Genomic DNA, 66,652 nt, shown 5'->3' with positions numbered 1-66,652 from the left:
CACGCATCTACGGGCAGACACAGGGACCTGCAAAGCCATGCATCTGGGCTGGAGCTGAGCCCAGTCGGGCATTTGCCTCCTGTGAACAAAGCTCTGGATTCTAATCCTGCTGTTGGGGAGGAAGACTGGGACAGCCTGGAGACCAAGTGGGAAGTGAAGATGGAGACAGCATTAATGAGGATCAATTAACGCAGATTCTAGCTGGGAGCAGTAGAACACACCTGCAACCCGAGGCAGGAAGACAGGAGTTCCAGCTCCTCCTCAGCTACATAGTGAGTTCTAGGCCAGCCTGGGCTACAAGGACTCGGGGCTGGGGGAGAGGCAGCTTCTGAGGCTGTCCTCTGAGGTGTGTAGGCTGGAATTCATGCAGACCCTGAGCCTCAGTGTTACCTCTGGTTTCTATGCCCACACTGCAGGGATGGAGATAAAACAGTGACGTGAAATCCAACCACCTGGTACCGGCACACGGGGAGGCCCAGGCAGCGCACCTCAAGGCCACTCACCGTGGATTGCAGGATGAGAACCTGTCTCTAAATAAATGGGTTGGAGCGTGCAGTTCTCAGCACCCACTTTAGGGGGCTCACAACCACCGCAACTCCAGACCAGGGCATCTAACATTCTTTGGGCTTCCAAGGGCAGCTGCACTCATTTGTACAAACTCCCCTCCCATACACACACATAATTAAAAGCAAAATCGTTTTTTAAAGAAGTCTTTAGAGGCCTTGCATTGGTTATGCATACCCTTAAGAGGGGAGACAGGCTGATCCCTGTGAGTTCAAGACCAGCCAAGTCTACATATTAAGTTCTAGACCAAGGCTATGTAGTGAGACCCCCATCTCAAAATAAATATCTAGGGAGTTGAAGAAATGGCTCAGTGGTTAAGAGCACTTGCTGCTTTGGCAGAGGACTTGGGTTTGGTTCCCAGCACCCACAGAGCAACTAACAACTATCTGTAACTCCAGTTCCAGGGGACCTGGTGCCATCTTCTGGCCTCTTTAGGTACTGCACTCACATGCATAGATACACATGTAAGCACTGGCTGGAGAGGCAGCTCAGCCATAAGGCTAAGCTCATAACCAAAAACACATACAGGCAAAACAACCCATGCAAATAAAAATAAGTCAGGTTTGGTGGTATGTACATATAATCCCAGAGCAATGGAGGCTGGGGAGGAGAATCATGAATTTTAGGTCACTTTGGAGTACATAGCAAGACCAAGGGAGAAATGGGAAATTTAGAGAAATAACAAACTGTCTTTCAGTAACTCATTTCCTAGGCAGATGGCAAACCTCCTTAATACAAATTCCAGGAAACAAAGAAAGAAAAACAACCAACCAAGGGGAGTTGGCTAGGGAGGAGAGACGCTGGGCTGAGCCGTGGAGGGACTGCTGCCTGGCTGTGGACGGGTGTCCATACTCTCTCCTCTGGGCCTGTGAAGACCTGTCATGCTGGCCAACAGCCAGCATTTGATAGGCGCTCTGCTGATAAGACTAAAAGCAAACAGAATCTTAATCCAGTGTGTGTGTGAGTGTGTTGATTTAGTCCCGAAAGGGGGAGATCTGACAGCGTCCGAATTACCACTGTCAGGAACCTTCGGGAAACTCGTGGGCACACACGCTGGCGTTTGTGTGACATGGTGTTACATGTGGTTGTGTGGGACGATGGTTCGAGTGGAACGTTCTGAGTGGAAAATGGGTGAACACATCTCTCTCTGGGACCGACCGTAATCGAAGTTCCACGTGGCAGCACCCTGCAGTCATGAACAATGACAGCGATAAAGGACACAAGTCTGGGGACACATCCTGCTGTGTGGGGTGCTCCCTCCAGCCCTGGGCTCTGACGCTACAGCTGCCTCACCCCAGGCTGTCACTCTGCCGTCCCAGGATGTCCCTGGCCCTTTTTAAAGATTTACTCTTTAATTTTGTATATGGGTGTGCATGTGTGTGTGTGTCTGTGAATGTGTGTCTGTAAGTGTCTATGTGTTGTTTTGTGTCTCTCTGTATGTTGTGCATGTCTGTGTCAGGGTGTCTATGGCTGTTTCTGTGTGTGTGTCTGTGTATGTAGATCTGTGTCTCTGTGTCCATGTGTCTCTGTGTGTCTGTGTATGTAGATCTGTGTCTCCGTGTCCATGTGTCTCAGTGTGCACTCTCGGCTGTTGAAAGTCAGTCTTGGGTGTGGTTCTCCCTCCCCCTGGCACTTGAGGCAGGTTTCTTACTTCCTGTGTGCAGGCGAGCTGGTCCTCAAGATCCCAGAGGTCTTCCTGTCTCTACTTTCCATCTTGTTGTGAGAACTCGAGGGTCACAGGCACACCAGCTTTTACAAGGTCCTGAAGACCCAATTCAGGTCCTCACGCTTATGTGACAAGCACTTCACCACTGACCCCCAGCTCTCCATTTTTTTTTTTTTTAAAGACAGGCACTCTGACTAAACTTGTAGCTCCTGACTTGGTCAGACTGGCTGTTCTGTGAGCCCCCAGGGTTCTCCCATCCCTGCTTCCCAGTGCTGGGATCGCAGGTGAGCACTGTGAGGGATGAGACTGTTGCTTTGGGCTTGCAAGGCAAGGAGTTTACCGGCAGAGCCGTCTCCAAAGCCCTAGCTTTTTTGTGTTTTGTTTGGGGGTTTTGAGACATGGTCTCATGCAGCCCAGGCTGGCCTCAAACCCACTGTGTAGCTGAGGAGGACCTTGAATCCCTGATCCTCTTATCCCCCCATCCCAAGAGCTGAGGTTACAGGCATTGTAGCCTGGCTACCCTCTCTGTCTGTTAGGCTCTGTCATTAGACTGAGAACCCATCCAGACAATGTAGCATGACCTCATTTCAAGACCCTTAACACATCTGTAAAGCTCCTATTCCCAAACAAGATCCCACCCTGGTCCCAGGCACCAGACTGAGTGTGTCTCTTCTTGGATGCTAGACTTGGAGCTGAACACTTCAAATCACACACACACACACACACACACACACACACACACACACACACACACGTCCTCAGCGGCCAATAAAGCAAACACACGCATTGCCTGCATCTTCTCAGTGAGCTCAGAGAGGTGTAAAGCCTTCCTCCAGGTACACAGCAAGCTGGATGGGCTCAGATTTCAGATTCTGTGTAAGGCACTGAAGAGACTCCTGGCTGGACCAGGCAGGCAGGCAGGCAGGCAGGCCCCAAGGGACCTGCTCCTGTCTGTCAACAGGCTCCTGACCAGACATCAATGCAGGAGAGAAAGGGCAGAAGGGTGTACCCTGTGAGCTGCACTGGCAGAGGGCAGCTAGGATTAGAGAGCAAATTATTCATCAGCCCTTTCCAGGTGGCCCAGTGAGGCATGACCCCCAGGGCACCCACCAGGGCAACACAGGCCACGAGACTGTGACTGAGAAAGGACAAAGGTGCACGGTGCTGACCACAGAGTGTGACATCGGAAGAACTTGATGCACTCATCCAAGCCTCCCCCTCCTGTAGATGAGAAACGGCCACAGTGAGGTTGAGCGATCCCTGACATTCACACAGCGAGAGTCGGCCAAAGTGACAGGCAAGCCTAGCCTGCCGTCACTAGAGTCTTGATTACCATTGTTTTCACATTTTGATATAGTCTTGCTCTGTAGCTCAGGCTGGTTGGGCACTTACTATGGAGCCTCGATTGACTGGAACTTGTGGCAATCCTCCTGCCTCAGTTTCCTGAGTGCTGGAATTAGGAGGTGACCACTGCTTGCATTTTTCACTTAGTTTTAATTTTAGTGTCATTTCGTTTTGCTCATGTGTTCATGTGGTGCATGTACGTGTGGTGTGTGTACATGTGGAAGCCAGAGGCGGTATCGCGTGTCAGGGGATCTCTCAATGAACCTGGATCTCATCCATTCAGCTGGCTTGTGAGCTCCAGGATTCTGCCTGTTCACCCTTCACCCCTCCCTGCCTCACAGCACCATTGGGGGGGGACGGGAGGGGGGGCAGACGTTACTACTAAACCTGGCTTTGAAAGGGCTTCCAGGATGGAGCTTGGGCCTTCACATCAAGCGTTTTACCAGCTGAATCACCCCCAGCCCTTTGTTCTTAGTGTTTAGAATGAGGTGAAATGACAAAAAACTTTCTCTATAGCTCTAGAATCCACCCAGCCAGTCACGATAAGCACCGAGCCATACCCTTGGTCCAAACTGATTACTGTAAAGAATTCTATTCCGGGGCTAGGGCATGGCTCAGCAATCCAGCACTATCTGCCTGGCATGTATGGAGCCTGAGCTGGAGTCTCACTACCACTGAAGCCAGATCCGGCAAAGCCAGGGAGCCAGCTCAGCAGGTAAGGGTGTCTGCTGCCGAGCCTGAAACTGGGTTTGACCCACTTGGTTCCTGGAAGCTGTTCTCTGACCCCTGAATGTGCACAAACACTCACCAAAGAATGCGATGATGACTATGAAAGGGTGTGGTGGTGCATGCCTAGGTGGAGGCATAATGATCAGTAGTTCAAGGTCAGCCTCAGCCACATAGTGAATTTGAGGGGCATATGAGACCCTGGATATTAATATATGTGCAAATATTCATGCATATATGCCGGCAGGTAAAGGCTCGCACTATCAAGCCTGAAGACTTGATTTTCATCCCAAGACCCACATGGAGGAAGGGGAGAACCGAGTGCCAAGCCTTGAAAGGTGTCCTCTGACCTCGCATTCATATCACAGGACTAGCACAAGAACAGAAACATAAAAAAGACACTAAAAATTTGATGATTTAAAAATACTATTAAACTATAATCCAATAAAAAAAAAAGCCAGCCATTCACAAACCCATGTCTGTGGACTGTGGTCAGGCTCAGTATCTCTTTCCAAATGTGTCTGAGGCCCTGGGTTCCTCTCCAGGACTTCAAACACACTAAAAATCTATTAATGGACAACAAAGCAATGACGCAAAGGTGAAAGGTGCCAGCCTTCTGTGATGAAGGGAAGAATGGGAACCAGCAGGATCCAGTAGGAAGAGGACATCTGCGTGTGTGCTCATCCAGTCTCCGGTCTGAGGAAGAGGAGAATGGGCAGCCTATCTATATCCATCTTTAAATAGTGCTTGACAGGACTGAGGACACTGCTCAGGGGGTTTGCTGCAAAAGCATAAGGACCTGAGTTCAAATCCCCAGAACCCACATTAAAAACCTGGATGTGGCCCCATGGGTCTGCATCTCCACTGCTGTCGAGGTTGGAGACAGACCACTGGGGTGTGCTGGCTGCCAGCCAAGCTCGGCTTTGGGGAGAGACCCTGCCTCAAGAGAACATGCTGGAGAGTTATAGCTTAGGATGCCTCATGTCCTCTGATCTCTGTGCACACCTGTGCTCCCCCTGCCCCACACCACACATGCACACATTGTACCTATGTCATACCCACCCACAGCACACACACACACACACACACACACACACACACACACACACACACATTTTTTTGTTTTTGTTTTTTTTTGTTTGTTTGTTTGTTTTTTTTTGAGACAGGGTTTCTCTGTGTAGCTTTGGAGCCTGACCTGGAACTCACTGTGTAACCCTGGCTGTCCTAGAACTCACTCTGTAGCCCAGGCTGGCCTCGAACTCACAGAGATCCGCCTGGCTCTGCCTCCCAAGTGCTGGGTAAAGGCGTGCGCCACCACCCGGCAACACACACACACGTTTTTAAATGACTGTATTTGTACTCATGGGTTTTTCTTTCCAGATAGCCTTGGAGTGCTGGCTAGTAGATGTACTAGTTAATGTTTCAAGAATTTGACAGGTCAGGAGTTAAGAAGCATAGTGACTGTTCTAGAGACTTGGGTTTGATTCCCAGCACCCACATGATGGTTAAAAACTGTCTGCAGCAAGCCGGGCGGTGGTGGCGCACGCCTTTAATCCCAGCACTCGGGAGGCAGAGCCAGGTGGATCTCTGTGAGTTCGAGGCCAGCCTGGGCTACCAAGTGAGTCCCAGGAAAGGCGCAAAGCTACACAGAGAAACCCTGTCTCGAAAAACCAAAAAATAAAAAAAAAAAAATAAAAAAATAAAAATAAAAAAACTGTCTGCAGCTACCTTTTCAGAGGATCTGACACCCTTTCTGGCTCCAAGGGCTGTGCATGCATGTGATACTCAGGCACACACGCATGCATGTGATACTCGGGCACACACGCATGCATGTGATACTCGGGCACACATACACAGACACCCACATAAAATGAAGTGAAATGCTGGGGCTGGAGAATGACTCGGTGGTTAAGAGTAGTCGTTGCTCTTCCAGAAGACCTGGGTTAGGTTCCCAGCACCCATATGGGGCTCACAGCCTTTTGTAACTCCAGTTCTGACCTCTTCAGAAGGGTGGGACACAGACAGACATACAGCCACAACACTCATACACATAAAATAAAATAAATCCAAAAGAATTTTTTAAGGTTTTTTTTTTGTTTGTTTGTTTGTTTTGGTATTTTGAGACAGGGTTTCTCTGTGTAGCCCCGGCTGTCCTGGAACTCACTCTGTAGACCAGGCTGTCCTTGAACTCAGAGATCAGCCTGCCTCTATTTCCTGAGTGCTGGGATTACAGGCATGTACCACTACTACCAGGCAGTAAATAAAAATTTAAAAAAAAAAATTTAAAGAAAGATTTGAGGACATTGAGCTGCCATCTCACTGACAGCTTGAAATCAGCCAGAAACTGACGAACACTGCAAAGCAGAGCCGACGGGCTGACCGCAAACATTTCCCCAGCCGGCCCCAGAGCAAGCACTGTGGCCGAGTTCTGTGGAGGCTGAGGCAGGGGGAGGGCAAAGTCAAGGCAGTTTAGACTGCGGAATAAGTGCAAGGGCGACCTGGCAGCTGAGTGAGACCCTGCCACACAGCAAAGCAGTGCTGCCAGGGAGGGCTGGCTGTCTGGGTGGGTAAGGGTCCTTGCCACCAAGCCTGAAAACTGTGTGCGTGCGTGCGTGCGTGCGTGCGTGCGTGCGTGCGTGCGTGCGTGCGTGCGTGTGTGTGTGTGTGTGTGCCTTCCTCCCTTCTTTCTATCCCTTTCTTTCTCTTCCTCCTCTTCCTCTCACTCTCTCTCCCTCCTCTTCTCCCTGGATTCTCTCTCACCCTCTCCCATCTCTCCCTTTTGCCGCCAAAGGAAAAAAAAATAAGAGAAAAACCATATCACTAATCACTTCTCTGCAGGGGCAGAAGTGGGAGGGTTCACCACAGGTTCAAGACTTTTTTTTTTTTTTAAATTATTTTATTTTAAAATGATTTTTATATGTGCACAGGTGTTTTGTCTGCACGGATGTCTGTGCACCACATGCATGCCTGGTACCTGCACAGACCAGAAGAGGGCATCAGATTCTCTGGAACTGGAGTTACTGATGGTTGTGAGCTGCCATGTGGGTGCTGGGAATTGAACCCGATCCTCTGGAAGGGCAGCCAGTGCTTCTCTGAGCCACCTCTCCAGCCCTAAGGCCAATTCTGTGTATGCAGTAAATTCCAGGCAATCCAGAACTACAGAACAAAACCCCATAATAGTAAATTGGGGCTGAGAGGCAGCCCCGTGGCTAAAAGCATTTTCTTCCTGTGCAGAGGACCCAAGTTCTATTCTCAGCAGTCACGTCAGCAGCAAACCCTATGGCTCAGCTCCAGGGGTTTTGACGCCCTCTTCTGGCCTGTAAATGTAGCACACACACAGTGACATAAGTAAAAATATACACATAATTCTAAAATAATTTTTTTAAAATTGAGCTTTTTAAGACAGGGTCATACAATAGAGCTCTGGCTGTCCTGGATCTCACTCTGAAAACTAGGCTGGCCTCAAACTCACAGACATCTGCCTGCCGCTGCCTCCTGAGTGATGGGGATTAAGGCTGTGAGCCATCATGCCTGGCAATAATAATAATAATTTTAAAGCAAAGTCACACCTGTCACCTCAGCACTCAGGAGTCGGAGGCCAATCTGGGATGTGCAGTCTCTGACTAATCCAGTACTGGGTAGGAATTCTGTCTTTATTGTTATTTTTTTTTCAGCAATGAGGATTGATTGCTCTACCACTATATTAAAAAAATCTATTTATTTGTTATTTGATGTGTGTGTGCCCGAACAAGTTTATGTGTAGCATATGAATGCAGATGCCTCTGGAGGCCAGAAGAGGGCATCAGATGCCCTGGAACTGGAGTTTGGGGTGATCGTGAGCCCCCCAGGGTGGGTGCTGAGAACCAAATGCCTGTTCGCTCCCTGAAGAGCAGCCAGCATCGTGGCATCCCTCAGCCTCCCAGCCTGTCTGTTTTTTCAGACAGCGTCTCGTTATGTTGCACAGGTTGGTCTCACACTTCTACATTCCCACAATCCTCCTGCCTCAGCCTCATGAGTACAGGGAGCAGAGTTGGCCCCCAGGATCCAGGGGAAAGGTCAAGGGTCACAGCTGTCCTGCAGGACAGTGACCTTGCTTTAAGGTGTGCTTTTTATTGTTGTTTATGTCTGTATATGTGCACGTATGTAGAGCATGTACATGCAGATCCCACAGGAGGCCAGACAGGGGCGTCAAACCCCTGTAACTGGAGTTATAGGCAACTGTGAGCTTCCTGCTTTGGGTGCGGGAAACCAAACTCAGGCCATCTGGAAGGGCAAGACGTCTCTTATCTACTGTGCCATCCATCCAGCCCCAGTGAGATCTTGATGCCAGAGTTTGAGGATAGCCAGGCTAGGAGATTCTGTCTATAGATAAGTAGGTAGGTACGTAGGTAGGTAGGTAGGGAATAAGGAAGGAAGGAAGGGAGGGAGGGAAGGAGGGAGGAGGTGGCTTACTCCTATGATCCCAGCATTTAATAGACAGAGCACGAGAGTTTCTCCGTGCGGAAGATGACAGAGAGCTGAGCCATGTCACCCTGTCTGCACGAAAGGTTATCTCTTTGCAAGGAGATGGTAAAGGTCAGGTTGCCAACTACCTCCCCTCTGCTAGAAGATAACTCAGGTCAGCGGGCGAGGCTGAGAGCCAGCCTGTATAAATGGGGGGACAGAGGTGGTGCATAAGGAGCACCTCGGTCGCAGGCATCTCAGTTGAGCATGGCAACGCTCGGGCTGCTGCTGCTGGCTTCCTGGGCTCTCACTGGGACTCTGCAGCTGCAGGCTGATGCGAGGCCAGCGCCCTATGGAGTGAAGTTGTGTGGCCGCGAGTTCATCCGAGCGGTCATCTTCACCTGCGGGGGCTCACGATGGCGCAGGGCAGACATCTTGGCCCACGACTCTCTGGGTGAGTGTGTGTGGGGTGGGGAGGGGGTAATCAACCTGGAACAGGTGGCCAGGTGGGCACATAGCCACGTATGAGCCAGGTCTGATGCACACTGAACTTCCAAACACTTGAGAGGTGGTGGCAGAAGTTTCCTGCATTTCAGAACAGCCTGGGCTCCAATGTAAGACCCAGTTTTAAAAATTCAAAGGAAAAAAAGGGAGGTGTGGAAGAATAGAATTCCTGTCTAGCTATATGCAGTGGGAACACCTCTGCCTGGCCTTTTAGCTTCCCCCAGACCAGGGTGGTACAATTATAAGGTTGAGACAGCTGGAAGCCAGCCATTCTGGGTTTACCAGCAGGAGTGGGAAAGTGAGAATCACCAAGCCACCCTTTCCTGAGTCCTGGCTGTGTGCAGCGTGGCTCCAAGCACGGAGCAGAGGTGCCACTGATCCGGAGGTGCCTGAAGGTGAGGGCACAGCAGGGTTTTTAGCCTAGTGGGCAGAGGGGCTGGAGGCCTTGATCCTGCCACCTTCTGGACTCTCTGTCCCTGCTCCCCCTGCAGAGACTGTTCACAGTGGGTGAGACCTGGCAGAGTTCTTTACAGGGTAGACAGTTTAGTGTGGTTGGAGTAGCAGAGGCCAGGAGAGTGCAGCTCCTTAGAGGCAAGGGAGATGATGAAGGCTTGCACTGGGCTAGAACCCCACATTCGGGGAAGCTAAGGCAGGATGGTCACAAGTTCTAGGGCAGCCTGAGACCCTGTTCTCAAAAAAACAAAAATGGAGGAAGATGATGGTGGTGATGGAGTGATGTATGGGTGAATGACGAACGTATAGATGGGTGATGGATGTGTGTGCAGACAGGAGCGTGCCTGGGTTAAAACGGTATCTCTGGGGCCGAATGGTGAGTCCTTACGCAAGCTCACTGAGGAGCCACCGTTTCATTTGGATAGTAGGTGGCAGCCAGGTCAGCGGCTGTCACCGAGTAGACCGAACAAGTTAATGTGGTGGACGATCAAGGCAGTCAAGAATGATCGACGTTCATTTGAGGTCCAGCGTGTATCCAAGATTACTGTGCTTTTAGTGGCGTTAAGTCCCCCACTCGTGATAAAACCAAAGAGAGTAGGAGCTATTATTCCCCACACACACACTTCGTGGAAAAGAAAACCGAACCTCAGAAAAGTAATCTCATTTATGATTCTAATTTAGGGATCCTAGCTTCCAAATGCATACCTTCATCTACGTAAAATCCGTGACAGGAAAGTCAGGCTTAGTATTGAAACTGGTAACAGAGCCCAGGACTGCAAGAAATACAATTTTAAACAGCCACCTCGATCCTCAAGACCAGAGATATAGCCTGGTCAGACAGGAGCCGACATTCTGAGCCCTGACGCTTCCTCCGCTTTGCAGGGGACTTCTTCCCGGATGCAGAAGCCAACACGGACCACTTGGCCAGCGAACTGGACGAAGCTGTGGGCTCCAGCGAGTGGCTAGCCCTGACCAAATCCCCCCAGGCCTTCTATGGTAGCCGACCCAGCTGGCAAGGGGCGCCCGGAGCGGTGAGGGGCAGCAGAGATGTCCTGGCTGGCCTTTCCAGCAGCTGCTGCGAGTGGGGCTGTAGCAAGAGCCAAATTAGCAGCTTGTGCTAGGACCCGGATGGGGAAGCGTGCGGTGCCTCCAACCTGCGATGCTCACGACCATTCCTATAGGCAAAGCATTCACTGAAGCCTCCGCCAAGACGCTGTGTGCCAACCCATTCCCACCTTGCTCCGGGCCACACTCCTACCTAGCCAAACAGAAACTTGATCTTCGCGGCTGAGTTCTTCCCCTCCCCAACCCCAGCCCCAGAGAGCCTGGCTGCAGCCAGGTGCCCACCTATCCAAACTGGCCACCCTGAGCCCCCGCGCCCTGTGCGGACCTAATTGCCGCTCTGCTTCCCGGCCAGGCCAGTGTAACCTGCCCCCTGCTCCTCTCCCTTCGGTCTCCAACCCAAAGTGCTCTGCTGCAGACCCCAGGGCTGGGGACGCGGGGGCCCCCAGTACTCAGACTTTCCCACCACAAAATAAAGGTTCAGTTCCGAGCATTTGCACGCGTGCGTGTCATTGTTGGGGGTGGGCGGATTTGGGGACTTCCCGCCAGGGGCGGGGTGTCTTCCTTCTCGAAAGCTGCAAGCCCCAGGCCTGGAGGTGTCTGTTGTCCCTGGGAGCCATGAGCGGGCCCCGGGTTCCCAGCCTCACGCCTTTGGAGCTGCTGCTGCTGCCGCTGCTGCCGCTGCTGCCGCTGCTGCTCGGGACGCGGCCCCAGGGTGAGAGGCTTCGTGAGTGCCAGTTTGGGATCACAGTTTTAGGGCGGCGGGGACCAGGCGACAGCAGGAGGTAGCAGGATGGGGAGGGGCCCGGGAATCGCTCTGCGCTATCCCAGCACGTGCCAGGTCCTGGGCTCCGGTCCCACACCCTCGCAGGACCGGAGAATGGACGCATCCACAGTCTGGCACGTTTAGGCCCCGAGAACTTGATCGCGGCCCTCCCGGCCCTCTGCGCCCCCACAGGCAGCCCTGGTCCACTGCAGTGCTACAGCGTCGGACCCTTTGGAATCCTGAACTGCTCCTGGGAACCTCTGGGCGACCTGGAGACTCCACCTGTGCTGTATCACCAGAGTCAGAAGTAGTGAGTAACCTGGAGTGGTCTGGGGAAACTGAGGCACGGGGAATGGCCACTCGGATTTCAACTGGCTTTGGTTAAGAGGACCCCCGAATCCAGCTACTGAGAATTCCTTCCACACTTTCAAGACCCTCAACCAGGTCCCACTCATTTCCTTACCGCATAAACTCTGGATCAGTCACTTTCCCTCTTTAAGTGTGCTCCCCCCACCAAACCACAGTAACGACGACACGTGCCTCCCACGACTGATTCTGCCCATCAGCGAGGGAGGCACATGGCAAAGGGAAAATGCTTAGGCCTAGGAAGCAGGTTTATATCGCAGACATCAGGCAGATCGCTTGACTTTTTGGAGCAGTTTAGTTCACTCTTTGAACACACCACCAGTCTAAGCTGGCATGGTGGCACACACCTTCAATTCCAGCACTTGGGAGATGGAGGCAGGAAGGTCAGGAGTTCAAAGCCAACCTCAGCTTCATAATCAGTGGCCAGCCTCGGCTACATGAAATCCTGTCTCCAAAAATTAATTAATTAATTCAAAATTGGTGTAGTGTTTGGAATCACAACAATGAAAGCTGGTCCTGGCGGGGTGCAGGGTGCAGGTGTGTGTCTGGAAACTCCATTTGCATTGGGCAGAGGACATCGAAAGGGACTTTGGGAGGAGGGATGGAGGAGGAATGGAGGAGGGGTGGAGGAGGGATGGAGGAGGAATGGAGGAGGGGTGGAGGAGGGATGGAGGAGGGATGGAGGAGGGATGCAGGAGGGATGGAGGAGGGATGGAGGAGGGATGCAGGAGGGATGCAGGAGGGATGGAGGAGGGCGTGTTTTCTGCGAGGGGTATCACTGTGTGAGGCTGTCTCTGACAACACTCCTGCTTCCGTCTCTGGTGTGCTGGGGCAACAGGTGTGGACGGTCACCTGGGCCACTGTTGAGCTCTTTCAGGATGTGCACATATTGTGTACATTTTGTAGAAGAGGAATCGAGAGGTTAAGTCGTCACTTGCCTCAGGCCACACCACTTTGAAATAGAGCAGGGGCTTCAAACACCGGCAGAGCAGACTGAGGGCAGGAAGTCGGTGCAGGGATGCTCGGCCTGTGCCAACGTGTGTCTCTCCCCTGCATGTCTCCTCACAGCCATTCCAATAGAACCCAGGAGGTGAAGGTGCCTTCCAGGCAGAGCTGGGTGACCATTCCCCGGGAACAGTACACCATGGCCGACAAACTCCTCATCTGGGCGACCCAAGATGGCCAACCACTCTGGTCCCCTGTCTTTGTGAACTTGGAAACCCAAAGTAACACAGTGGGAGGGTGAGGCTCAGGGGTGGGAGGGTAGCTGGAGGGCTGAGCTCAGTGCACTCTGGCCTCCTATCTGCAGTGAAGCCAGACACGCCCATCTTCTCTGATGTGGAGATTTCTGAGGACCAACCCCTGGAGGCCACTGTGCTGTGGGAACCACCCCCATGGCCAACTCATAAGGTTCTCCTCTGTCAATTCCAGTACAAAAGATGCCAGGAGGAAGAGTGGACCCAGGTGAGTGTACGGGGCGGCTGGGGCGGGACTTCCTTCCACTCCATCTCCGGTAGGTGGGATAGCACCCCAAGTCCTAGAGAGCACAGGCCCACTTGGCACCTGCCACAGAATCCCCCCAAACTCACATAGATAGCCTCACAAGCAAACTTTTCATTTGTTTCTTGTTTTTGAGAGAGTCTGTCTGTGTAGCCATGCAGCCAGCCAGACCGGCCTTAAAGCCGCGATCCTTCCGCCTCAGCTTCCTGAGCTCTGGGGCAGCAGGCTTCATTGCCACCTCTAGATACTGCCTGGGTATCTTTTCATGAGTGTGGGAGCCAGTGAGACAAGCTTTCACTGTGTGGCCCTGGCTAGCCTGAAACTCACAGAGACTCACCTGCCTCTGCCCTCCCCATTGGGATTGAAGGGTGTACCACCACACCTGGCCTGCATGACTTTCTTGATCAGTTAAAAATTTTATCTCAGGCTGGACAGACAGCTCAGTGATTAAGAGCACTGGCTGCTCTTCCAGAGGTCCTGAGTTCAATTCCCAGCAACTACATGATGACTCCTAGCCATCTGTAATGAGATCTGGTGCCCTCTTCTGGCCTGCAGTCATACATGCAGGCAGAACACTGTATACATAATAAATAAATAAATCATTAAAAAAAGAACATGCATTTACTGTGTTAAAAAAAATTGAGCTACAGAGGAAGACATTTGACATCAACACCTGAACACACACACACACACACACACACACACACACACACACACACACACACACTCCCAGGGCTTACTGTAACTTCTCAGTGTTAGAGGGCTAGCCTGTGCCAGACCCCGGATCATAGCGTTGGAAAAAGAGGAAGTCTCTGCACAGAGGGCTACCCCATCACTTTCCCCATCCTTTTCCCAGCTGGAGCCACAGCTGACGACAGACCTACTGACTCCTGTTGAGATGCAGAACCTGGAACCTGGCACCAGCTACCAGGTGTCCGGCCGCTGCCGCGTGGAGAGCGGATATCCATGGGGCGAGTGGAGCCCGGACCTGTCCTTCCTGACGCCGTTCTTGGGTGAGGATGTCTCCATTTGTCTTGCACTCCTGGGCCTCGGCCCACCGTAGGCCAGGCAGCCGTGTCCGTCTAACTGTCCCCGCTTCTCCTCGTCCTCATCAGCTCCTGAAGATCTGTGGGTATCGGGCACCGTCTGTGAAACATCTGGCAAAGGTGCAGCCTTGCTTCTCTGGAAGGTAAACTGCAAGTCCGAAGGTAGTTAGTTCTCTGCAGGGGTCGGGGAACGCCCAAGCAGTGATGGCTTCCTCTGCTGCCCCCTGGAGGTTACTTCCTGGATTGCAGGGGTCTCTTGCCGTGCTGGGGGAGGCAGAAAGTCTCCACCGACCGTGAACCCGTGAGAGATCTGAGGTGTGGGGTGGAATCCAGTGTCCCCGGGAGGAGACAGCAGATATGAAAGTCTAGAATCAGGACATGATCGCAGTGCATCTTGGCAAGATGTAACACTTGTGCTGTAGATCCGGTGCTTCCATCAAGCAGGTGGCAGAGGACAGTGTCATAGTCCTCCTGATTCCAGGTGACCCACACCTGTGATCCCAGCTACTCAAAAGGCAGAGGCAGGAAGATTGCATGTTCAAGACCAGCCAGAGTGAGTTCAAGGTCAAGGCATCTTAGTCTGAAAAGCAAAAAAAAAAAAAAAATTCAAAAGGGGGCTCGGGGCTGGAGAGAGGCTGAGCAGTTAAGGGCACTGGCTGCTCTTCCAGAAGACCCGGGTTCAACGCCCAGCACCCACATGGCAGCTCAGCACCCTCTGTAGCTCCAGTTCCAGGAGATCTGACACCCTCACATAGACACACACGCAGGCAAAACACCAATGCACGTGACATAAAATAAAACAGTGGGGGGCTCAGTGGCAGACCACTAGGTAGGAATGTGTGAGGTCCCAGGCTCCATACTCAGCAATGAAAAAATACACTATTGAACATCTAATGTCTGCTGGGCATGGCTGACCTCTGCAAAGAATAAAACATATATGACCCTGGAGCCACACAATTGCCATCCATTTAGTTCCACGTGTGTTTATGCATGCATACACGCAGGGATGTAGGGGTGCATGCACTTGAATGCATGTATGTGTACATGCACATTTACATGCAGGTGTGTAAATGTTGCATGCATGTAAAAGCATGTATGTGTGTACATGTGTGTGTACATTTATACTGTCTAACTCACAGAGATCCACCTGCCTCTGTCTCCCAAGTGTGGTGTTGAAGGTGTTAGACATTGCTCCTTGCTGGAGTTTTCTGGAATCACTTAAACTATTACACATTTCCATCCTTGTAAGTTTCCACTGGGGAGGAAGTAACAAAGCCACAAGGGAGGGAGCCGGGGGTGTGCAGCAGGACAGGAGCCTTTCATGAATATTTCAAAGCTCTTAGGTCCTGCTGGGACGCAGTCCAGAAGTACAGCTTCCCCGGGATGTCTGAGGTCATGGATTCTGTGTGCCGCGCTGCATGAGCCAGATGTGACGTGCCGGCAATGAGAGGTAGAAGCAGGAGGCCAGGGGACCAACAGTTCCAGGTCACCCTTGCTGTACACTCAGTTTGAGGGCTCTATTTGTGACGTCCTCTATTTGTGACGTCCTGTTTCAAAGAAAAGAGAGAAACAAGGGGTGGAGGGCCAAGGGAGGCCTGAGAGTCAGAGTTCAGTCTCAGGAACTGTGTAGAAAGCTGGCTGTGGGTGGAGCTGGAGGTATGGCTCAGCCCTGGCTGCTCTTCCAGAGGACCGGGTTCAGTTTCCAGAACCCGCACCTCAGCTCACAACCAACTGTAGCTCCAATTCCAGGGTATCCAACGCTTTCTTCTGGACTCTGAGGGTACACTCACACACATGCAGTCAAAACACCCCTACACACAAAAATATATGAACAAACCTTTTTTTGTTTTTTATTTTGAGACAAGCTTTCTCTGCAGCCCTGGCTGTCCTGAAACTCACTCTGTAGAACAGGCTGGCCTCGAACTCAGAGATCTACCTGCCTCTGCCTCTAGAATGCTGGGATTAAAGGCTTGTGCCACCATGTCTGGCTAATAAATCTTAAACAAACAAACAAACAAACAAACAAAGCCACAATAAGCTGGGTGTTGTGACATACATCCCGGCACTCATCCAGTGAGTGGGACGGAGACAGAAGAGCCCCCTAGCTCCTGGACCAGCACAGTGGCAGAAATGTGAGAGACGCCACTTAAACAAAATGGAAAGAGAAAGCCAACTCCTGAGAAGCTGTCCTCCGACCCACACATGTGCCATGGCAGACACACACACACATAAAATAAAAAGAAGAGAATTTGGTATTTAAGATAAAGGTTTGTGGGCTGGAGAGTCGGCTCAGGAGAGCTTACTGCTCCTGCAGAGACTGTGATCTTGATACTAAGTGCCCACATCAGGCTGCTTTCAACTGCTCATAACTCCAGTTCCAGGGAATCCTCTGGCCCCTTGGGTACTGAAGTCATGTGTACATACCCCAAAACACACACATGCTCATGCACGTGCGCGCACGTGTGTACACACACACACACAATCTTGAAAAAGGGCAATGTATTAGTGCATGTGTGTTTGTATGTGTTTAGGTGTGTATATGAAGAGGCCGAGGACTCTTATCTTTCCTCAGGCTCCGACCACCATGTTTTTTTTTGTTTTTTATTTTTCCTATAGCTTGTCAACCAGGGTAGGCTGGCTGGCCAGTGAGTCCCAGGGATCCACCTGTCTCTGCCTCCCTAGCGCTGAGGTTACAAGCATGCCACCATGTCTGGCTTTTTAAACATGTGTGCTGGGATTGAACTCGGGTCCTTATACTTGCACAGGAAGTCCTTTACCAACTGAGCATCTCTCCAGTCCTAGAGATGAGCATTTTCAAAAAATCCAGTCAGCACACTCAAGTGCCAAGACCAGGGTGGTGTTGTTTTGTTTGTTTTTAGAGTCTTGTCTGATTGCTACCTAAGCTGGCATTAGTGAGAGCAGAACAGAGCAGGGCCATGAGTGCACAGTCAAAGCTATCTCCATGAAAAGTCGGTACCCTGCTTGCTACACATTGACTTTTGTTTCCTAAGACAGGGACACATGTAGCCCAAGCTGGTCTCAAACTGTGGCAACTCCTCCTCCTCTGCCTCCTGAGTCCTGAGATTCTAGATATGAGCCACCACATCAAGCTCCTTAGATTTCAGACCCTCGGGGCGTCTCCTTTCCCTCCCTACCCCTTCACTGTAAACCTCTGTAAACTTCTCCGAGGCTCAGTGTCTACATCCACAAACAGGGTCTCCCATGCTGCCACACCGCCTGACTTAGCAGGTGTCTTGCCATTATAAATAGTGGACACTCAACAAAGTGGAGGGATGCTAACCTCAACTTTTCCTCACCTCAGGACCCAGGACCCTGTGTGCAGGTGACTTACAGAGTCTGGTTTGGGGTTGGAGATGTTACCACGACTCAAGAAGAGGTCCCTTGTTGCAAGTCCCCTGTCCCCGCACTGATGGAGTGGGCTGTGGTGTCCACTGTCAACACCACCAACGGGCCGTTTCTCACCAACCTGTCTTTGGTCTGCTTGGGTAAAACTATGTAAACGTCCTCTGTCCAATTCCTTAGGGGACAAGATAGACTTCCTGAATGAACAGTCAAGATGTCTCCTCCTGCTTCCAGCTCCAGAATCTGCCCCCCATGATGTGGTCGTCAGAAGCATTGATGGGAGCCCAGGGCTACTGGTGACCTGGCGACAAGGGACCAGGGAACCGTGGGTGTATGTGGTGGACTGGGCTCGAGATGGTGACAGCCTGGACAAGCTCAGCTGGATCCATCTCCCCACTGAAAACCTCAGCACTTCGTTACCAGGTTAGGTCCTGGGGCCCCTGGGATCCCATCGCCTGGTACCCGGGGCTGGACACTTACGGAGATTGCTTTAGCTCAGTTTTGGAGCACTCAGAACATGGTGCTGCCTCTATGGGTGGGTTTCTCCATGGTGCCCTGGTGGGAGTCTGTGCCAGAGAGGGATTACCTGCCGACACAGGAAGCCAGATAAGGTTCAGATTGTAGCATTATGGGGGAAAACTCCAGACGCCATTGAAGGCTTCTAGACTGAGGCCTGATATTTGGGCGAGTGTCTCAGGTATGAAGGAAGAAAATGAGGCAGTGGGGGAGAATCGGAAGTGAGATGCTGGAGCTTGTGTGTGCACTGGATGGAAAGAGAGGAGTCCTAGGCCGTGGTGGTCTACATCTGAACTGAGGAGGCTGAGGCAGGAGGATCACTATTTACTAATTTTAGGACAGCCTGGGTGAGGGGGGGGAAAGGGGGAAGGGGGAGAGTGAGGAAGGGGAAGGGAAAGATGGAGGGAGGGAGAGAGGGAGGGAGGAGGGAGGGAGGGGAAGAGGAGACAGGAAGACCAAAGGAACGGAACCAGGAATGAGGGGGCATGTGGAAGGAGGGGAGAAAGAGAGAAGAGCACTGGATAATGATTCTGGAACATTCCTTCTTTGGCCCACTTCGTAGGCACAGCGGTTTAGAGGCAGGCCCTCCTCAGGAGCCTGACTCTCTAGAGAGGAGTGTCCTCAGGGCAGGCCTGTGTCCATGCCTCTCTGTACTGGTAATTTTATTACCCGGCCTTGGGGCATGTGGTCACTGACAGCAGCATTCCTGACCACAAATGCTGGAGAATCAAGGCCCCTCAGGAACAGCCCTGACTTCATTTTAGGTTTTTTGAGACAGAGCTTCTCTGTGTAGCCCTGGCTGTCCTGGATCTTACTCTGTAGACCAGGTTGGCCTTGAACTCACAGAAATCCACCTGCCTCTGCCTCCTGAGTGCTGGGATCAAAGGCGTGTGCCACCACTGCCCTACTTATTTTATTTTTAGTTTTTTTGAGATAATAATAGAATTGCACTTGCCCCTGCCCTCTCCTCCCCCAGACCGTTCCATACACCCCTCCATGCTCTTTCAAATTCATGGCCTCTTTTTCATGAGTTGTTATTGCACGTGTATGTACACATATTTATACACATGTAGTCCTAATACAACTTGCTCGGTCTGTATAGTGTTACCTGTGTGTTCCCAGGGCTGACTGTTTGGTATTGGCTACCCAATTGTTGTGCTCTTCCCTGAGAAAGACTGTCTCCTGCTCTCTGCATGCATTCCTTAGCGGCTGTGTAGGGTTGAGGCCTCCGCGGGGGTGGGGGTGGGGGGTCCCCCGTCTGCTTTGGTGTTGCCCTTGCTCAGCTCACATTTGGGCAGTCATGCTGGTGAGACTTCACCAGTGCAACTTTTTTTGTTGTTGTTGTTTTGTTTTTTGTTTTTCGAGACAGGGTTTCTCTGTGTAGTTTTGGTGCCTGTCCTGGATCTCCCTCTGTAGCCCAGGCTGGCCTCGAACTCACAGAGATCCGCCTGCCTCTGCCTCCCGAGTGCTGGGATTAAAGGTGCGCCACCACCGCCCGGCAGCAGCCGTGCAGCTTTTGACTTCACTAGGAGACACATCTGGCAGCAAACTCCCGACCCTCTGGCTCTTACAGTCCGTCTGCCTCTTACTGGGTGCCTGTGAGCGAAGGCTCAGGAGTGGTTTGTAGGTGTATCCATTTGAGACTGGACTCACAACTCCACGTGTTGTGTGGTTTTATTCTTAAGGGTTTTAAACAATTTAATTGTGTGTCTGTGTGTCTGTGCACTCGGGGGCAGGTACTCCGAAGCCACTGGAGCTGGAGTCATACACATGGTGCCAGAGACCAAATCTGGGCCCTCTGTAAGCACAGGATGCTCTCTTACCTATGGAGCTATCTCTCTCTCTCTCTCTCTTTTTTTTTTTTGAGGCAGGGTTTCTCTGTGTAACCCTAGCTCCCCTGGAACTCACTCTGTTAACCAGATTGGCCTCAAACTTACCTACCTCTGCCTCTCAAGTGCTGGGACTAAAGGTATATACCACCATGCCTGGCTTCTTATCCCCCCCCCCCTTTTTTAAAATAATTTTTTAAATATTTTTTTTCCGGAGCTGAGGACCGAACCCAGGGCTTTGCGCTTGCTCTACCACTGAGCTAAACCCTAACCCCATAAATTTTTTACATTATTATTTATGTGTATGGGTGCTTTGCCTGAATGAAAATATTTTCCAAGTGTGAACAGTACCCATGGAGACCAGAAGAAGGTGCTAGATCCTCCTGACATACATACAGATGGTTGTGGGTGCTGGGAACTGAACCTATGTCCTCTAGAAGAGCAGCCAGTGCTTAAGCCCAGAGCCACCTCTCTGCATACACGCAGCCCTTTAATCCTGTTTTCATTTTTGAAACAGTGTCTCACTGTGCAGCCCTGCCCGGCTGGAACTCCCTGTATAGACCAGGTTGGCTTAGATTAAAGGTGTGTATAGCTACACCCAGATATTGCTTTAGTTTTACCCCACCCCCACCCCAATACTCTCCTGTATCCCAGGCTGGCCTTGAATTCACTAGCCAATGACGCTCCTGAACTTCTGCCCCTCCTGTTTCCGCCCCTCAAGTGATGGGATGACGGGCATGTGGCCCTGCACCAGTGCCTTTAATCCTGGCACTCAGGAGGCAGAGGTAGACAGGTCTCTGTGAGTTCAAGACTGGCCAGGACTATATAGTATGACCCTGTGTGAAAAATGAAGAGTCTGGAGAGACGGCTCAGTGATCGAGAGACATGCCGCTTTTATTGAGGACCTCACTAGGGCTTTGTGCGAGCCAGGCAGGCCCTCTGCCCACTGAGTCACACCCCCAGCCCCGCTCTTTAGTTTTCGGAGGCAGGGTCTCTCTGGCAGTCCAGCCTCAGAGCCCCACAGGTTCAGGTCACTGCACACAGCTGGGACTCGCCTGCCTGTGCTGTTTACAGCTTGCTTTCTCTCCCTTCAGTCTCGGTCCCCCCAGGGGCCCCAGTGACAGCTCCTGTAAGTGAGCTCTGCCCTGGGGAGGGAGAGCCAGCTGTAAATGGTCTCTTCTTCCTGTTCCCTCCAGGGGATTTCGAAGGAGGGGTCCCCTATCGAATTACAGTGACTGCGGTCTTCCCAGAGGGCTTAGCTGCCGCACCCTCAGTTTGGGGATTCTCGGAGGAGTTAGGTAAGAAGTGTCACTTAGGGTGCGGCTGGGTCTCAGGGAACTGCACGAGGTGCTGACACACTGGGTTTCTTCACAGCACCCCTTGCTGGGCCAGCAGTTTGGCGACTCCAGGATGACCCCTCAGGGACACCTGCTGTGGCATGGGGAGAGGTACCAAGACACAAGCTCCGAGGCAAGGTCGCTCACTATACCTTGTGCATGCAGGGCAGAGATCTCCCCACCGTCTGCATGAATGGTGAGCTTCCTGCCTCCTCTTCCTTCCTCTATCCCCAAGATCCGCCTGTCATCTACCCTGTCCCTACCTTCTCCGCACCTGGGAATTCTGTCACCAAGTTCCCAGAGGACAATAACAGTCTTGGCTACTGCTGAAAGGCTTACCAAGACATTAAAGGTGAAGGCTCCAGTGTGTCTTCGCTGACAGTGATGGATACCTGTCATATTTCATTAAGTGAAAAGTATAAAAAGGATCACAGGTTCTGAGATGGCTTTGTTTTTAATAAAAGGGCCCAGCACTGAGCAAAGCCAAGGCTCAAATATGCCAAGAGAAATTTCTCTCAGTGTTAACAGGGCTTGTAGGACTGCTTGTGATTTTTATTTCCTTCTGCTACCCCTGAGATATTTTACTGTAATAACAAATTCCTGGGGCTGGAGAGAGGTTCAACAGTTAAGAGTTCTGACTGCTCTTGCAGAGGTCCTGGGTTCGGTTCCCAGCACCTACACAGCAGCAGTCTCTGTCCTCCAGTCTCAGAGGCCCTGGTGCCCTCTTCAGGTCTCCATGGGTACTGCATGCATGCAGTGCACAGACAGATATTCAGGCTAAACACCCGTACCCATAAGAAAAAAAAATCTAAAAGAACAGATTCCTTTTTAAAAGTATTGTTATTGGCTTGGGGCAGTGCCCCAGCATAGAGCTCCTGTCTAGAATGCCCAGTGAGGGTCTGGAGTGTGGCTCAGCAGTAGACCAAGTGTTCAGCATGTACAAGGCCCGTGGTTTTATCCCCACCATTGAAGAAACAAAACCATTATTCTTTTCTTCCTAACCATAAAAGTTGTCTGAACTTGTTACAAAATCTGCCTCTCAGGCCTGTGAAATGGCTCACCAAATTAATACTCCTGCCATTGAGTCTGATGACCTGAGTTCAATTCCCGGGACACACATGGTTAAAGGAGGGAACCAACTCCCACGTGACCTCCACGTTTATGCCATCACACACAGAGACTGAGTAAATAGTAACTGAGTCACCATGGGGACACTCCAGGGACATCAGCACCCCCTCCTGCTCCCCATTCAGAAGGTGCAGCTTTCTCGAATACTGTGCACACGAGGTTACAGTAGGTTTGGGAAACTTGAATTTTTGTTTGTTGAGACAGGGTCTCTCTTGATCTCAACCCGACCTGGAAATTGCGTTCTGAGAAACTGGAATGACAGGCGCACACTACCGTGCCCTTGACAGTGACAGGCACACACTACCGTGCCCCTGACAGTGACAGGCACACACTGCCGTGCCCTTGACAATTCCCTTCCCTCCTCAGGGCTGGGGTTCAAACTCAGGGCCTTGTGCATGGGGGGCATCACTCAGGCAGCTGACTCCCCAGTGGGAGATTCACAGGCACAGACAACTGACCTAGCATCTAATCAGCCACATGGCTATTAGAGCTGTGCACAAAATGAGGGTCCATTTTAAATGAGGGGTCAGAAAATTGGTTAAGGAAGTGTGACACTGGACAAAATTTACAGACCAGGAGCTATGAGATGGCCCCTACCACGAAGCCCAAGACTCCTATGGTGGAATGGGCGGTGAGAAATGACCCCTGACCTCCCCATGTGTGCCATGGCAATGCTTATGGACAAGCGCCCCAGAAAATAGTGTCACATAAATAAATAAAGAAGACGGAGACAGAGCCACGTGGAAAGTCGCACAGAGGAAGGGGTATGTGCAAAGGCCCCAGGGCATGACTACTGGCCCCCCAACTCCTCTGCTCCTGTCCTTCAGTGAGCTGTAATACCCAGACGGTCACTCTGCCCAGCCTTCACTGGGGTTCCTTCGAGCTGTGGGTGACGGTGTCCACCACTGCAGGGCAGGGCCCACCGGGTCCCAGCCTTTGGCTGCACCTACCAGGTATGAGGTGGGGATGGGGCTGCCTGCCGACTCCGGGCTGGGGGTGTCTTGAAGTCCTAATGTGGGTTTCAGTGGTGGAGAGCCTTCTAATGGAGAGGATGTGTATAGGATAGTACTGAGGATAGAACCCAGGACCACACCCCAAGTCTGCCTCAGGACACTTTGCTTCTTCTAAATGCTGTTGTATTAGCCAGCAGTTTACATCTGGAACAGCGTCTCCCCGACCCTGCCCATGCCTGTCAGCACATCCTATGCCCCTTCTTCATGATGGCTGCCCCTTCAGCCCCGCCCATGTCCAGACCCCTTGTTCAAGATGGCCCTACCTATTCTCCCCACCCACAGATAATGGGGTCATGTGGAAGATTCTGCCTTGGGTCCTGTCCCTGTGGGGCTTGATCCTGATGGGCTGCGGCCTGGGCCTGGCTACCACCAGGTAAGACCGTCGGATATGGGACCCCTACCCTGGTGGGGGTTCAGCAGCTAGGCCCTGGATGGGTGGCCTTGGGGCTCAGGAAGTTCATGTTTGCCACTGGGTCCCTGCTGGCCAGGTGCCCCCGCCAGCGACACAAGTTGATTCCCCAGTGGATCTGGGAGAGGGTTCCTGACCCTGCCAACAGCAATTCCGGCCAGCCTTACATAAAGGTGAGAAAATGCTAACTGGGGGAGCACCACTCTCCAACTGGAGGATGCTGGGGCAGGTGGGAGGGGAGGACTACTGAGTTCCCGGCCTCCGTCTCCCCAGGAGGTGAGCCTGCCCCAGCCACCCAAGGACGGACCCATCCTGGAAGTGGAGGAAATGGAGCTAGAGCCCATCATTGAGTCCCCTCCAGCCTCTGCCCCGCTTCACTCTGGGTATGAGAAACACTTCCTACCCACACCAGAGGAGCTGGGCCTTGGGCCTCCAGCCCCCAGGTTCTAGCCTGTGTTCCTATCTTGGGTTAGACTTTATTTTTAGTTTTTTGAGGCAGGATCTCACTACGTAGCCTTGGCTGGCCTGGAACTCACAGAGATTCACCTGGTTCTGCCTCCCAAGAACGGAAACTAAAGGCGGTGCCGCCATGCCCAACCGACTCTGTTTTCTAGCTTCGGCACCATTGACGTCTTTTTGTTCTGTGGAAGAATTAATATTCTCATTGGCCCAACTCTTTTGTTGTTTTCTTTACTGTGTCAGAGTCTTGGTCTCAAACCTGTGATCCCCCTGCCGCAGCATCCCGGTGCTGGGATCACAGGTGTGTGTCATCTCACGCAGCCACAGCCTTTGATGCTAGGAAGATCGACTTGGGAGCAGCAAACCAGGAGGGGATTCCACGTCAAAGGGCACATTCCAGGGGCTGGGGAGACGGCTGAGCAGTTAGGAGCCCTTGTTTGCACGCAGAAGACCACAGCCCGGTTCCCTGCCCTTGCAGAGGACCCAGGTTCAGTTCCCAGCGCCCACAGGGTAGCTCAGAATCACCTACAACTCATTCTAGGGAACCCAATGCCCTCTTGTGGCCTTAGTGAGCACTGCACACACATGGTTACTCAGACCGAGGCAAAACACTCACATAATATAAAAATAAATAAATAAGCCAGGCAGTGGTGGCGCATGCCTTTAATCCCAGCAATTGGGAGGCAGAAGCAGATGGATCTCTGAGTTCAAGGCTAGCCTGGTCTACAGAGTGAGTTCCAGGACAGCTAGGGCTACACAAAGAAACCCTGCCTTGAAAAACAAAAACAAAAACCAAACCAAACCAAAAAAAAACGACACACAGTCAGACTGCCAGATTGCCTTAACATTTAATTTTCAAGTATAAAGGCTTCATTGCAGAAGGGAGTCAGGGCCACGGGCAGTGGGCAGGGAATCTAAAAGCCCAGGTGTGGATAAACACAGGACCTGCTGGCTCCTGGGTGCCACTGCCAGTCCTGTGGTACCCTGTCTGTGCCTGGGACCTTCTGCTGGATGCCAGGCAGCGAGGTAGCTGTGAGAGGAAAAGGATGCTGGGCGGCCGGTGTCGGCTCACATGACCACACAACACTGGCACGTCTTTTGCTTGGGGCCACCAGCCTCTTTGGCCTCAGCTACCTCAAGCTGCCGGGCAGGTGCATAGGTAGGTGCAGGGTGGTCACCAGGGTTGGTGCTGGACACCTCCTGATGGAGCAGTGGCTGGCCTTCCACAGGCTGCTCCGGGGCTGGGGTCTCTGACAAGAGCGGGGTGGCATCGCCGGGAGGACCCTCACTCTCAGCACAGCGCTGAGGCTCCCTGGCTGTCTCTTCCACTGGTCCTTCTTGCTTCTCCAGGCTCTGCAGTCCTTGCTCCTCTGACGTGGGCTCCTCCTGGACACAAAGAGGGGTCCCTGGCTGGCTGGCGTCCTCCACCCGAAACTCTGCTCCTTCATTGGATTTGCCTTGCTCTCCCGGACTCACCTCCTCCTTGGCGCCTGGGGTCTTCTCTGCCTCTGCTGATGGTTCACCGCCTCCTGGCTCTCCTTCCAATAGTTTCTCGCTTCCTTTAGTTTCTTCATCCAATGAGTTCTCGCCTCCTGGCTCTCCTTCCAATGGTTTCTCGCTTCCTTTAGTTTCTTCATCCAATGAGCTCTCACCTCCTGGCTCTCCTTCCAATAGTTTCTCGCTTGTTTTTGACTCTCTGTCCAATGAGCTTCCGCCGTCCCTCTCCTCCTCTGGTGGCTCCAGTGGACCCTCTGTGTTTTTCTCTGCCACCAGTGGCTTCTCCGTGGTGTCTGGCTCTTCCTCACCTCCTGTTTTCACTTCCAGTGGCTCTTCACCCTCCTTCCCTTTCACGGCCCACTGTTCCTCCTCTGTTGCTCTCTCTGCCCGCAAAGGGCCCTGGCTGCCTTCCCCCGCCTCCTCTTCTGCCTGGCTCTCCTCTCTTCCCTGGGCGGGCTCTGGCACCTCAGGGGCCCCACCCCGCTCTACCCCGAGCTTTTCTGCCGTTGGCCTTTCTTCCATGCCCTCTGATCTCTCCACTTCTCTCCTCTCCACCTCCCAGGACGCTTCACTCCCTCTGGTCTGTGCTCCCATCAAAGCCTCGGGTCCTCCCACACAGCCCGCCCCTGGGGGTGCTTCCAAGCCCTCCATCAAGAGCTCCTCCCAGTCTTCACTGAGGGCTACTCTCTCCACCCAAATGAAGGACCCTTCCTCTCCTCCAGGGTCCCCCTGCCCGGCACCCTCAGGACTGTCTCTAGAAGCACCTTCCTCTTTCCTGGAAATTTCCGCCTCAACCTGCTCCTGGAGCCTTGGGGGACTGATTTGTGCGGCCTCTGCATGACTCCTGCCTGACTCCCCTGTGACATCGGGATCACTGCCTCCCAGCCCCTCCCAGACCACCTCCACCACACCCCTGCCCTCCTTCACCCAAGTGGGGAGCTCAGGGCTGCTGGTGCCCTGCCTAGCCCCGATGGCCTCGAGGACCACCTCTTCCACCTTAGCCTCCAGCTCCACGCCCGTGGGGTCTGTGGCACTGTTCTCAGTGGCCCGAAGCCCATCCCAATCCACCTCTACCACCTCATCTCCTTTGGCCTTAGTGACACTCGCCGCCCCTCGGCTCAGCTGCTCTGGGAGGGGGCTATGCTCCGGGCAGGGGCCGTTGGCTTCTGAAGAGGCCCCTGTGGCCTCAGGGGATGGCCTCAAGGCTGGCAGAACCTCAGTGAGCTCCTCCCTGGGATCAGAGGAGGACTCAGGGGACATGCCCACCGGACCAGCTGGCAGGGAAGTTCTCTTGTCCACATCAGTGAGGCCTGGGGGAACCAAAGGAGGGAAGGGCAGGGAGGTCAGGACGATGCGGGACGAAGAGGACCCTCACCCCAGATTCTTTTGGGTCAAGTGAACTGTACCCCAGACCTTGGGATTCCAATACTTGCCTGCAGGACCTGCCTCCATGGTGGGCTGAGAGAGAGGACGAGGCCCCTGCAAATGGAATAGAGACAAGGTCAAACGGGCCCTGGTTTCTGCCACCCAGGCATGTTTGTACTCTACCTGCTTAACCAATACTATGTTAACGCTTCCTTGGCCAGCTTCTGAGGTCGTCCTAGACAAAGGATTTGGGGAGAGGGAGGAAGTGCTGGTATAGAATCAGGGCCTTGGCGCACACAAGGTCAGTGTAGTACAGCTGAGCCATATCCCCAGCCTGAAGAGACCTGATGCAATCAGACGGGAAGAGGGAAGTGATAAACAGAACAACCAATAAATACACAGTGTTTGCACATTGGAAGGGGAGAGAAAGAAGCAGCGATGGGAAGAAGCCGGGAGAGGTGGGGGGGGGGTGTGTGTGGGAGGTGTGGGGGGTTCCAGTGTTTCGTGTAGAGACAAGCCTGGGCGTGGCTTCTGGAGGTGTGCGGGGTGGGGTATGCTCTGTCCAGAGTGCTGAGTTGGAGACCGTTGTTCCAGGATAAGGAACAGGAACAGCACTGCCCGTGATCTAGACACGGAAAAAGGGAATAGGAAAGAGACAGTGTGACAGCATGGAGTGACGGGGAGAGATGAAGAAAGGCCGGGGGCAGCTGCACACATCTGCACTCACACAAACTCCCTTTGTGGTCAAGGCATGGAGGTGGACGCCTGTAATCCTGCCACTGGCAAAGCTGAAGCAGGAAGACAGTGAGTTCTAAATTATAATTTCACTGGCCCCTCCTAAAGGCACTTCTGAGTTGGTGTTCCCGTTTTAGGGATAAAGAAACTAAGGTCTAGACAAGAAAAACCAACCTGCACCAGAACACAGCAAAGTAACACTGGGTTTGACTGCACACCAAGGCAGAGGCTGCCTCTGAGAGAGCACACCTCTGCGGAGTCCCGGTCTAACGCTGCTGACCACACCCCCCTCTCCACCCCTCCCAGCCCCTGCTCACCTCTCTGCGCCAGGAGGGCCTGCCAGCAGGTCTGTGTTGGGCACCTGTGGACGCACTTTGCAACAGCTGCAGCTGTGACTGGAGTCTGAGGGAGAGAGGGGGCTGCTGGAAGCGGGCCGGACTAAACCTGCTCCATTTCTGGGGGCTGTCAAAGGCTGGGGCATGGCTCAAAAGCAGGCATTCCCGACTCACGAAAACAAGCTGTCTTCCAGGTTACGAATTCGAGCCTGGGCCTGTCCCTCAGGCGACTGTGGGTCCTTGGAGGCCAGGTCCTCCGGCCGCTCTGGCCCTTCAGCCGCGCCATCCATGAGCCAACGTTCTCGAAGAGATTTCCTCTGGACATGGGAAGAGAGTCCGGAGCTAGCCACGGGAAGCCTGCCTCCCCACCCATTGCTTGCAAACGCCCAGAGGGCACATCCATCAGGCTGGGAGACATGCCCATATCTGGTCCCCCAACACCATGCAAGCAAGCATCCTTCCCAAGCAGAGGCGTACAACCATCATCCTTCCAGCCTGCTCAGTCCACTGGTCCTGCCAAGCCAGAAAGACCTCCCAATGCGCCCCTCTCCACGCCAGCGTTGGCCTAAGTCTCCTCCATCACCGCCAAACCGGGAGAAGCCCTCCACCTTCCCCACACTCTTCCAGAGTGGGGCGGCTGTCTCCATGGCTACCTTTCGCCCGCCTCCTCTCCATCTCCCCCTCCCCAAATTGGACAGAGGTTCCTATTGTCTCTCAGCCGGCCTCACAAAGATAACCCCACTTCACCGCCGGGGCTGGACGGGAGTCGCCAACCTTGAGCCGCTCCACGCGGAGTTTCTCCTCCTCCAGCTCGCGACGCGCAGCGCCGATCTCCTCCTGCAGCCGCCGCTTCTCCTGCGCACACACGACCCAGAGCTGCGGGCGGGCCCGGTGCCGCCCTTCGCCCGCCTCCTCGGGGCTCCCGGGACTCCCGGGGCGTCCTCCCGCGGGCGGGGGCCGCAGAGCGCTGACTCAGCAGCGGGAGGGGCGGGGCGGGGCGGGGCGGGACCGGGCGGCCGCGCCCTGATGCTGCGGAGGCCGGGCGCACGCCCAATGGTGGTCCAAAGATGGGGGCGGGGCGGGGCTTAGGAATGGGGACTAGGGTTTCGGGCTCTGGGATGGGGAGGATGGCCAGACGAGGGGCACACCTTTGTAGCCCCAAGACTCAGGAGGCAGGAGTAGGATGGTCTCCCTGAGTTCCATGCCCGCCTGGACTACAAAGGGAGCAGTAACTTGGAGGCTACTTTGGGCCACAGAGACCCTGCGACAATAAATTCTTTAAAAGGAGGGTGAAAGGGTTCAAAGACATGTGGGTCTAGATGTAGGGAACGTGCTAGTGAGATGGAGGTCAAAATGGGGGTGCAGGGGTAGACATCCAGAGAGACTCAGGCGTAGATAGAGGTGGGAGCAGAGAGAGGGTACAAAGATGGAAATGCGGGGTGCATGTTGTGTTCAGAGACATGAACGACAGCCGGCGGTGGTGGCGCACGCCTTTAATCCCAGCACTCGGAAGGCAGAGCCAGGCGGATCTTTGTGAGTTCGAGGCCAGCCTGGGCTACCAAAGTGAGTTCCAGGAAAGGCGCAAAGCTACACAGAGAAACCCTGTCTCGAAAAAACAAAAAACAAAACAAAAAACAAAAAAACAGAGACATGAACGAGGTTAGTGCAAAGCACCCATGGGCCACTTAAAGTTGGGGTGCTGAGGAGTCGGGTCCAGAAAAATGGGGGTGGATGAGGTGGGGAAGTCAGTAAGGTGGAATACAAAAGGAAGGATTAGAAAAATGGAGGGTACACAGGTGACCAGAGACTTGGGGTACAGAGGGGCTCCAGGGTTGAGGTGCAGAAGTGGGCTACAGAGAGTTGGGGTGCTAAGAGGTAGAAGTCTGAGATGAAGTACAGAAAGATGGAGTGCCGAGTGGAAGCCAGAAAAATGGAGCAGAGACACAATTTAGAGGTCAGGGTTCAGGGATGAGATAGAGAAACAGGTTTTAGAAAGGGTTCTGAAATGTGGGGTGCAGAAATATGGAGTGCAGAGTTGGCTTGGAGACTAGAGGTGCACAGTGGTGGTCAGAAATACGGAGTGCAAAAATGAGTGCAGAGAACCGAGGTCCAGAAACAGGCTAGTGAGGAAGGGGCGCACGGAGCGCTGTCAGTCAGAGCTGAGGTAGGAGGCACACGGGTGGATTAGCGTCACGGAGTGAGAGCACTGAAGGGACAGCGCGCAGAGGGTGGGGTTCCCTAAGGAGGGACTCCAAAGGTGGGGTGCCATATATGGAGACCTAAGAGGCGAGGCGTGTGAGTGGCTCCGGAGGAGGTGTTTCTGGGCGTCCCAAATGACACCCTCCATTCAACCAGTGACAGGGACCAGGCACAGGAGCTGCCTGAGGCGTGTCCTGGACAGGACGGGAACGTGCAGCTCAATTCTTCACAGATCCAGACTCGCTCCCTTTGGGGTAAACATGCCCTACTCTGATGGAGCAGGGCAAGAGGAAGCCTGAACAACTCCTGGGATTCTCAGGGTTCTGGGAGTGGGGCACTTACAGCGATGACCTCCAGTCGCTGCCGATAGAGGGCGCTCTCCGCCATGACCCTGCGGGGGGAATGGGGAGCTGAGGGGCGTTTCCTAGGGACCCCGGCCCTCAGCAGGCGAGCTCCTAAAGGTCCTTTCCTAATTAAGAACCCTGGGCTGCCAAGAGAGAGCCCAGTGCCTCTGTTTCCCCCTCTCCACCAGGGAAGAGCCTGGGAAATGACGAGTGTGGGAATGGGAGGCCACAACCATCAAGCTCAAGGAGAGTTTCACAGCATCTTTCTCAGTCTCAGCTGTGAAACGGGCAGAGACAGCATGACCCCAATCGTGCAAGAGAGCAATCTAAGCAATTTCCACACTTCATACAATTTATACTCAGCTGTAATAACTATTACAGGCTCCCACAGACTCTCAAGTTCTGCCGGCCTCCAAATATGCTGTGTGTCTCTTGCTAGTCCCACGCCTTCTCTGAACCTTAGCTCCCACCCTTAAGCACCAGGGGGTGCGGTATGAGGGAATGTGGGGGAGAGAAGTGACCATTAAACCATTACCATGGTAACTCCCAGGCTGTCTCCTTTCCACTTGTCTACCCCCTTCCTGCTGGGGGCAAGGGTCACTGGGCCATCCTGCCTAGCTGTGGACTTTGAGCTTCAAGGAGGGGGATTTGAGGTTTACGGTTTAACCTGATTTTTCCCCACTCTTGTTCTAACTGGAATGTGTCAGCATCCTGCTCCCCACCCCCAGGGGGCCCCTGGATCTTCATTTAGGGGACAGGCATTGTCAAAATAACATGGTCACTGAGCATCACAGGTGTGGGGCTGTGTTAGCCCCACTTCAGCCGAGGGGCAGAGACGGGATCTCCCAGCCTGCCTTCCTCCAGGCCAGACAGGGTGGGCACAAAGATCTTAGTGTTTATTAATTTAAATCCTAGCACATGGGGGAGAGAATCCCAGCGCCACTGTCCACATTCCAGCCAAGTCCGCTCAGATCCTCCCGCCACACCCTGAAGACATAACAGTGCTATTTATAGTGTCCTAAGTGCCCTGCAGGGCTTCCGCTGAACCACAGCCACCTCGCTCAGGCTCCACCCCCACCCCGGCTGGCTGCAGTCCACTCTCCCAGCTGACATTCCAGCTAAGAACAGACCGGGCCAACGTAGCCACAGCCACGTGCCCATCGGGCTTTGAAAAGCCCTGTCTGTAGAAACACTCTCTCTTCCCCGAGATCCCGTGTGGCAAACAGTGCGACAGTCCCATTTACCAAAGGGGAAACTGAGCCTCTCAGGGTAGCAAAAGGACTTGTCCAAGGCTGGCGACAATGGCCAGTGAGCTGATGCTCAGAACCAGCTTAAACCTGTGCTCTCAGCCCTGCTGCAGCAGGATAGCCTGGTGTATGCTGCAGCAGGGTAGCCTGGTGTATGCTGCAGCAGGATAGCCTGGTGTATGCTGCAGCAGGAACAAAAGCCTGTCTCAAGGTGAGTCAAAGACCACACAAGGTTGTCCTCTGTCCACACACGTGCAAACATGCACACATACCCTTACTCTCACAACCTTGTACACACACACACACACACACACTCTTACACACACACTCACATAGTCAAACATGCACACAAACATGCACACATACACATACTCTCACACTCTTGCACACACTCATATGCACACACATTCTTACACACATATACTCACACAAGATGCACTCACACAATGCACCCACACACACTCACAGCACAAGACTTGTCCAAAGTCGGAAGGCAAATGTGAAGCAATTCTCCCTTGGTGCTGGCAACACACAGTTTGGGGTTCAGGGCCTCCAGAGACCCACCTAGAGGTGAGGACTTCCACCGGGGCAGGGGCTGAAGGTCGCCTGTCAGGTGTCCCTGGGGGAGGGCTGAAGTCCCCTCGCAGTCCCCCTCCTAAGATGCTATCTCCCTAACTCTTCCTTGGGGGGGGGATCGGGTTCCCGTTGCTAAGCAACCAGGTTTGTACTTGGTAAATAATGCAATGGAGGGCACAGGAGAGTGAAGGACAGAATTGGGGTCCCAGGTGGAGGGAAGCCTCTTTCTGGAAGTTTCTATAACCCCTGGGAGCCCCGCTCGCTGCTAGGGATGGACCAGACGCACACGAGGCAAGAGCTGGCGACTGAACCAAGCTTCTCTCATTTGAAAAGCCCTCAGCTAAGGCGAGCTCCCGAACCTTCCTCCACAGTGCTCATCGCCAGCTCCGGGGTCGCGCCTCAGCCACAACCTGCTTAGTCCCAAAAAGGCGCAGAGAGGTGGCCACTGCCTGGCTGCGACTTTGCCAGTCTTTGGAAGCTGGAGCGCTCGCTTCCTCCCTTCCTGGACTCCAGCATTCTCGCTCATTCTGCAAACTTGGGCGTTCGGCGGCACATTCGTGTACCCCGACATTCTCTGGCCCCTAACTTTGCAGCAGGCCCAGCTCTCTGGGGAAGTGGTTCTCAAGGAGCCCGGGCTTGGCCACTCCACGTTCTCCCCAGGCTCCCTTAGGAGAGGCCAGCTGGGGCTCCCAGGGTAGGCCGGCGCCCACCCCCCAGCCTTTCCACTCTGCCCATCCGTCCCCACCCCAGACACTTACATGGGTGTGGCTGTGGCCGGGGACAGTACCGGGGTCTGCAGGGCCATCTCTGCCCAGTAGCCCTCGCGCGCGGTGTGAGCCGAAGCTCGCAGTCTGGGCCCTGGCTGGTGGGAGGGGGCTGCGGGGCGGAGCGGGAGAGCAGGTCCGGCTGGTTTGGGCGGGAGGCGCGGCCCGGCTGGGGCTGGGGCAGTGTAGGGAGCCCTATCAACTTCTCAGGATGAATTATTTACCAGCCTCCGGCCTCCGCGCTGCACTCGGCTGCTTCCCAGTTCACACGCGCGCAGCCACGCCGGTGCTCCAGCAGGTGGGGGAGAGCGGCCAAGCACTGACCCGCGGCCGCCCGGGGACCCACGCCTGCGATGGGCACTCAGACATGAACGTTTTAGTAAAAACCCAGGGTCACTGCCTCCCTTCTAGGACCTTGGAGCAGGCGGGAGGGAGAGCTCTCTGACTCAGCTTCTGGAGACCATAGCAACCAAGAAGCCCGGGATGAGGGTCATGGTGGACAACTGGCATCAGGTTTCAAGGCCTCAGTTTGCCTCGCTGTGAAAAGGGAGAATAAATTCAAAAGGCCTGCAGATCAGAAGACCTCGTTGTATTTATACAACGTTTAGAGGTGAGGGTAGAAATGAGAAAGGACAGGGAGATGACCTCCAACTCACTCCTGAGGACGCCTTCCCTTTGAACTCTTGGGTGCTGCAATGTCAGACCAACACACTCAGACCAAGTTTGCTCCTCACCTTGTGAGAGTGGCCCTGGTCTCTTTCCCCTAGGCGTTTCAGAGGAACTCTGAGCAAAGACCCTCTCCGCCAGGCTGAGTGGTATGCTCACCCACATCCAAGCCTTTCCAGTCCTGACCGCTTCAGGGCTCCATGCGCACCCTTGGCATGTAAAATGGAGATCTTCTGCGTACACATGCTCCACAATGCTGGCTAGGGGCTGTCCACAAGGGCTGGGATCTCCTGTGTCCCACCGTCTATGGTTTGATTGAACTCAGCCAGGCAGGTGGCCTGACTTGGGATCCCACTACTAGGGAGGCTGAGTTAGGAGAATGGCAAGGTCAAGCCTTACCTGGGTTACAGAATGGCTTAAAAACCAGCCTGGCAAATGGATGGAACTAGAAAATATCATCCTGAGTGAGGTAACCCAGACTCAGAAAGACAAACATGGTATGTACTCACTCATAAGTGGATACTAGGTATAAATCAAAGAACAATCAGACTGCAACCCACAGAACCAGGGAGGCTACATAGCAGGGGGGACCCTAGAATGACTGTGGCTTATAATGAGTTTTGGTTTTACTCAATTACTGGGCAAGCTTCAGTGAAACATTTCACTATTAGGATAAGAATTTGTACTCTATCAAGCTGATGAAAGAAAATGCTGGCCGTACTTTCAGGAGGGGAGGCTAAAATCTTTTTAGATTATGGATTAGCCTATAGAAAAATGTCTGCCGTAAATCAAATAGTGAAGGGGAAGATGAATAGGAATCTCACTTCCACAACTTAAGTAAAACATAGCTCTCTGAACAGATGAAGACAGGTTTCTTCTGTATCCCAGAATCTAATCAATATTTATATGTATAATTCAGCTGTCATTTGGCTTAAAAGGGCTTATTGGAAAACGTTATCATTTATACTATTTTCTACAGAGAAAATATTTTACTGTTTAAAATAACCCTGGAATTTTAAGTTATAGCCAGTTTTTATGTTCAGGTTATCTGTGTATTATTTCTCCTGCAGTTGTATATAAAATTGTTTTTACAATAAAAAAAAAGGACAAATACTATAGAATTGTATTGCATGAAATATATAGAATATACAAATTCATAGAGACAAAAGATTAAATGTTATCTCAAGACAGAGAAGAAAGGAATATAGAGCAATGGTTTACTAAATACAGAATCTCTGTTTTGTGTGATGGAAAAATCCCACAAATGGACAGTAGTATCAGGACATAATATCATGAATGTAATAAATCAATACAATTAATGTAATTAATGAATATCATAAATATAATTATTGAATGAATACTGCAAGTGTAATCAATGAATACCACAAATGTAATTAATATCATGAGTGTAATTAATGAATATAATAACAGCCTGGGCATGGATGACACACACCTTTAATCCCAGCACTCTGGGCAGAGGTAGATGGATATCTGTGAGTTCGAGGCCAGCCTGGTCTACCGAGTGAGTTCCAAGACAGCCAGGGCTACACAGAGAAACAAAAACAAAACAAAACCCAAAAAATCCAGCCTGGGCAACTTAGTAAGATACTGTCTAAAAATAAAGCGTGGTGGGGGATGGGCGGGTGCTCAACATGTAGTTTCCTGGTGAACTTTTTTTTTCCAAGTTTCCTGCTTGTCTGACATACGTGAGGCCCTAGATTCAATTCCTAGTACAGGAAGGGAAAAAAGTTAAATTTGAGTTTCTAGCTCATTCTGAAAATATATTTCCATGATGGGAAGAGAGAACATGTATGTGTGTATATATGAACACACATTTGTGTGTGCTGGAGTGGATGGAACCTAGGGTCGTATACATGGTGGGCAAACCCTCTACATGGAGTCACGCCCCAGCCCTTGTTTTATGTGTCTATTCTTCTGCATGTGGAGGCGGATGTGAGTGTCAGGTGTGTTCTACCCATCTCCATCTCACTTTCTGAGACAGGGCCTCTCACTGAACCAGAGGGTCACCACGTGGCTAACTAACTGGCCAGTAAGGCTCAGGAACACACCTATCTCTGTCTCCACAGTGCTGGGATTGAGACATGAGCTCCCACACAGGCTCCGCACACTCAGGCTTCCATGCACACACAGGCTCCCCCAAACTGGCTCCCCCACACTCAGGCTCTGCACACACAGGCTCCCCCACACTGGCTCGAGCACACAGGTTCCCTCATAGGCTTTTTTATGTGGGTGGTGGAGACACAAACCCAGGTCCTCACGCTTGCACAGAAGGAACTTTGGACTGAGTTATCTTTCCAGATGCCTTGAATGTTTTTTTGTTTTGTTTTGTTTTTTAACATTTTCCATTTGTGGTATTTAGCACACTCATAATAGCGGACAGCTCTCACTCTATCTAGTCCAAGAACATCTCCAGGCAGGCGGTGGTGGCACACACACTTGGGAGGCAGGGGCAGCCAGATCTCTGAGTTCAAGACCAGCCTGATCCACACAGCTAGTTCCAGGACAGCCAGGGCTACGCAAGGAAACCCTGTCTCAAAAGCAAAAACAAAAACAAAAACCATCTCCATCACCCCAGAAGGGAGTCCTGTCCCTGTAGCAGTCACCCCAATCCCTGTGCAGCTCCCACCCCCACCCCTCACTGAAAACACCCTCCTGCACCTGTCTGTGGGGTTTGCCTGTTCTGTTCTACACACCACACACACACACACTGACACACACACTGACACACACCACACACGCACGCGCACACATGCACACACACACCACACACACACATACACACACACCACACACACACATACACACACACACCACACACACACATACACACACACCACACACACACATACACTCACACACACACACACACACACCACACACACACTGACACACACGCACACACACCACACACACACACACACACCACACACACACTGACACACACCACACACACACCACACACACACTGACACACACGCACACACACCACACACACGCACACACACACTGACACAATGTAGTTTTTTGCATCATTTTCTCTTTCAGCATCATGGTTTGGTTTTGTTTTGTTTTGAGCTGAGGATCGAACCCAGGGCCTTGCACTTGCTAGGCAAGTGCTCTACCACTGAGCTAAATCCCCAACCCCGTTTTCTTATTTATTTATTTAGTTAGTTATTTTGCAAGTTCTTGTGTAGCCCCGAGGTGGTCTCAAGATCACTGAGCAGTGAAGGGGTCTGTGAAGTTCTGGCCCTCCTGCCTCTACCTCCCAAGCACTGGGATTGCAAGAGTGTGCCCCACACCCACACCTGGCCAGCATCCTGGTCTCAGTTTGTCCACACCATGGCAACAATCAGTTCTTCATTTCCCTTTATGGGTAAATAATATTCCACTGTGTGGATGGTCTACTTTTCCTCCTTAAGTTTTAAAATATTTTTATGGGGTGTGTGTGTGTGTGTGTGTGTGTGTGTGTGTGTGTGTGTGTGTACATGTATATGTGAGTACGTTTGTTTCAGGAATTCTGTAATCAGGCTAGTAGTCAATGGTAAGGAGCAGCTTGGCCCAAAGGGTGGGGTCTTCTCTGGAGAGATGTGACCCCATAAGAAGCCGAGTGAGCCGGGCAGTGGTGGCGCACACCTTTGATCCCAGCACTCAGGAGGCAGAGCCAGGTGGATCTTTGTGAGTTCGAGGCCAGCCTGGTCTGCAGAGTGAGTTCCAGGAAAGGCTCCAAAATAACACAGAGAAACCCTGTCTCGGGAAAGGAGGAGGAGGAGGAGGCGGAGGAGGAGGAGAAGGAGGAGAAGGAGAAGAAGGAGGAGGAGGAGAAGAGGAGAAGAAGGAGAAAAAGAAGCTGGTGGGAGGCTCTCTTGGACGGTGAGGGCTGGCAATGAGCCACAGAGAAAGCTCAGCTTGGAGCTTCCGATCCCCCTTGAGAACAAAGAGGCAGCAGCAACTGGACCCACAGCGGTGTGGCAGCTTGGTGTTTTTTTTTTTTTTTTTTTTTTTGTATCATGAGTGTAGCACATTGACTTTGCCGGTTAATAAACTCTGACTTGACCCACAGACTTCCTTCTTTACACATTCACGTGTGTGAGTGCCCTGGTGTGCGTATGAAGGTGTAAGCACAATCTTCCTTGAGGGTCTTTGGCTCTCTTGTTGGAGATACAGTCACTGCGTTTGCTGCTCTGTGCTCCAGACTCGTTGGCCTCGAACTCCCTCCACCTCACCATAGCAATGTTGCCATTGCAGATGTGTGTTGTGGGATATCTGATCACAGTGTGTGAAGATGTGTCTCTGTCCTTCCTCACCTGCCTATGGCACCTTCTGATTGGTTTAATAAAGAGCTGAACGGCCAATAGCTAGGCAGGAGATGCTAGGTGGTAAAAGGACCAAGCAGACGCCATAGCAGGCTGTCAGTCTTCTCTCAGAGGTCAGGCCTCAATTTCAGTTTCCTGAGACTTGAGCAGCAGTTTCAGGGCCATGACATAGTCCTTGCAGTAGCTCCCTTTCTGCACATACTCTGACTGCTCAAGGTTCAGCCAGTTGTTTACTGTCTGGGACCCCTCACCAACTTAGGGCTACGTGCATGGGTCATTGTGAACGTGTGAGGCCAGCCTGCCTCCATGGCAGCTCAAGGACAGAGCATGGGCCACTGAGTCAGCCCCCAAGTCAGTACGTGCCAGGCCAGCCAGTACCCATGGCAGCTCAAGGACAAAGTCTGGGATTTGTCCCGGCCTACCCAAAATGATAATTGTAACCTCCAACCAGTAAATTCAAAGGTTACACACCCTCACCCAATCATATGATGCAAAGTCTTGTACCACCCTGCTTATGGTTTTTCCCTTTAAAAACCCCTCACCCTGAGAGCTCAGGGTCGTCCTCCTCCACCTGCTGTGTTGAGTGTTGGACGAGGACCAAGCCAGGCTTGCTTATTATCAATAAACCCCTGCGTGTTTTGCATCAGATATTGACTCTGTGGTGGTCTTGCTCGGGGGTCTCAAGATGCAGGCACAACAGTAGGACTTCCATGGAGAGAGAGGAACTCTGGGAAGAGTCTGAGAGGCAAGGGATTCACCAGCAAGATGTGGAGGAATCAGACCTACTGTACTGAGGAGAGGTAAGGCTCGTGGTGGGACATAGATGATATAAACGAGTTAATTTAAGTTCCAAGAGCTGGTTGGGAACAAGCCTAAGCTAAGGCCAAGCTTTCATACTTAATAAGAAGTCTCTGTGTCATTATTTGGGATCTGGCAGTTCAAAGAAAGACTGGCTACAGATGTGCACTGCCATGACCAACCTCTGTGTGGTGTTATACAGGACTATCCTACTAACCAAACTTCCACCCCTCAGGTGTTCATCCGGGACGGCTGGGCTTGTTGACTGTGGACTTTCCCACTTGGAAGAAGTTAGGGAGGGTCATGGGACCCTCACCGGAATATCCGGTTACTCTTCCTAACCAGTTCATGTAATTCTGCTCTGGTTGCATGTGGCCTCTGGGCCTGTGGGAGGGGCTGGAGCACATAGATGGGGAAGGATGAAGGGGCAGGGCTCCATCTACATAGCCATTGGGAAGCCATCATCTGTCATCCATGCTGGATGCAGGCCTACAGCCCCACCCACTGCTCTGTACGTAAGTCTCAGAAACTCATTAGTTCCCTAGTATGAATTCTGGTGGAATCACACTTTAGCTTGTTGTTGGGACAGAGGAGGAAGGGGTGGGTAATGTTCATATCTCCCCAAGGGAGGTAATTTTAGCAACAGTGACTGTGGTGGTTTGAATGAGAATGGCCCATAGGCTCATCTGTTTGAATGTTTGGTCTCCAGTTGGTGGAACTGTTTGGGAAGGATTAGGAGGTATGGCCTTGGAGGAGGTATGTCGCTGGCTGGATTTCGAGGTTTCACAAACCCACACCATTCCCAATTAGTTCTCACTCTTTGCCTCTGGCTGTGTTTCAAGGTGTAAGTGTTCAGCTACAGCCCTAGTGACATACCATGCTCCCTGCCATGATGGTCATGGGCACTAACCCTCTGAAACTGTAAGCCCCACATAAGTTCTTTCTTTTATAACTTGCCTTGGTTATAGTGTCCTGGCATGGCAATAGATAAGTAACTAAGAGAGTGGGTTCTGAAGATTTGAACACAGGTCATCACGCTTGCACGGGAAAGTGCTATACCCCCCAGGGTCTCATTATGTAGCTCTGGCTGTCCTGGGACCAGGCTGGCCTTGAATTCACAGAGATCTGTCTGCCTCTGCCTCCAAGTGCTGAGATTAAAGGTGACTGGTTTTTTTTATTTTTTAAACATTGTATAGCTAGTTAAGATGCCAGATGGGCCGGGCGGTGGTGGCACATACGTTGATCCCAGCACTCGGGAGGCAGAGGCAGGCGGATCTCTGTGAGTTTGAGGCTAGCCTGGGCTACAGAGTGAGTTCCAGGAAAGGTGCCAAAGCTACACAGAGAAACTGTCTCGGAAAAAAAAAAAAAAAGATGCCAGATGGTCTACTGGGAGGTGAAACACTCCACTCAGCAGGAAAGCTCCCTACGCTCAGGAAGTACACACCTTAAAGGCTTCAGGAAGCCCCTGAAATTGAACACATGTACTTGGCCCCTCCTTCCCCAACAGTGTATAAGCAGTAAGAACTGCGGAGAGACACCCTCAGAGGAACGGAGTTGCCTGAGACACTCCAGTCACCAGACTGTACAGTGACCCAAGTTCTCTGCTTTTGTGTGCTGTCACCACTGCTGGGTTAGGGGGTCTCAGTAATGCCGTGGTCTTTGTAAGTAACTGTCACCCACACTCCTGTAAGTAACCCTAATAAAACTCATTGATTTCACCAAGTTGGACTTGGGTGGTGTCCTTACTTTGGTCTGTCCTTGGTTCCTTATCTGGGATGAATAAGTGTTTGCTCCTATCTCCCGAAGAATAGTGTCACTCCAAAAAATTCTTCACACACACACACACACACACACACACACACACACACACACACACACGCCACAGTGCAGGAGGAGGTCCGAGGATGAATGGAGGAGTCTTTTCTCAAGGAGCTCAAGGCATGATGCATGGTGGCGAGCATCTTTATAAACTTTCTGAGCTCCCTCACCAGCCTGACTCCAGAGCTGAGCAGACAGTCACCCCATGTGTGTGGGGTACTCAATTTGTATGTCCTCATTCTGACCTGTCTGTCCCACTGCAGGCTGTGGGTAGGAGGCCAGGCCCAGGAGAAACTAGAGAAATGATGTTTAAAGCCTGAGGTTGGCCCAGTGAGGTGCTGCACACATTGAATCCCAGCACTTGGAAGGCAGAGACAGGTGGATCTCTATGAGCTAGAGACCAGCCTAATCTACATGGTGAATTTCTGGACAGCCAGAGACACATATTGAGACCCCCATCTCAAAAAACCAAAAAAAAAATTTTTTAATAAATAAATAAAGCATGAATTTGAGATTTTGCAAGATGAGACTTCTGACTGTTGGTCTGGGTGGTAATGCCTATATCCCAGAGCTTTAGAGGCTGAGACAGGAGTATGGGGGTTCTCTGTTTCAAAACAAAAACAGCTGGATATGGTAGCAGATACCTTTATGCCAGCACTCTGAAGGCTTCTGCTGAACTCCGTGAGTTCAAGGTCAGCCTGTATACATCTTGAGTCTCAGGCCAACCAGTGAGGCCCTACACAGTGAGGCCCTGTCTCTGAACAAGAGCAACATTCAGAGAGACTCCACAGTAGTTAAGAGTGTTCACTGTTTTGGCAAAAAACCGGAGCTTGATTCTCAGCACCCATGTCAGACAACATACAACCACCTCGAACTCCAGCTCCAGGGGATCTGCTGCCCTCTTCTGGCCTTCTTAGGCACCTACATATATGTGCACATACACATGAATAAAAATAAAATAAATTTTAAAAAGGAAACTGCTCCTAAGAAGATCCAGTTTGGTTCCAGCACCCATTCCAGGTGGCTCACAAGTACTTGAATTTTGGTTACAGGAGATCCAAGGGCATCAACACTCGTTTGCATAAATCTGCATGCACACATACATGCTGTGGAATAAACCTCTTGCACATTGTAAAGATTTGTCCCTCAGGGGCTGGAGAGATGGCTCAGGGGTTAAGAGCACTGACTGCTTTTCCAGAGGTCCTGAGTTCAATTCCCAGCAACCACATGGTGGCCCACAACCATCAGAAATGATGCCTCTTTTGGCCTAAGGGACACATGCAGGCAGAACACTGTATATGTATAAATAAATAAGAAAAAAAAAGATTTGTCACTCAAATCGGTTTAATAAAATGCTGATTGGCCAGTAGCCAGGCAGAAAGTATAGTCAGGGCAACCAAACTAAGAATGCTGGGAAGGAAAAGGGTGGAATCAGGAGTCATAGCCAGACACACAGGGAGCAGGAGATGAATATACTAATAAATGTACCACCACGTGGCAGAGCCTAAATAGAATTATGGGTTAATTTAAGTCTAGGAGTTAGCTAGTAACAGGCCTGAGCTATTGGCCGAGCATTTATAATTCATATAAGCCTCCATGTGGTCATTTGTGAAGTGGCTGCCAGGTATTTGGGAGTTGCTGGTGGGACAGAAACTTCCGTTTACACACACATACACATAAAAATCTCTAAAACTAAATTGAAACAAAAGAAAGAGTAACTGAAGAGCTGAACGAAAAGAGTTTACACACTCTCGCTTTTCATATAGCATAGTGCCGGGGTTAGCAACACGCAGTTGCTGTCCCTCTCCAAGGGAGAGTTTGGTGTGTAGCTAGAGGTAGTCAGTGGGCTTGGGGGAGGATGACAGGGGACCTATCCTGTTTGCCTTCTCCTCCACCCGATGGCCTTGATGGAGCCAGAGTCTGAGGAGGGAATAGTGGCTGAGTCAGAGGAAGCCAAGTGGAAAGGGCAGAGGGAAGTGACCGGGGCTGCCAAGTAAGAGTCACAGGTGCCCTTTGATGAGGAAGGCTCGTTTGTTTGGGCATCATGGGGCCCCGTTAGAGGGACCACATCCACATGGTAAAGAGATAAAGCACAACATGCCCCACAGAGTCAAAAGTATTTGTTAAAGCAGTGTCCCAGGCTGGCTTCAAACTTACTGAGGAGCCAAGGATAAGCTTCAACTTGGAGTCTCCTCCCTATGCTATTCCAAGTGCTGGTCGTACAGGCATGTAGGTAGCACCATGGCAGTGCTGGGGATGGAACCAGGCCTTTGTGTGTGCTAGACAAGCACTCTGGGTGAGCCGTGTCCCCAGTCCCTTGTGTGTGTGTGTGTGTGTGTGTGTGGTAAATGTGTGTGTGTCACATACACATACACACATGTTCCTAACTAGGTACAGGACAAAGGTCAATGTTAAGAGTCTCCCTTTGGGGTTGGAGAGATGGCTCAGTGGTTAAGAACACTGACTACTCTTCTGGAGGATCTGGGTTCAGTTCCCAGCACCCATATAGTAGCTCACAACTGTCTATAACTCCAAGATCTGACGCTCTCACACAGACACACATGCAGGCAAAACACCAATGCACATAAAATAAAAATAACCTTTTTAAAGAACAGTCTTCTTTCATCATTCTCCACTTTAGTTTTTGTTTGTTTGTTTTTTGAGACAGGGTTTCTCTGTGTAGTCCTGGCTGTCCTGGAACTCTCTCTGTAGCCAGGCTGGCCTCAAACTCAGAGATCCTCCTGCCTTTGTCTCCCAAGTGCTGGGACTAAAGACACTTGCCACCATGCCTGGCTTCCACCTTGTGTTTTGAGACAGGGTTTTACCCACGCAGCTAGACTAGGCACTGGTGGGTGCCAGGAATCCTTCTGGCGTTCCCCAGTCCTATACATGGGCCATTGGCACTTTGCAGACTGAGCCATTATCCCAGGCCTTATTGTTATTATTTAAAGATTTATTTATTTTTATGGGTTTTGTCTACATGCATCTCTGTGCACCATGTTGGGACAGTGTCTGGGAGGGGCCAGATCAGTATGAACCACCTGGAAGAGCAGCAAGTCCTCTTAACTGAGGAGCAGCCATCTCTCCAGCCTAAGAGAAGGCAGCATTTGACGCTGGGTATAAGAGGAGAAACAGCCGGCTACAGAGCAAGACCCAGGACAGGCACCAAAACTATATGGAGAAACCCTGTCTTGAAAAACAAAAACAAGAACAAGAGAAACAGAAAGAAGTGATCAAATGGTTGGGGTTTGTAGCCCTCTATTTCCTGTTTGTTTGTTTATTGGAACAAGATCTCGAAGTAGCCCTAGGTGACCTGGAACTTGCTATGTAGAACAGGCTGGGGGCTGGCCTCCAGTTCATGGGGACCCGCCTGCCTCTGCCTCCTGAGTGAGTACTGGGATTAAAGGTGCGCACCGCCGCTCTGGCTCCTCTGTTTTCTTTTTTAATTTATTTTTATTTTGTGCTCATTGGTGTTTTGCCTGCATGTATGTCTGTGTGAGGGTGTCAACAGCCCTGGAACTGGAGTTACAGGCAGATGTGAGCTGCCATGCGGGTGCTGAGAATTGAACCTGGTCCTCTGGAAGAGCAGTCAGTGCTCTCAATCGCTGAGCCATCTCTCCAGCCCCTCTTTCTGTTTTCTTTAGGTAATTGTCTTTCTTCCAGATTACTATAGCATGACTCGAGTGGGTGGGCCGGTTTTACTGAAAGTCGGCATCCCACAAGAGAGTGGAACATCTCCCTGGGAGTGGTTGGCCCGCACTCTGGAGCATGGATCTTGCTGGTGAACACAGATCGGCCCCAGACAGAGGTCTCTCCCGCTAGCCCGTTGGCTCCTGCTCCAGCTTGGGCCTCCTCAGCAACTTACCCCCAAGCTGACCGCCTTCCAGCCGAAATTGCTCGGCAGAGGCCGGGAAGCGCTGTAGAGTCTCTGCTCTCAATCCTCGCTCCTTCTAGCAGGACACTTGGCCGCCAACGCCTTGATGCGAGCTTTTCTGGAAGGGAGGGAGGGAAGCTGCTCCAGGGCGTAGAGTAGCAGCAGCGCCGCTGCGAACCTGGCAGAGCGGAGCAAGAGCAAGGCAGGGCAGCAGCAGCTCGAAGTGCTGCGGCTCGGGGCGCCCCTTGGGCCGGACCCGAGCTGTGTGGCGCCGCGATCTACGTGCTGCCACGGGGGCGTCGCTGGCCGCGGGTGAAGTCAGGGAAAGACGAGCGGGGAAACACCCCGCAAGGAGGTGGTGGTTCAGAGATCAGCGCGGCGCTCGACTAGAGGTCAGGGCTCCGGGCAGTGATGGAAAATGAGACCCCCAAAGTGTCAGCGTGGTCCCAGAGGGAGAGCGACACATACCTCCTGGGTAGGGAGTTCAGGGAAGCCCTTTCCGAAGAAGCTGTCCCTCCAATCAACCCGTGGGCGCAGGTGGCGGGAATCCGGCGTCCAGCGGAGGAGCCCCGGCCTTGGGGGCGGGCCCAGGGCCGCTCGAATCCCGCTGGCAGGTGCGGGGGGCGGTGCCCAGCCCTGCCCCCGGGGGACGTTCTTGGAGGCCAGAGGCGGGTCAAAGAAGAGTGCTGGCGACGCCTTAGAACCTCGGGCGGCGGCTGCAGCTACAGGTACTGCGCAGGTCACCGCGTCCTACCCATCTGGGCATCTCAATCCCGGCCCCGAGAACCGAAATTTTCAAAGTGCGCCTAACTCGGAACATCCAGGCCTCCGCGCCCGAGAGCGGAGTCCTGGGGTCACCTGAATCTTAGGGCTACGTGCTCCGGCAGCCGCAGAGCCAGGGCACCGAGGGCTGCCGGGGAGGCAGTGAGGTCCTGGAAACCTCTGGAGCGGAGGACTTGAAGACCTCGGAGCCAGAGAGCCAGGTCCCGCAGGTACCAGTTGAGCAGGACACAGAAAGCCTGGACGGTCCCTAGCTGGGCCGCCTGGCACTCGGATAACGGAGGTACTGGGGCAGTGTCCCTCTCTCGACTCTCTCACCTCCCGGGGTGTTTTCCACCGAGGCCCGCGGCATCTCACCGGGCGCCTGCGGAACTGCTGATGGAGACGCCCATCCAGCGCGAAATCCGCCGCAGCTGCGAGCGCGAGGAGAGCCTGCGCCGGAGCCGGGGTCTGAGTCCCGGCCGTGCCGGCGAGGAACTCATCGAGTTGCGCGTGAGGCCGGTGCTCAGCCGGCCCGGCCCCGGCCCCCAACTGCCGCGCGCCCTGGAGCGCGCTCGGGCCGGCGCGAAGATGCAACGGGACATCGAACGCGAGGCTCACAGGCAGGCGGCGCTGGCGAGCCCCGCGGCTCCGCAGCCCGGCGCCCGGCGGCGGCCGCAGCCGCTGGACGAACTCAAGCGCTTCTTTGAGGCAGCAGCGGAGGACGGCGGGGGCTGGCAGCGGCGGCCGGAGGCGGGAGGCCGGCTCCACCCCGCCGTTCAGGACGGCTGCCCGGTGCTGGGGCAGTCGCCGCCGCTTGTTTCCCTGTCACTGCTGGAGCAGGAGGTGCGCCAGGTGCGCGAGCGCGAGCGGGAGCTGCAGTTGCAGCGGCGCAGCATCTACGGGGCCGCTGAGGTCGAGGAGCCAGCGCCAAGCCTCACCCGTAAGCCCGTCACCCCGGGTCCCAGAGCTCCCGCTGTCTCCACCTCCAGTGGCCCTACATCTGTAGGCTTGCAGACTCCCGGGACCCTTAACTATTCTTCGGGGGTCACCTTCTGTTCTCCACTCCCACACCTGGAGTGAGGATCACCAGCAGATCCACCACACATTGTCTTGGAACCTTGGCTGGCTTCCGGCATTCTCGGGTCCCCCATTGTTTTCAGGCTCCTGTCTATGCTGGGTTTGCCTCACTCCTGTTCTTGGGTCCCCAGAACTGGGTGGAGGCCTCCACGGGGAGGGAGGGGTGCACACCTGTATGTGTTTAAGGGGTGCGGCCATCCTCCAGCTAGCGCCCGGGGGGGGGGGCAGCCGCGGCTGAGCGTCCCTTCCCCCACAGCGAGCAGGGGAGACGGAAAGTTGGCGGTGATCTGGCCCCCGCGGAGACGGGCCTCGGAGAACGGCCTGGACAAGGTAGGAGCCTCTCTTTCCAGAGCTTGTCGCTCTCCCAACCCGCCCCTGCAGCGCCTGGGCACTGAGAAGGGAAAGGTGCATTCTGGTCCCCCTGGAGCGCCACTCAAGCCCAAACTCGAAGTCTTAGACGTGACCCGGAGAGTGAAGAGGAGCTGGGGGCCTGGAGCACAAACCGTTTCACCCCCACGCGCCTGGGTATAGCTCTTGCCCCTGATGGTGGCCTTTCTCTCTTTTCCCTAGTAGGAGCGCAGACCCCGAGGGCTGCGAAGGCTGGGACCCTCGTCCAGAAGTGACAAACCCTTTAAAGAACCAGGGTAGAGTTACCCTCCGCATCAGCAGAAGGCCTGGAGAGGGAGGAGCCAGCTCTCTTCGATGGCAACTTGAAATCCTGCCCATCCTTGATACTGACTATGGAATTAACCACCTTTCTCCATTAAAATTGTTTAGTCTTCACTGGAAAACTAACAACCACCCGCAAAACCTGTGAGTGAAACACAAAATAAAGCCCCCCTCCCCCCACTTCCTGGGTTTTAATGCAAGCTGTTTTCTACCGGAACCTCCTTAGTCTGGGTGGAGCGGGAGCTGGGCGGGTGAAGGACTCCCAGGAAAGCCACCAGAGGATGCATCGGAATGTTGGAATTCGAAATGCGCTCAGGTCTCTGTTCCCGGCTGCCTGCTAACCCGGGACTGGAGGCCGGGGCCCTACTGCCCCCTGGTGGTGCGAGTGCAAAATGTTGCGCACCAGCCCATAGACTCCACTTTGGGTTTCCAGATCTCAGCTTTTATTGGTGCCAAAGGCGTCCTGTGCCCAGGGCGCTGCTAGAAAGAGGTGCTGTGCAATTGTCCCTGCTCTAGGGAAATAAACAATAGTGAAAAGTACCAGTGGTGGGCTGGAGAGACGATTCAGGGTAAAGAGTGCTTGCTTTGTAAATGACTTGAGTTCAGTTCCCAGCATCCACATGGGAGGGCCATAAGTGCTTGTAACTCCAGCTCCAGGGGATCAGTCATCCTCTTCTGGCCTCCGGGAGCACCTGAACATACATGGCATACATTCACACAAAAGGCATACATATACACATAAATTAAAATAAAGATGCCTTTCTTTCTTTCTTTCTTTCTTTCTTTCTTTCTTTCTTTCTTTCTTTCTTTCTTTCTTTCTTTTTTTGAGACAGGGTTTCTCTTTGTAGCCTTGGCAGTCCTGAAACTCACTCTGTAGACCAGGCTGGCCTCAAACCCACAGAGATCCACCTGCTTCTGCCTCCTGAGTGCTAGGATTAAAGGTGTGTGCCACCACCACCTGGCTGTAAAGATATATATATATATATATATTTTAAATAAAGAAAAGTAGCAATGGTGTTGATGAGGGGCCAAGCGCCTGGTATTCCGTCCACCCTGTCTTGCTTCTTCTAAAGCCAGGGTTTCATAAGGCCCATATTGGCCTCAAATTCTCTCTGTGGTCAAGGATGACCTTGAAAGTTCTTAAAAGATTTTTTTTGTTTTTTTTTTGTTTTTTTTTTGTTTTTTCGAGACAGGGTTTCTCTGTGTAGCTTTGCGCCTTTCCTGGAGCTCACTTGGTAGCCCAGGCTGGCCTCGAACTCACAAAGATCCGCCTGCCTCTGCCTCCCGAGTGCTGGGATTAAAGGCGTGCGCCACCACGCCCGGCCCTAAAAGATTTTTTTGATTTATGTTGTGTGTATAAGTGTTTTGATAGTGTGTGTGTGTGTGTGTGTGTGTGTGCGTGTGCGCACGCGCGTGCCTTATGTGTAGTGCCTGCAAAAGCAAGAAGAGGACACTAGATTCCCTGGAACTAAAGTTATTGATGGTTGTGAGGGACCATGTGAGTGCTGGGAACTGAACCCTGGTCCTCCAAAAATACTCTTAATTTCTGGGCCCTCTCTCCAGCCACAAGATTTATTTTATTTTTAATTGTGTGTGTGTGTGTGTGTGTGTTTGTAGAGGTATGTGTGTGAGAGTGCAGATATACAGATGCCCCTGGAGTCTAGAGAGGTGTTGGATCCCCTAGAGCTGGAGTTACAGTTATGAACTACCAGAGGCCGGTGGTGGGAACTGAACCTGGGTCCTCTGCAAGGAGAGCAAGGTCCTCTTAACCACAGAGCCATCTTTCCAGCCTTGGAACTGTTCCTAAAAGAGAAAAGCTCAGGACTGGAGAGCTGGCTCTAAAGTTAAGAGTTTTTGTTACTCTGCCAGGCAGTGGTGGCGCACGCCTTTAATCCCAGCACTTGGGAGGCAGAGGCAGGCAGATTTCTGAGTTTGAGTCCAACCTGGTCTACAGAGTGAGTTCCAGGACAGCTCAGGGCTACACAGCAAACTCCTGTCTTGAAAAACCAAAAAAAAAAAAAAAGAAAGAAAAAAAGAAAGAAAAAAAAAAAGAAAGAAACAACCAACCAACCAACCAAAAAAAAATGTTTGCTGTGCATGCAGAGGAGCCAGGTTTATTTCCCGGCACACAGTTTTGAGTGGTACACAATCACCTGTAACTCCAGCTCCAGAAAATCAGATCCTGTCTTTTGGGCTCCTCTGGCACCCTGGAATACACAGGCACACTTTCATGCCTGAGCCCACACACACTCATGCACACACACACACACACACACACACACACACACACACACACACACACATATTTTAAGACAGGCTCTCTCCTCTATATAGTCCTAGCTGTCCTAGAACTATGTAGACCAGGCTGGCCTTGAACTCACAGAGATCTTCCTGCCTCTGCCTCCTGAGTGCTGGTATTAAAGGTGTGTGCGACCATGCCTGGCCACATATATAATTTTTAAAAATAAAAAATCCTTGCTGGGCTGTGGTGGCACATACCTTTAATCCCAGCACTCAGGAGGCAGAGCCAGGTGGATCTCTGTGAGTTTGAGGCCAGCCTGGTCTACAGAGCGAGATCCAGGACAGCCAGGGCTACACAGAGAAACCCTGTCTCGGAAAAAAATATTCTTTAATTAAAAAACAAATCTTGAGCATTTGCCTGGCAAGTAGAAGGCTCTGGGTTTGAGCTAAAACAAAACTACTGATTTTTACTATTTAGGAACCTCTTTCCCTTTTAAAAATCTTTTGAGATAGGGACTCACTATATAACCCTGGCTGGCTATGTGGATCAGGATGGCTTTGAACCTGTGATCTTCCTGTTTCTGCTTCCTAAGTGTTAGGATTCAAGGCCTATGTCATCATACCAGGTTTTTAAAAAAACTTAAAATTATTCAAGTGGGACTGGTATGCAGCCATTTGCCTTTAAACTCAGAACTTAGGAATTGGAGACAGGCAGATCTGAGTTCGAGGTCAGCCTGGTCTACATAGTGATCTCCTGTTGCAGGAGAGGGAGAACCGCAAGTGGGAGTGACCAGTGGCTGGTACACTGCAAACCGTGCTCAGTTCTGGTAAACACTCTACACGGTCTGAGAAAACGGTATCTGTGTAATTCACATACTGTCAGGGTAGTTTAACAGCTTCTTAGAAGTGCGAGGACTGGAAAAAGTGGGCCCTCAAAACACCGTGCAAGTGTGGAGGGCTGGGGATACGGCTCAGTAGGTGAAGTACTTGCCCGTCAACACATAAACCTCGGTGCAAACTGTAATTGCAGAGGTCGGAGCAGACAGATCAGAAGTTCAAGGCCATCCTCAGCTACATAGAGAGCTTGAGGCTGTTTGGCTATATGATACCCTGTCTCAAAAAATATATAAATAATAGAGGGGCTGAGGAGGTGTCTCAGTGGGTAAAACATTCATCATGCCCGCCTGATAATCTGAATTCAGATCCCCAGAAACCACATAAAAAGCCATGGTGCATGCAAAGTCCTGCAGGCCCTTACTAGGAAGTGAGGGGCAGAGACAAGAGAATCCTTGGAAACTTGAGGGCAGCTAGTCTGCACACACAACAGCTTGTGTAAAACAAGCCGGAAGACTAGGGCTGACACCCAGAGTTCTCTTCCAGCCACCACACATATGCCATGGCCTGTCCACAATAACACACACGCTGACACAAATTAAATACTAGCATTATGGTTTAAATTTCTGACTTGTCGGTTCTGGCCCCCGAGTCTCACTGTGCTAACCAGGCTGACCTCCAGCTTACAGCAAGTGACTAATGAAATGGCATCAGATAAACAAGGGAAAGGTCCATATGATGTCAGCCCCAGAAGGACCCTGCCAGAGTCTACATCGCCGAATGCTTGACTGTGACCTCGGGACTGATGGGAAGACAGTGGAGAGCCACTAAGGTGGCAAATGGAATACAAGCTGCTCTTTGGTGGGTGTGGTGTGTCTGTCTGAGTTCATGTGAGTGCACACATCTGTGTGTGGAGGCCAAAGGTCAACCTCGGATGTTCCTCAGAAGCTGTCCACCTTATTTTTTAAATTAAAACTATGTGAGTGTTCTGCCTGCATGTATGTCTGCATACTCGTGCCGTGGGAAGGGTGTTCAGTGCTGTGGAACTGGAGCTGTAGATGGTTGCCAATCACAATGCGAGTGCTGGGAACTGAATCTTGGTCTTCTGGAAGAGCAGCCAGTGTTCTTAACTACTGGGCTCTCTCTCCAGTGCTCCCTCCCACACTATGTAGTCCTGGCTGGCCTCGAACTCACCAAGATCTGCCTGACTCTCCCTCTCAAGCAGAAATTAAAGGTATGTACTCTCATAGACAGCATATTTATATTGTGTATGTGTATGATGGGGGGACGACATGCTACTACATATGTGTGGTGGTCAGAGGACAACGTTTTGGGGTCAGTTCTCTCCTTCCATCTTTAGGTGGGTTCCAGTATTCAAACTGAGCTTGTGTGACAAGTACATGACACACAGCTCTGTTTTATTAAGCAAGGCTGGCCTCCAGCTTACAGCAATCCTCCAGCTCCCGAGTGCTGGGATCACAGGTGTGCATGCACCACTGTGCTCAGCCAACTCTTCTGTAGTGCTGGGGATCAAACCTAGAGCCTTGTGCATGCTAAGTTCAACTACACCCACAAACCCTGACATCAGTATTTATACTTATCTGTATGGTAAGTATAAATTCCCTTGCAGTATGTCTGTGTACTACCTGTGTGCCTGCAGAAGCCAAAAAAAGGGCACTGGATCCCCTACAACTGGAGTTACAAATGGTTGTGAGCCCCCCAAGTGTGTGCTGGGAGGGACGATGTGAATAGGCACAGCAGTTAGTCCAGTCAACACTAGGAGGAATCAGAACAGTCTTGGATATTCTGATCCGGGCTGTGGAGTAAAACATTATGTAGTCATTGGTGTTAGCAGAGGCCTCTCCGTAAGAGCCTGGGTTTGGTGTGTAACCTGGAGTCAGCGCACTGGTCACATCTGTTTCAAACAGGTTTAGATTAGTATGTACCAGGTGTTACCAGCTGACTTACTGACGCATAAGGCATGGTGGCACTCTGGAGGTCCAGGCTGGACGAAAAGGACAGCCTGGGCTATATACTAAGACTGGATTTAAAAAGAAGAAAAAAGTGCTGGCCAGACGGCTTTGCTGATAAAAAGCCCTGGAGGCTCTTCGAGAGGACCCTTGTTCAGTTTCTTACACCCACACGGAGGCTGACAACTATAATTCCAGTCCCAGCGTATCGATGCCCTCTCTGGCCTCCTTGGGCAAGCAGGGAAAACTCACATATTAATAAAAATAAAACATTTTTTTTTTTTTTTTTTGGGAGAGAGATAGGGTCTCTTTACATAGCCCTGACATCCCGGAACTCACTATGTAGACTCGGCTGGCCTCGAACTCAAAGAGACCCCCCTGCCTTGGTTTCCCCGAGTGCTATGATTAAAGGTGTGTGCTACTATGCCCGGCTAATAAAAATTACCCTTTTGTTTTTTGAGACAGGGTTTCTCTGTGTAACAGCCCTGACTGTTCTGGAACTCACTCTGTAGTCCAGTCTGGCCTCAAACTCACAGAGATCCACCTGCCTCTGCCTTCCTAGTGCTGAGAATAAAGGCGTGCGCCACCACACCAGGCAAAAAATTACTCTTAAAAAAATCAAAAACCACAAAGGCATGGTTCTGGGCCTCAATAATTCTGGGTCTCACATTCTGACTCTGTGAAAATTTTAGGATCCAAATATCGACCTCTCAGAGTGACCCAGGGGAGGAGGAAGAACCCCATTCCTATGCGGGGACCAATTTCGCTCGGAAGACCCAGATCCTGAACCCAGAGCATGGCACGGAGCAGGAGTTCATTTCTCTCGGCTAGAGCCTCCTCGCCAGCCCAAGACCGATGTGAGGCCGAGCGCCCCAGGACTCGGCTACCCTGCACTCCGGACTCTTCGTGGGGCAAGACAACAATCAGCTCGCCTCGGGCACCCCAAAAGCTGAAGAAAGTCCGACTCCACTCTGCAAACTGAGCCCCCGCAGTTTCCTAGGGCACATTGGGAAATGTAGTTGTGGGTTTTTTTTTTTTTTTTAAACCCTGGATAGGAATCACTTCCGGGTTAAAAAAAACGGGCGTAGTTCTAAGTCTTCCTCCGGTGGGCCTAGAATTTTCCTGCTACCAGAAACTTGTTTTCTGGGTTCCGGTTGCTGACGAGAGCCGCTACTTCCCTCTTTGACTCATGTGTGCTTCTGCGCACGCGCAGCTCTCTCGCGGAGGTCTTTGGACTACACTTCCCAGAAGGCCCCTCGGTGGGCGGGGCCTACCCGCCCCCAGGGGAGGGACGCGGCGCTCACAGGAGACACAGAACCTCTGACCTCGCTCTTTTATTAACAGAAAAGTGTGTGTGCACTTGGTGTTCGGTGGCCCGTGCCGCGGCGTACTCAGTGCAGCCCGCCCCTGTTCCTGCCTGGAGTTTGGGGTTATCAAGCCGGGGCTGGCGTCTTCTCCTGGGGCTCAGGATGCCGGGGCAGCCCAAGCCGAGGGCCCGGCAGCGCTGGGGGGCCGGGCGGGGCCGACCTGGCCCATGAGGATCTGTACCAGCAGGTCGGTGGCCAGCACATGCGACGGCTCCTCGAAGCCGATGGTTAGTAGCTGCTGGTAGTCCCCGGGTGGCTGCGGGCACAAAATCCTGGGGGCCCGGAGACAAGCCTGGACTTGAGCACCCCTGCTCCTCAAGGCTGGGAGGGGCTTCCAGTTAGGGGTGGGGGATACCCTAAGGGAAAGTGTTTCCCCTGTTGACAAACTCCTGAGTTGAAGCTCTGGACCTGAGGCTGCTAATCACTTTACTAGCTTCCTGGGAGAGTGACTTATCCACTCTGAAAACATGTTTCCTTCTTTGTAAAATGGATTGGTCCACACCCCTATGAACTGCTGTTTGGTCTGCATAAAGCACTTTTCAGGGCACAGTAAAACGCGATACCTGCTGCCAGTGGAAGCTGAGTGTTCCCCGAGATCCAGTCCTTGGGGTTCTGGTCCCGCCCTCCCTCAGACCTCAAGCCTACATCACCATCACTGGGATCCTACCATGAATCAAGGTCATCCTCTGCTGGTCCTAGGGGTATCCACCGGCCGATGGACCAGAGTTTCTGGATTTGGGGGCACGAATTGGCTGGACCCTGGCCTGCATCCTCCCATGTATCGCGATAACATAAGAAGTAGCTGAGAGGGAGAGATGAGAAAGAAAAGCAATTCCTTAAGTTTTTCTGCTGAGGGCTTTAATTCTGGAGGTGAGGTTCAAGTCCATCAGAAGTTGCCTGATGTTCTCAGTGTGGCTCAATGCTGAGGACTTTCCTCCCTGGTGGCCTAACCTGAAGATGAGGATTTTTATTTTAATGGGAAGGTGGAGTTAAGAAAACTAAAGGTAGGAGGTGAAGCTCAGTGGTGTACAGTGCTGGCCTAGTTAGTATATGCAAGGTCCTGGGTTTTACCCCAGCACTGCAGAAGGTGTTCCGTTTCCTGTCTTGCTTTTCGCTCTTTGGTGGTGGTGTAAAGGTTCAACCTGACATTCAGCACAGGAGGGGAAAGACTTTGATTTTGACAAGGAAACTCACTAATCCACGTGGGAGTCTTGTCCCTGGCTGCTGGCCTCTGTGGTGGTCTCTAGGTTCCAGCGCATCTTCTTGTAGAGGTATCTCGGGAAGTGACTGGCAGTGTACGCAGCTGGGGTGCAGTACCGGAAGATGGACACATCGTGGGAAGGGCTGATGGAGAACCTCCCGCAGAAGAAGCAGGAGATGCTAGCAGGAGATAGAGTGGACAGCAAGCTGGGCCCTGGCCTCCGACACCCCACACTCATTTCCTGCCCCCTTACCTCAGAGGGTTGGTTTCCTCCAGGTCCACGAACCCGAAGGAGGCATACATGAGAACTAACTGCTCCAAGCGCAGGGTTAGCTGCTGAGAGATCTCCAACAGCTGCGGAAGGTGGGACTTCATGACCTCAGATGGTCGGCCAGAAGCAACCCTCCTACCCCTAGGCAGAGTCCAAAGGAGAAAGGGGCCTGGTAAGACAGCTCCGGTACACACCCTCTTCTGGACCAGCTCCTGCAGGGCTCCGTAGATCGGAGGGACGCTCCTTGCAGCAGCCTCAAGGTACAGGAAGTAAGGCTCACACATTGTTAGGAAGGTGGGCATGGCCTTGGCTAGCTGTTCCTTCTGTACTCGGTCCCTGCTGAAGGGAGAAAGGGGCTTTCACGTGGCATCACTTTGCCTCCATCCCCAGGTGTCCCATGCTTACTCTTCCACCTGTATCCCTGGCTGAACCCATTACAGAATTCCCCCGGTGCTGAGGCTTAATGGTCAGAGCGCTTCAATAGCACGTGCAGAGCCCTGGGTTCCATCCCCAGCACCCAAAAATTAAACGTAAAAAGGGACTGGAGGTTAAGCCAGCAGAGACTAGGGCTCACCTGGGTGAAGCTTTAGTCTCTGCCCAGCATAAGAAGGACCCCCCCCCCCAGTGTTGTCTTCCTCCCGTCTTCCAGAACCACCTACATCACTCATGTAGAAATTTGTTAAAATGCCGACACCTGGGCTGGGGGGCAGCTCTGTGGTCCAACACTTGCCTAGCACAAGGGCCTGGTTTCCATCCCTGGTATGTTTGGGGGGACGTGCAACTTAGTTCTCTCAAAGCTCTGCTGAGTGATACTCAGAAAGCTGGGGTTTAAGCCAGTCTCCTACAGACACCACAGTCCTTTTCCCCTGGTCTGGAAATTGCATTTTTCTTTGGAAGTGGAGGGTGGCCTCTCACATTAGAAGTTCTCTGGCCAGAGGTGATGCAGATAGATTTTGTTTAGCTGACTTTCACAGGTTAAAAAAAAAAAAAAATCTAAGCCAGCATTTCAAATTTGGTAGGCAGTACTCAGTGGACTGAGTCGGGAGGGTCATCAATTCGGGTGTGATGAGATCCTATCTAAAAAAGAAAAAGAAAACTCTGCCAAATAACCAACCAACCAACCCACCAAAAACAAAATTCTGGAAGAAAGACTTGGTATCCCAAGCCTACACATTGCCCGCCCCTGCCTCTCAATTCTCCATAGCCCTCGGCACACTAGTCAAGTGTATTCCTAATCAGCTAGCCTTGAGTACTGTCTCTGGACCCTGATTCAGTTTTCGGCCTGTGTGTGAGCTGCACAGCCCGTCCTCCTGTCCTGGAACCTAGGCCCCTGCCCAGGATCACCTGTAGAGCAAGTAGCTTTGAAAGTCATCCGCCTTCCTGAGCAGGTACCGGAGCTGGTCAGTGATGGGGCTGAACATGGAGTCCAGTGGGAGGCGAGCCTGGGCCGGCCCGAGCTCGGCTGCCAGTGGCTCCCGGGAAGACGCGGAGGCCGGGGCTTCCATCAGCTGCTGTGCCCGCTGGGGCTCCTGCTCCGCCGAGGCCTCGGGTCTCCTGGCGGGTGACCACGAGGGGTCTCCATAGGGCGGCGGCCCGGGTCCCAGTTCGTCCGAAGGCGGTGCTTCCCCAGGGCCCAGGGCCAGCGACCCAGCGACCCAGGGCTCCGCAGCCATCAGCGTCCACCACAGACTCCTGCAGCCTCCGCGGCGTCCCGGGAATGCAGCACACCTGAGGCCGATCGGCGGGGGCAGTGAGCGCAGCCACGACCCACTCGGCCTGGCCTCGACGTCTCTACCGGCGCCGCCCCGCGGGGTTTGCCTCTTTTGAATTTGAGCACGCGGAGGGCCGCGCACGAAGCTCGGCGGGCACCTGGCGCGCGCGGGGCAGGGCGATGCCAAGGGCGGAGCCCCAGACCCGCCAGGTGGCAGCCTTTTCTCTCACAGGCCGTTGACTGGGCAGGAGGGGAAGGGGTTCCTGACATGTTAGAATCCATGAGTGCAGTTACCGAGAGGCCTAGGCTCCACCCCTGCCGGTGACCCCCAAGATTTGACTCTTCACTGATGGAGCTGGGATCTGCATGTGAGTCTACCAGAGACTCGTGAGCAGCAGTTACTTTTACAATAAAGATTATCAGACAGATGACCTGGCTTTTCCCATTGTCTCCTTTGTTCCAGTATGCCTGCCCTGGTTCCAGAACACACCTCTGACACTTGGAGACTGGATTCCTAGCCACGTGCAAAGACCGGGATTTAAGTGTGGCTAGGAAGCCAAATACATTAATTACAAGGCTCCCAGTAAAGCAGCAACAGGTGACACACTGTCCTGCGTGACCCTCACACCTTGACTGTGTCAAAGGCAGTCGGCCTGTTCTGTAAAGTGAGTTTTTATGGCGTCTGCTTCATTAAACTACAGAGGAAACAAAACGCTCAGGAAGTGTGCGGTGAACTGTTAGTCACTCAACAAACACTTGAGCAGGCAGGAGGACAGAAGACAAAGGAACTGTTCTGGTCCTAGAGTCATATTTTTTTGAGACAGGATTGCATGTAGCATAGGCTGGCCTTGCACTATGTAGCTAAGGCTAGCCTTGAATTCCTGATCCTGCGTCGTCTCAAGTGCTGAGGATAACAGGTGTGCCGTAAACACTATTTCCTTTAGCAGTGTTGGGGATGGAAGCCGAGCATTCTGCATGCTTGGCCAGTCGGCCCTACTGGAGTGGGCTGAGGAAAGCCGTCACTGTTCTTCCTCCCTCCCCAAAAAACTTCTCACATTAAACTCTCCACGGTTCTTAGCACCTCCTGTCTCCATTCAGAAAAAGGACTCTTTTTTTTTTTTTTAAAGTTTTATTTAAAAAACCTTCGGTGCAATATTAAAAAGCAATACAGCCAGGTGGAGCAACGATGGACAGACAGAAAGGGAGGAGCCGGAGGACCCAAGGTCCCTTACCTCACCTGCTCTCCAGAGGCCAGAGGTCAGGGTGGGGGAGGGCACGGGGGAGAATGAAGAAAACCCACCACCAGGATGGATAGGCAGAACAAAACACTTATAAGATACATCTGGCTGAACTGAAGAGGGTTTGGGGGCCACAGGAAGCTCCCCTGGTTTGTTTTCAAAAGTGTCCTGGTTTGGGGAGAAAAGGTGGCCCCTGTGAACGAGCCAACCAAGTCCGCCTACCCCACACTCCACTGCTGTGGAGAGGGGATGTACTAAGGTAGGGCGTGAGAAAAAAGGGAAATGGAGGAGGGTACCCCTTTTGGGTAACTGAAGTCTGTTAGGAAGGTTGAGGGTACCCCCATGTCCAGTTCCTGGACTACGGGGGCCCTGCGGGTGAGATCTGGACTGGCTGGGGAAGGGGCAAGGCTGGCGCTCAGCCTAGGAAACCGTCAGGGTCTTCATCCTCAAAGTGGCCTTGCTGAAGAACCTTGATGTGGTGCTCGTAAATCTTCAGGGCTGGGCCCAGGCGGATGGACAGGCCAGTCAGCACATCTGTCCGTTGCATGAGCAACAAAGACTTGCCATCGATTTCCTGGGCGGGACAGAAAGGGCAGGGTCAGTGGACACCTGTGAGGCCCTGTGTGTGTGCAGACATGTGTAGTCCCGGGCTGGGAACTCACCTGCTCTTGAAAAGCAGTGGCCTGCTCTGGGAAGCCTGCCTCAGTGAAGTATTCCACCACATCCATGACCGTCCACTCCACTGGGTCGGTTGGCTTTTCTTTGCGCCCAGGACTGCATCAGAATGGAGAGCAACAGTGACCATGGATCAGCTCTGACTGTCCAATACACCCGGGCGCTAATCCCAGCGTCCCTACCGCCTCAACTTACGGACAGCTAAAAGGTGTCCCATCAGCCCCAGGTAGGGCTGGTTTTCCTGGGGGCAAAGGCACAGGAGATGGAGAATCCGGAGCAGCCGCAACACAAGCTGAGAAGGAAAAGCAGGGGCAGCTCCAGGCTGGGGTTCACAGCTCCCTGCTCTGTGCTGCCCGGCCCAAAGGGGTCCTTACCTGATCCCCCCTCTTTATTCACAGCTGTCATCGAGAACACCTGGCGTGTGCAGCTGCCAGGTGCCGGTCCCCGCCCTTCGTCCTGGCTCTGGTAGGGTCCACAGGGCGACCACTCCTTGGCCCTCTCCTTAGCACTCTGAGGGCCCCGCTCTCCATTAATCTGGTGGTGCTGAGCACCTGCGGGACGGTCACTCTCAGGCACTTCTGAGCCCTCTGACACATTGTCCTCCTCCTCCTCCTCGTCTTCATCATCGTCTTCCTCTTCTTTCTCAAAGACCCGCTCTTCTCCACCTCTCTGGGGCCAGAGAAAGAAGCAGGCAGAGTTAGAGCTCTTCTAGTCCCGGATGGAATCCAGTGTCCGACGCCACCTTTGACAACAACACGGAGTAACTTTTACGCTGTCGCTTCCGTGCCAGGCTCTGGGTTAATAAAGCCCTCAATAGCCAAGTCTTACTAAACTCGCTCAACAACCCCCAGGGGTCGCTACTGTCAGCAATTCTCGGTTTACAGCCGAGGAAACTGAGGCTCCGGCAGATCAGGTCACTGACCAAGATCACCGCGTTCCGAGTCCGCGGGGATCGTGGACGAACCCCGGCCGCCTGACGTCCCGCTCCCTCCCGGGACTCTAGTCCCCGCCAACTTCGCCCGCACCTGCCCGGTGCGCTCACCTTGCTCCGCGCCGCGCGTGCGCTAGCGGCCGGCGGCGCCCGTCCCGGCCTGTCTCCGCGGGGCAGTGCGAGCGCTCCCAGGCGGGTGCGCTCCAGACGGCCCCGCGCCGCCTCTTCTTCCAGCAGCCCCTGCACGCGGCCGCGAGTGAGGCGGCCGCTGGCGCCGCCGCTGCCCCCGAGGTAGCGCACGACTTCCCGCAGGCTCACGGGCCGCGCCGGGCCGCCCGCTCGCGCCGCGCCCCCCTCCGGCGGCGGCTGTGGCTGCGGCGGTGGCGGCTGCTGCTGCTGTGGCGGCGCCGGCGGCGGCGGCTCCCGGGCGGCGACGGCGGGCGGCGGTGCTCGGCGCGGGCCGGCTGGGGGCGCCGCGGCCGGGGGCGCGGCGGGCGCTGGTGGCGGCGCGGCTAGGGGCGCGGCCCGCTGCGCCCGGGGACCCGGCTGCGCGGGGCCGGGAGAAGGGGGCGCTGTGGCGGCGGCCGCGCGGGGCGCCCGGGTCGGGGCGGCGACGGGCGCGGGCGGCGGGGCGGGCGTGGGCGGCGGCGCGGCGGGGCCCCCGCGGGGGACGCGCGGCGGGGCGGGCGGGGTGGCTCCGCGGCGGGGCGGCTGGACGCGCGCCGCGTTGCGGTACGAGATGCTCCCCTTGTAGCTGACCCGAAGCACGGCGCGCTGCTGGATCAGTTTCTCGAGCTCCGCGCGCGTGCGCTCGGGCTCCGGGCCGTGCCGCCGCCGCACCATCCGGCAGATGCGCTCCAGGTCCGGCCGCGCCTTGCGCGAGCGCAGCGAGTCGATGGTGTCCAGAATCCACTCTTGGTAGTGCGGGGAAGCGGCGGACGACGAGGCGGCGGCCGCCGTGGTGGCGGCCGCCGCCGTCTCCGGCGGGGGTAGGGCCGGGGGCCCCGCCATGCCTCCCGCCCGGCCCGGCTGCACGGTGCGCGCTGCCTCCCTCCCAGCGCGGCGCCCCCTCCCCGCTCCCCTCCCTCCGCCGCTGCCCGCCTCCTCCGCCTCCCCCCGGGGGGCGCAGCGCCTCGGCGGAGCGGCGGCGGCGCTGCTGTTTCTTCGCAAAAAAAAAAAAAAAAAAAAAAAGAGAGAGAGAGAGAGGAGAGCGCGCGAGAGAGACAGAAAAAAAAATAGTGAGAGAGAAAGAAAAGAGGAAAAAAATATGCACACACTCACTCACTCGCACGCACGCACACAACAGCCCCGCTTCTGCTGGGCGCGCGCGGGGCCGGGGATGCGAGGAGGGAGGAGGGGAGCGCGGCGCGGCCGGCCCCTCCCCGCCGCCGCCGCCGCACGCGCGCCCTGCGCCCGGGACACTCCGGCCCCCCTTCCTGCTCGCCCTCCCCCGCTGCCCGCCTTCCTCGCTCCCTCCCACCCCCACGCGCCCGCTTTTAAGGTGGAGCCCGGGCCCCCGCCCGCCCCGTGTACCCGGCTCTCTAGCTCACTCCGGCTCGCTCCGGCCCCCCCTTACAACTCCCGCGCGCTTTTTAAGGAGGCGCCGCGGAGTTGGCGCCGGAGCGGGGGCGGGGAGCGCGGCGGGCGGGGGAGGGGGAGGGGAGCGCGAGGGGGGAGGGGACAGGGGCGGGCGGGGCGCGCGGGCGGCGTTCGGCCGCCCTCCAGCCATTGGGCGCGGGACCCAGACGTCCTCGGCGCCCAGCCCCCTCTCCACGCCTCTCCGCGCGCAGCGCTCTCGGGACCGCACTTACCGGGAACTAGCCGCGCCGCGGCCCGACGCGTCGCTCTCCAGGGGAGCCGCGGAGACCTCACCAGCGGCCCTGCCGCACCTAGACGAGGGCTTGGGGGCGCGCGGGGCTCCCGGTTTCTCCTTCTACCCGGCCGATCCCGCTGCAGTTTGGCCGCACCGGTCCGGACGGCTTCCTCCAGTGCCCCTTCGGTCCCGGACTACACGAAGTAGGAGTACGAGCAGATTTGAGGACCCCGAACTCAGGGTCAAAGGACAGTTTGCCCACCCCACCCCTCCTTTCTCTGGCGGGGCGGAGGAAGTGCAGGAATTCCAGCTAAACCCGGTTTCTCCAGGGTCCCGGAGCCGGGGTCTCCGGAGCCTGGACGCTGAGGTCCGAGATTCCCTTTCCAACACCCTGAGGGTGTGAGGGTGTGATCGAAGTCGGGAATACCAGCGACACTTTTATTTTAAAACAAAACTTTATTGGTAATAGTTTTCAAATATGTTTACAACAGCACACTGTTCAAGAGGAAGTCTCATCCTTCGCAGCACACAGGTTGAACGGCCCCCCTCGCCCACCCGGGGCCCCCACCCAGGCCTGAGAGCTCCTCCTGTTGGGGAGAAGTTACAAGAGGGATCAACACAGGGATAATCGGGGTGATTCCCCAGCAGCTCCCCACCTTTCTATTGAGAGACAAGCACAATCAGATCTGGGGTGCAGTGAGTGGGGATGCACAGCTGACAGCTAAGCTAGAAGTGAGGCGCCCAGGATGGGGAGGGGCTTCTGAAGGGGCTAATGCTCGGAAGAATTGGCATGAGACCCCTGGGAAGGGGGCCGGGAGGCTAGCAGCTCAGGGCGAGGTTCAAAGCCCAGTTCCTTCCTTGACAGAGTCAGTTGGCTACCCCGACCTCATCAGAGTGGATTTGGGGAGTGGCGAGGGGGTTTCGGAGGGGTGGGACAGTCTGGAGGATGGGAGGCACTGGTGGAACTTAATTTAAATGAAGATTAAAAAAAAAAAAAACCAAAAAAACCAAAAACCCACTAGCAAGCAGCCCTCTGTACATGTCACTAAAATCTCCCTTTCCAGGTAGGACTGCATGGAAGGGAAGGCTGGCGTTTCTGTTCCTCCTTAGTGTCCAGTGCTGGGGTGGGGGTGGAGGCTAGGCCCCTCTTTCCATACCCTGCCCTCGGTTACACCAGTAAGACTGGGTGTGACTGGAGCTGAGACATTCACTGAGAACAGGCAGAGATGTGTGGGGAGGAGATGTCGGTGGCGGGAAGGGGGCAGCTCATGGTGCTCCTTCCCCAGTGCCTGGCTTTCCTGCTCCCCTAACCTGGGGGTGTGGAGTGGGTGTTAATTAGATGCATGGAACTCTAGGGCCCTCTGGCTGTTCGATCCAACCCTCCCACCCCCAACCAGAAAAAAAGAAAGAAAGAAAAAGAAAAAAAAAATGAAAGAAAACCCATGGGGCACAAGCACACCCCTAAAACTCGGTAAACTCCTTGCCACATTTCTCATTGATGGAGACCCGGATCTCTTCCTCCTCATAGTCGTCAAAGTTACTCGTGTCCCCAGGGCCTTTAAACTTTGGTATGAAGGGAGCTTCCACCTGGAGAGGGATCAAGAACCACCCAGAGTTCATTAGCTGACCTCACACCATTACAACAATAAAGATGAACGGCTTAATATTCGGGAGACACTTGTGACACAGGCCTGTGCTCAACATTAGGATATTGTGTCTTCTTTAACAACCCAACTCACCAAATGGAAGTCACTTCCCAGAGAGTACTTCCTGCCCAAGGTCACAAAGTGGCCAGAAGACCCCAGCATCACGTCTGGTCCCTTACCAGCTCCAGGGAGCCTTCTGTTGTTCAGCCTGTCCCCGACTCCTTCCCTTCCCCCACTCTGGCCATGCTGGGAAAACGGAAGCCCACCTTTCTCTGATAGATGGCAATCCAGTCCGTCGTGGCAAACCACTTGTGGTTCTTGATGTCATTGACCCCGTTCTTGAGGTTCCCAAAGCGCTTGGTGAGGTCCACCTGCAGAAGGTTCCGTAGCAAGTCCTTCAAGTCGGAGCTGAAGTGGGATGGGAACCGCACCTGGAAGGGGGTGTAGACAGAGTGGGGTGCTGCTCACAGACCCAGGGGGTCCAGAATGTTGCCTTTGCCATCTTTTGAGACAGTATTCTCTGCTCCCACTCCCCACCCACCCCCCATGCCCACAGGGTTTTTCTGCCCTGGCAGTCCTGGAACTCTATCTGCAGACCAGGCTGTCTTTGAACTCAGAGATCTACCTGCCTCTGCCTCCCTAGTGCTGGGATTAAATCTGTGCTCCACCATGCAGCACAGGATCTTAATGAATAACTCAAGCTGGCCTTGAACATGTGATCCTGTCCACTATCCTCCCGAGGGTGAGAACTTCAGGTGTGCACCACTACACCCTGACTGAACGGTGCCTGCTTTATCTAATAACAGCCCTCCAGGGAGAATCTGTTAGATGGCTTGTTGCCGTGTGCTGGCACTCACCTATAATCCCAGCACTCAGGCCGAGGCAAGCAGATCTCTGCGATGTGAGCTATTTAAGGCCACGCTGACCTATATGGCAAGTTCCAGACCAGCCAAGGCTACATAAGACCTTGTCCATAAATAAATAAATAAATAAATAAATAAATAAATAAATAAATAAATAAATGTGGCTCACTGATGGCTCTGCTCTTGCAGAGGACCTGTGTTTGATTCCCAGTAACCACATGATGGCTCACAACCACCTGTAACTCTAGCCTCAGGGAATCCAATGCCTTTGGCCCCCAAGGGTGCCTACACTCATGTGTACATATCTACATACAGACACACAAATACACACATAATTTAAAAACAGAGTAAAATAGAAACAGAAATGGCTCGTTGGAGCTAGGCTGAAGCTCTATAGCAGCAGGTCAGTAGCCAGCACGCACGGCACTCTGCCTTTAGGCCCTGGCAGCCATGCAAACAAAAAATATGTATGTTGAGTCCCCTCTGGGTTTGCTGGCTTGTGAACTCTGGGTAAGGCCTGAGAATCTACTACCCCAAGGTCACAGGGAACAGAACTGTAGGGAGGTTCTGTCTCAGGTCTGTAGACTTGTATCCTCAGCTAGGATTCTTCAGGCAGTTCTGCTGGGGTCTGAGGGCTTCTGAAATACGGGTATTTCCTCACTCCGCATTCCTTCAGGGCCAGTACAGTTCTTCCGGTCCCTAACTCCAGAAGCTCTTGGACATCTCTACACACCCAGCCTCTGGACTGATACCCACAAGAACTGGCCTCTGGGAGCCAGAGGTGGTGGCACAAGCCTGTCACTCCTGCACTTGGAAGGTTAATGCAGGAAGGGTGAGTGCCAGGGATGCTCACTGAGACCCTGTTGTAAAAAAACCACAAAAGGCCTGGCCAGTGGCTCAGCAGGTAAAGGTACTTGTTGCCAAGCCTCATAATCTGAGTTTGATGCCCGAGTCCCACACGGTGGGAGGAGAGAACTGAAGTTGTCCTTGACTCACATACACTGACACAGTGGGACATGCACAATGAATAGATATTTAAAAAATGAAGGAAAGAGAAGAGAAAGGAAGAAAAGGAAGGAGGAAGGAGGAAAGGAGGGAAGGGGAGGCAGATTAGCAAGAAAAGCAGACCAAAAGTAAGGAAGGAAACAAAGACAAAGCAAACCAACTGGTCCCTGCTATGCCTTCCACAGGGCTGTGTGACCTTGGCCAGGGCCCTTAACCCCTCCAGGCCTGCACCGGCCTCACTGACATGGGGCAGATATCCCAGGGTTCTGTGATACAAGATAACACCGGCAGGGGCGTGGGAACTGTAAACTGCTACAAAGAGGGGATTATGCTCAGCCATGTGCGGTGGCGCACGCCTGTTAACCCAGGACTTGGGAGGCAGCAGCAGGACCCGGACGGACAGACGGACGGACGGAGTGCAAGGGTGACCTTGATTACACGTGGAGCTGGAGTCCAACCTGGGACTCTGTTTTTAAAACAACAAAATGCCCAGTGACAAAAGGGAACTCACCCCCTGCCTCCTCACAATCTTCCATGAACTTTTTTGTACCGCCTAGGCCACCATCTTGGACATTTCAATTTTTTGTTTTGTGTTTCTTCTGAGTGACACCCTGTAACAGGTCCCCAAATCTCTTTCTCTAACCTCACAACAATCCTCCTGCCTTAGCCTTCTGAATGCTAGGATTAAAGGCCCTTATGAAGGCTAAGTGGTAGCTCACTCATTTAATCCCAGCAGAGACAGAGGCAGGTGGATTTCTGTGAGTTTGCTATCAGCCTAGTCTACACAGTAAATTCTAGACTAGCCAGGGCTACGAAGTAAGGACCTTGTCACAAAAAAAAAAAAAAAGGCACATGCTACCACACCCCCCTGGCTGTTTTTCTTCTGTCTGATGGAAAGTGTTTGTATTTCACTCATAGGTAATGGTGAGTGTGTGCCCAGCCCTGAGTTCCACAACACAGAGGAGGTATCTTCTAACCTCCCAGAGAGTCAGAAGGCTGATTCCCTAGTTTTCAGATGGGTAAAATGAGGCTCACAGAATCAGTGTGATTTTGTCTCGATTTCACCCAATAGTTGTCACAGGGTTGGAACTTGGGGATGGGCTGTGCCCACAACTGGTTGAACCACATATGGAGACTTGGAGCCAACTAGTGGCTGTGGTACAAGATGCTGAAGCAGGGGGGTGACAGCCAGGTTCCCCTGCTAGGTAGGGCTGCTGCACACACAGAGCTAAGGTTCTCAGCCCCCCCTCCCCCCACTCACTTCTCACGGACCACATTCCTTTTCTGTATCTCAGTTCCCTACCTCTCCTGGGGAGCCATTTCTTCAAGGGT

General features: G+C 53.1%; 7 protein-coding genes and 1 long non-coding RNA gene across 22 annotated transcripts in view; 4 read left to right on the top strand and 4 right to left on the bottom strand.

Moving 5' to 3' along the window:
* The first annotated feature begins 8,998 nt into the window (after positions 1-8,998).
* On the top strand, positions 8,999-10,968 carry Rln3 (relaxin 3). Its single transcript, XM_006993082.3, has 2 exons — positions 8,999-9,197; positions 10,583-10,968. Exons 1-2 carry the CDS (start codon positions 9,011-9,013, stop codon positions 10,819-10,821), a joined length of 426 nt encoding a protein of 141 aa, XP_006993144.2. The 5' UTR covers positions 8,999-9,010; the 3' UTR covers positions 10,822-10,968.
* A 351-nt stretch (positions 10,969-11,319) lies between these two features.
* Positions 11,320-24,633, top strand: Il27ra (interleukin 27 receptor subunit alpha). Of its 2 annotated transcripts, XM_042277447.2 has the most exons (14): positions 11,320-11,477; positions 11,721-11,838; positions 12,963-13,120; positions 13,204-13,358; positions 14,251-14,407; positions 14,510-14,583; positions 17,763-17,946; positions 18,038-18,226; positions 21,345-21,446; positions 21,523-21,681; positions 23,441-23,566; positions 23,909-23,999; positions 24,115-24,208; positions 24,309-24,633. In XM_042277447.2, the coding sequence occupies exons 1-14, from the start codon at positions 11,381-11,383 to the stop codon at positions 24,483-24,485; spliced, it is 1,881 nt and encodes a 626-aa protein (XP_042133381.2). In that variant the 5' UTR covers positions 11,320-11,380; the 3' UTR covers positions 24,486-24,633. The 2 variants fall into 2 exon arrangements, with proteins under 2 accessions (XP_042133381.2, XP_076427969.1); XM_076571854.1 differs by lacking the exon at positions 23,441-23,566.
* Positions 24,634-25,324: 691 nt separating this feature from the next.
* On the bottom strand, positions 25,325-33,828 carry Palm3 (paralemmin 3). Of its 2 annotated transcripts, XM_015986605.3 has the most exons (8): positions 33,551-33,828; positions 30,968-31,016; positions 29,201-29,281; positions 28,601-28,743; positions 28,409-28,493; positions 27,425-27,470; positions 25,971-27,301; positions 25,325-25,880 (listed from the first exon to the last, which is right to left on the bottom strand). In XM_015986605.3, the coding sequence occupies exons 1-8, from the start codon at positions 33,595-33,597 to the stop codon at positions 25,563-25,565; spliced, it is 2,100 nt and encodes a 699-aa protein (XP_015842091.3). In that variant the 5' UTR covers positions 33,598-33,828; the 3' UTR covers positions 25,325-25,562. The 2 variants fall into 2 exon arrangements, with proteins under 2 accessions (XP_015842091.3, XP_006993142.3); XM_006993080.4 differs by having other exon boundaries at positions 25,325-27,301.
* An 11,904-nt stretch (positions 33,829-45,732) lies between these two features.
* Misp3 (MISP family member 3) lies at positions 45,733-48,717 on the top strand. Of its 3 annotated transcripts, none has more exons than XM_076571851.1 (3): positions 45,733-46,748; positions 47,142-47,215; positions 47,459-48,717. In XM_076571851.1, exons 1-3 carry the CDS (start codon positions 46,205-46,207, stop codon positions 47,531-47,533), a joined length of 693 nt encoding a protein of 230 aa, XP_076427966.1. In that variant the 5' UTR covers positions 45,733-46,204; the 3' UTR covers positions 47,534-48,717. The 3 variants fall into 3 exon arrangements, with proteins under 3 accessions (XP_076427966.1, XP_076427967.1, XP_076427968.1); XM_076571852.1 differs by having other exon boundaries at positions 45,734-46,748; positions 47,456-48,717; XM_076571853.1 differs by lacking the exon at positions 47,142-47,215 and having other exon boundaries at positions 46,205-46,748; positions 47,456-48,717.
* A 5,201-nt stretch (positions 48,718-53,918) lies between these two features.
* On the bottom strand, positions 53,919-57,272 carry C5H19orf67 (chromosome 5 C19orf67 homolog). Of its 10 annotated transcripts, none has more exons than XM_006993078.4 (6): positions 56,783-57,272; positions 55,633-55,777; positions 55,421-55,521; positions 55,161-55,346; positions 54,634-54,768; positions 53,919-54,238 (listed from the first exon to the last, which is right to left on the bottom strand). In XM_006993078.4, exons 1-6 carry the CDS (start codon positions 57,109-57,111, stop codon positions 54,064-54,066), a joined length of 1,071 nt encoding a protein of 356 aa, XP_006993140.1. In that variant the 5' UTR covers positions 57,112-57,272; the 3' UTR covers positions 53,919-54,063. The 10 variants fall into 10 exon arrangements, with proteins under 10 accessions (XP_006993140.1, XP_076427960.1, XP_006993141.1 ...); XM_076571845.1 differs by having other exon boundaries at positions 55,161-55,310; positions 56,783-57,264; XM_006993079.4 differs by having other exon boundaries at positions 55,633-55,774; positions 56,783-57,264.
* Positions 57,273-57,378: 106 nt separating this feature from the next.
* Positions 57,379-58,229, top strand: LOC121829361 (uncharacterized). Its single transcript, XR_006072136.2, has 2 exons — positions 57,379-57,517; positions 57,613-58,229. It is a non-coding gene; the product is annotated as an uncharacterized LOC121829361 (long non-coding RNA).
* A 29-nt stretch (positions 58,230-58,258) lies between these two features.
* On the bottom strand, positions 58,259-61,061 carry Samd1 (sterile alpha motif domain containing 1). The gene is made up of 5 exons (XM_042277448.2): positions 60,105-61,061; positions 59,437-59,731; positions 59,258-59,354; positions 59,050-59,161; positions 58,259-58,961 (listed from the first exon to the last, which is right to left on the bottom strand). The coding sequence occupies exons 1-5, from the start codon at positions 61,002-61,004 to the stop codon at positions 58,803-58,805; spliced, it is 1,563 nt and encodes a 520-aa protein (XP_042133382.2). The 5' UTR covers positions 61,005-61,061; the 3' UTR covers positions 58,259-58,802.
* A 1,181-nt stretch (positions 61,062-62,242) lies between these two features.
* Positions 62,243-66,652, bottom strand: part of Prkaca (protein kinase cAMP-activated catalytic subunit alpha) — a 24,292-nt gene continuing 19,882 nt past the window's right edge. For both annotated transcript variants that reach the window (XM_042277449.2, XM_042277450.2), the window contains exons 9-10: positions 63,719-63,883; positions 62,243-63,393 (exon numbers count right to left, since the gene is read on the bottom strand). In XM_042277449.2, coding sequence (XP_042133383.1) covers positions 63,268-63,393; positions 63,719-63,883 — 291 coding nt within the window. In that variant the 3' untranslated portion in view covers positions 62,243-63,267. The remainder of the gene's footprint in view (positions 63,394-63,718; positions 63,884-66,652) is intronic.

Source organism: Peromyscus maniculatus, chromosome 5 (genome assembly GCF_049852395.1).
Source record: "Peromyscus maniculatus bairdii isolate BWxNUB_F1_BW_parent chromosome 5, HU_Pman_BW_mat_3.1, whole genome shotgun sequence".
NCBI classification, from domain to species: Eukaryota; Metazoa; Chordata; class Mammalia; order Rodentia; family Cricetidae; genus Peromyscus; species Peromyscus maniculatus.
The sequence above is the reverse complement of the archived record's forward strand: the minus strand, read 5'-3'. Positions and strand labels throughout refer to the sequence as shown.

Excerpts from the sequence above, each read along its gene's own strand:
- Misp3 (XM_076571851.1), top strand. The coding sequence starts at position 46,205 with ATGGAGACGCCCATCCAGCGCGAAATCCGCCGCAGCTGCGAGCGCGAG. Across the intron at positions 46,749-47,141 it reads GCCAGCGCCAAGCCTCACCC|CGAGCAGGGGAGACGGAAAG; the intron begins GTAAGCCCGTCA and ends CTTCCCCCACAG. Across the intron at positions 47,216-47,458 it reads CGGAGAACGGCCTGGACAAG|GAGCGCAGACCCCGAGGGCT; the intron begins GTAGGAGCCTCT and ends TTTCCCTAGTAG.
- C5H19orf67 (XM_015986590.3), bottom strand. The coding sequence starts at position 57,111 with ATGGCTGCGGAGCCCTGGGTCGCTGGGTCGCTGGCCCTGGGCCCTGGG. Across the intron at positions 55,347-55,420 it reads GAGGAAACCAACCCTCTGAG|CATCTCCTGCTTCTTCTGCG; the intron begins GTAAGGGGGCAG and ends ATCTCCTGCTAG. Across the intron at positions 54,239-54,633 it reads GAGGATGACCTTGATTCATG|GATTTTGTGCCCGCAGCCAC; the intron begins GTAGGATCCCAG and ends CCGGGCCCCCAG.
- Samd1 (XM_042277448.2), bottom strand. The coding sequence starts at position 61,004 with ATGGCGGGGCCCCCGGCCCTACCCCCGCCGGAGACGGCGGCGGCCGCC. Across the intron at positions 59,355-59,436 it reads GAATAAAGAGGGGGGATCAG|CTTGTGTTGCGGCTGCTCCG; the intron begins GTAAGGACCCCT and ends TTTCCTTCTCAG. Across the intron at positions 58,962-59,049 it reads CCACTGCTTTTCAAGAGCAG|GAAATCGATGGCAAGTCTTT; the intron begins GTGAGTTCCCAG and ends TGTCCCGCCCAG.
- Rln3 (XM_006993082.3), top strand. The coding sequence starts at position 9,011 with ATGGCAACGCTCGGGCTGCTGCTGCTGGCTTCCTGGGCTCTCACTGGG. Across the intron at positions 9,198-10,582 it reads CTTGGCCCACGACTCTCTGG|GGGACTTCTTCCCGGATGCA; the intron begins GTGAGTGTGTGT and ends TCCGCTTTGCAG.
- Palm3 (XM_006993080.4), bottom strand. The coding sequence starts at position 33,597 with ATGGCCCTGCAGACCCCGGTACTGTCCCCGGCCACAGCCACACCCAT. Across the intron at positions 31,017-33,550 it reads CCGGCCACAGCCACACCCAT|GGTCATGGCGGAGAGCGCCC; the intron begins GTAAGTGTCTGG and ends TTCCCCCCGCAG. Across the intron at positions 27,471-28,408 it reads GGCCCTCCTGGCGCAGAGAG|GGGCCTCGTCCTCTCTCTCA; the intron begins GTGAGCAGGGGC and ends TTCCATTTGCAG.
- Il27ra (XM_042277447.2), top strand. The coding sequence starts at position 11,381 with ATGAGCGGGCCCCGGGTTCCCAGCCTCACGCCTTTGGAGCTGCTGCTG. Across the intron at positions 13,359-14,250 it reads AGGAGGAAGAGTGGACCCAG|CTGGAGCCACAGCTGACGAC; the intron begins GTGAGTGTACGG and ends TCCTTTTCCCAG. Across the intron at positions 18,227-21,344 it reads CCTCAGCACTTCGTTACCAG|GGGATTTCGAAGGAGGGGTC; the intron begins GTTAGGTCCTGG and ends TGTTCCCTCCAG.